Source organism: Indicator indicator, chromosome 6 (assembly GCF_027791375.1).
Source record: "Indicator indicator isolate 239-I01 chromosome 6, UM_Iind_1.1, whole genome shotgun sequence".
NCBI lineage: Eukaryota > Metazoa > Chordata > Aves > Piciformes > Indicatoridae > Indicator > Indicator indicator.
In genome coordinates, this window is record NC_072015.1 from 21,347,742 (window position 1) to 21,408,689 (window position 60,948).

The 60,948-nt window shown below is 37.6% G+C and overlaps 1 protein-coding gene across 1 annotated transcript; it reads right to left on the bottom strand.

The window, feature by feature from the left end:
- Positions 1–35,680: 35,680 nt before the first annotated feature.
- On the bottom strand, positions 35,681–60,647 carry MTRR (5-methyltetrahydrofolate-homocysteine methyltransferase reductase). Its single transcript, XM_054381753.1, has 14 exons — positions 60,504–60,647; positions 56,007–56,160; positions 54,892–55,009; positions 52,939–53,302; positions 50,194–50,316; positions 49,218–49,371; positions 45,578–45,666; positions 44,316–44,496; positions 42,516–42,558; positions 41,701–41,887; positions 38,155–38,273; positions 36,555–36,647; positions 36,288–36,467; positions 35,681–35,825 (listed from the first exon to the last, which is right to left on the bottom strand). Exons 1-14 carry the CDS (start codon positions 60,645–60,647, stop codon positions 35,681–35,683), a joined length of 2,094 nt encoding a protein of 697 aa, XP_054237728.1.
- Between the last annotated feature and the right edge of the window lie 301 nt (positions 60,648–60,948).

A 60,948-nucleotide genomic window follows, 5' to 3' on the forward strand; every position in this document is an offset into this window, starting at 1 on the left:
GCTTGAGACTGTGTCCTCTCCTTCAGTCACTGGTTGCCTTGGAGACCAACCCCCAGTTAAAAGCTTTGGCTGAGTACTCTGTCTATTGGATTGTTCCTTTTCACTCACAAGAGAAACATGCCAGGAAAGGACTCTTGTGTCTCCGATTATCTAAGCACAAAATACATATTTTGCTAACAAATGTCCAAGTTTAGGGATGAGGAACCTCTCAAAACAAGCACACTTGGATCAGAAGGGGGATCTTTTCTCTGTATAGAGTTGATAATACTGGATCATACATAACTTTCTCAATGTTGTCATCTATATAGTGTTAAAACAAGCATCCACAAGAACTAAATTAGAAATGGAGAACAGAAGTAGAAAAAGCAGAGGTTGAAGTATAAATATACATCTGATATATAGCAATATAACAGCTAGACCCATCAACACTAACTAAATGATGGGATTTGTATGCCACTGTAGTTCTGAATGTAAATACAAGCACACTAAGATTTTATTCCCATTTTCTTGTCAAACATAAACTTTTAGGCATGTCCGTCTCTAGCCTTTGAATAAAGTACCTGTAAGCTTTACGTGCTTAACTTCACATGGTGTCTTGGATTGAAAGAAGTATTATTTTATCTGCATGTAGGGAACTAGGGAACCATACTTAAAAATAGCTATTATTTTTTAAATTCTAAAATAGGTAATGTTTTGAGCAAGGTGAACACATGTCAAACCCTACCCTAATACAGTTTTACTGCTATTTTATTCCTCAGTGTACCCACTCTGAGCCCTGTCACTGAGCTTTGGTATGTCCATCCATCACCCTCAGTTCCTGGTTAGAATAAAATTTGAAACAATAAATTAAATCAAGTCAATTGTTCCCCACTCCTCCCAAAAAAGTGAACCTGAACTATGTTCATATCATTCAATTTTATTATGTTCTAGGAACACAAAGCTGGTTTTAGAGGTCTTGAGTAAGATTTAGCATATATTAAAAGATTTTCACTTTAAAAGTAGAGGTCCTTATTTCACCCTCCTCAATATTAATTTTGGCCACAGAAACCTCACAGTGGCTATTAGACCATAAATCTTTGCCAGCAGAGCTCACATTAGAAAGGTTCAAGTATGTCTGTTCACTTCTACCTATCTCAAAATTTTCTGTCAGGTTATTAATAGCCTTTGCATGAGTCTGTAAAATAGAAACATGAATTATGGTAAGGTGCATAATTCCCTATGCCTTAATAACAAGCTTAAAAGAAACATGAAAATATACTCACAATTATAACTCTCCATAAGACACTTTTTATAATTCCAACTTCTGCTTGAGATCCTCCTTACCAAAGCAGCAACTCTATCATCTTTCAGATCTCTCCGAGTAGCTGCTGACAACCAACAATTCCAAAGCTTCATCCCAGATCTACATCTAGAAATCACTAACCCAGTCAAGAGTCATTATGTCATGGAAAGTAAACTATGGAATAATAACATTACTGGAAATAACATCATGTTATAGGGCCACAAAGATGATCAGAGGGCTGGAATACAGCCCTTGTGAGACAGCAGGGGCCATTTTGCCTGGAGAAAAGGTGGCTCCAGGGAGAATATGTAGCTGCATTTCAGCATCTAAATATGACCTATGGGAAGGATGGGAAAGGACTGTTTAGAAGTGCATGCAGCAATAGGACGAGGGGGAATGGTTCTAAACTATTGAAGGGTAGATTAAGGTTAGACATAAGGAGGAAGATTTTTGCAGTGAGAGTGGTGAAATACTGGAACAGGTTGCTCAGAGATGTGATTGAGGCCCCTGAAGATATTCAAGGTCAAACTTCATGGGGCCCTGAGCAATGTGATTTAGTTGGAGATGTCCCTGCTCACTGCAGAGGGAGTTAGATAAGATGACCTTTGAGGGTCGCTTCCAATCCAATGCATTCTGTGTGACTCTGTGTGAAATATTCTTACATATCATGACACAGAAAGAATATTACTAAAGAGGTAGTTCCCTGAGAATGTCTTACATGCAATCAGTAAGTCCTCCTCTGCTTCCTTTGGTGGTTCCTGAAAGACACAGGATAATAAAGCTTTGGTTTTATACAAAATCTATCTTCTAGACCAGGCAACAGAATTTTACTGTTGCAGTTCTGTTTTGCACTTAAAGAACTACTTACCTTGTGAGACTGCTTAACACAAAATTCTATCTTTCTATAGTATATTTCACTATTCAAAACCTTCCTTGTCTTAGTGCTATTGAATGTTTATCCTGAAGACAAGTGCTAATACAGCTGACCTACAGACAATCTTTTTCTGTGATACAGTATAAAAAATTAGAAGTTTTCACTTCTGTTTTCTTTCTTATTTCTTCCAATCTTGTTAACAATGATTTCTCAGCTGACATGTCTGTAAATTCTGATATCAACTCTAATATTGATCTACAGTTTATGCTGCCCAGTCTTCAAATAAAACATTTTACTTATAACATCTGTAATGTTTTTTGTACAAGTTTATTTTTAAATAAATATTCAAATTGAAACTTCTTCAAGTAAGCCAAGTTGCTGAGCCTCATTCTATGCATATGGACCTTCAATAATGTGTTCCAGAATGACTTATGTGGAAATAATTTTGTTTTCTCTTCGTCTTTTTATATACACTTTTTAAAATTACATACTTTTCTTCTCAGTTGATAACAGATGTAATATTTAAACTAGGAATGTAATGGTTTAAGAAAGGTTTGAGAAAAATAGAGTTAAAGATTGAAATGTCAGCTCATAGATAAACTGCAGATAGCTGCCACAACATTGCATTAGAGTAATGGCAGTTACGTACTTCTGCTGAGACAGCTGCTATGCTCTCTGTCACAACTTGGTTTTACACCAATTAAGCATTGTGAAATGAAAAGTTATCATTGTTTGTAAGGCTGTGCATTATTTCTGGTTCTAAAGAAATAAGTAATACTGCAGTTAGCCTATTCATTAAGGTCTAATAGCAATAATAGAATCAATGTCAATGGAAATTATTGGCACCATTGAAGCAATTTAGGAATTTTTCTTCAAGATAGTTGAGTACTATAACAAAATATAACTCCTTAAGCAATACTACTTTGCTGATTACATTGTGATAATAAAGCCTTCTAAGGAGGTTGATTCTAAGAAGTCAGGAGCCTATCTTCATATGATGGCATAAGAACTTGGAACTCTGCACATATGAAACTTCACTGCTAGAGAAGGTAGGGTCAGACGTTTCTTACTTCACAATTAATTTAAAAATAATTTCATTCAGTAAGCCTTCATCTCAAAAGAACAGTAGAAAATTATATTACATAATAATTTAAATATAAAAATATAAAAATTCCTTCAGTTTCATCTTGACCAATAGCTAGACAGCCATCCAGCAGAAGCCATTAATGGTGAAGTGTACTTTCAATTTAAGTGATGTAAGGACTGTTAAATACAGCTTATACTCTGTGACAGATATTGCTGAGTCAAAAATAGAACCTCTGTATCAACTGCATAAAGCAAATATCTCCTTTCAGAAAGAAAGCATGTTGGTTGTGCAGCTCCACATAATGGTCATGTTAGCAATTCAATGGCTCTAACAAATGCTTGTGAGATGCTCTGAAGCAATGTCTTATACTTTTAATTCAAATCTTTCGTTGCTCCCAAACCAATTCACATAAAATATCTATAAAGCTGTCATGAGAAAGATTTAATAAAATAGTAAATAAAAACCACAAAACATGTTTCATAATTACTCAAGGCATCATAATCTATCCATGTGCATACATTTTGCAACATATTCATAAAAATGTTTACTGTTTTTTGAAAGATGCACTTGCATTTCTGTTTGTATTGTCCTGGTTTAACACAGTCTGCTCTAAACCAGACTCCCACAGCTGGGAGTGATCTCAAAAAAAAAAAAAAAAAAAAAAGAGAGAGAGATAAAAACCCAAAAGACCTGTGGATGGAGATATGGAGAGTTTAATTAAAATAATGCAATATACAATACAGATACATTTAGGAGACATTTGGAAAGCAGGGAGCACTTAAACACTTTATCCGAATCTGTGCCACTACAACTTGCAAAACGTGTAATCAAAACTGCAGTGCCATCTTCTGGAGCATAGTCCTGATTCTGACCTTTAAAGAAACATTCCACTCATAGGTGATGCCACCAAGGACTCAGATTATAGTGGGAGTGCTAAGGATGGTGGTTTCTGGAGTGTTTTTTCTAATTTGTTCCCCTAAGTATTTCATATCCTGCTACAATGTGAGCTGCTTCTGAGTTCTCCACATTCCTGCAGTTGCTTCAGAAGCACAAGCTTTCAATAATTCATTGAAAATCAGCTTCAACCTTTAAACTTTCTCCTTTACATACTAAATAAAACCCAAAACCTGGGAAATTCAGAAAAAGTATGGCTTGATACTAGATAAAAGGAACAAAAAAAAAATCACTTTAAAAGCACACATTGCAATCACAAAGCAATCACAAACTTACCTTCCAGCATGTGGAACATGATTTAATAGCTAATATTATCTTTCAGAACTCTGATTCCTTTACAGCAAAAAGTTATTGATTGAAAACACCTGTTTTAACAGAATAATAGCTCATTCCCTTATAGATCCTTGAATTCTCTTGCATATTCCAAATTTCTGGGCATGAAATCACAGCTACTTATAACTTTGAAGAGTCTGACCAGATATAGGAGAATTTCCCTCCCTTTTATTTATCATTTTTCTCTTTGGTTTCCATGTTGATTGTCTGTGTAAAAGCTGGCTTTTTAACACATTATTTAAGTAACAATAAAAAGTATAAGTTGGGTGGACTATAATAAGCTAACGGTCCAGGAGAAAGTTAATTATGGTAGAGTGACAATGATTTAACTTTTTATTCCACGGATCCAGAAACTCAACACCTAACAACAAGGTCCCCTTACGGTCAAATCTTGCAAGAAACCAGCACCTGTATCATTTCATTCACACCAAATAACTTCCAAATCAATGAAGGGAATATGGCAGTTTTCACATCCCCTTTCTAAGCAATGATTATAATAATGGGCTCTGCAACACTAAAAAAGAGAGCTACATGGGTTGAATCATGGAATCATAGATTGGTTCAGGTTGGAAGAGACCATAAAGATCATCTAGTTCCAAGCCCCCTGCCACGGGGGGACACCTTCCACTAGATAAGGCCACGTCCAAGGCTGCTACTTGAGAAGCAAAAATTCACCCATGTCCCATCACTGTGTTTCGTTCTTCTCCACTAGCTGGCTACATGTCATTATGATTATGATACTTCATTTTCCACATAGCCATTGAGAGACTTCCCAAAATCCTGTATATTATGTTGAGAAATGCCTTACTGTTAATATCAAACAAGCTGAGCCAGGGGAGATTTAGGCTGGATATTGGGAAATATTTCTTCACTGAAAGGGTTATCAAACATTAGAATAGTCTGCCCAGTGCAGTGGTAGAGTCACCATCCCTAGAGGTATTTAGACAGCATGTGGGTCTGGTGCTTAGGGACATGATTTAGTGGGGATCTTGCAGCACTGGGTCAAAGCTTGGAATAGATGATCTTGAAGGTCTGTTCCAACCAAAAATATTCTGTGACTATGTATTTCTTTTCTCCATGTATTGTGTGAATTTTAGCTTATATTTTCAATTGCTGGCAGCATGCAGAACACATATCAGAAGATTACAAGAATTAGGATGGTATAATCACAGCATCAAAGAATGTTAGGAGTTTGAAAGAAATTCTAGAGATCATTTAGTCCAACCCCAGTGCTAAAGCAGGTTCACCTAGAACAAGTTGCAAACCTCATCCAGCAGATTTTGAATATTTCCAGGGAAGGAAAATGCTTAACTTTTCTGGGCAGCCGGCTGCAGTGCTCTGTCACCCTCAAAGAAAATAAGCTTTTACTCATGTTCAGATGGAACTTCCTCTGTTCCTGTTTGTGCACCCAGCTCTTGACCTGGGCACCACTGAAATTATTCTAACCCCATTGTTGGTGCAGATTCTCTTTGCAAACTTTCCTCGTTGGTGTCTCTATGTGTAAAAGCCTCATATGGTTATGTTAGAGGCTGGAGACTGGAGGAGAGTCCTACTTTTTTTTCCTTTTTTATCCAAAATGTCTCATTCTGAGTGGTGTCTGCTACCAGAACATGCTTATGAAACCATCTATCTTTATCTCGGCTCCTCTAATATTGCATAGCCTTTTAGCTATTTCTTGTAACTCAGCCACTTGAAGTAAGAGAACCTCAAGCTGTGCACAGCTTTTGCATACCTCCTTTATCAGGAGAAGGGTCTAGGTACTAGCTGCCATGTTATTGCTTGTACCAAAGTCTCTTTCTTCAAGAGATGCATCTGGATGGATATGTCAGGCATCTCAAGGACCTTCTCCATACGAGCACTGGTTTTAGTTCCAGGTGGAGTGCCCAACTCTTTGGAAGAGAGCTAGAGCACTTCCCTTAGCTATGGACTTACAAGCAGAGTGCAGGGTTCTCCTGTGTGAACTGCCACACAAACTGCTGTGCCACAGCCAATCAAGTTGACAACAGACGGATTATCAAGAAAATACACATTTTTTAACAGGCATTACCATACTATGAGTTTGCCAATCAAATCCAAAGTCAGAGCAACACTGCCATATCATAGAGAATTACTGATGCTGAAACATCAATAAAGAAGCAGCAATGTTTTAAGAAATACTCCAGCTTATTTTTAATTACTATCTCTCTAATACACTTTCATCTGTAAAAATAAAAGCTGCATTAAGTTTGATAATTAAGGAAGAGTCTTCTGTGTTCAAACCCTACAGTTCTTTGTCCTGTAGTATAAAAATTGGCTTGTACTCTTTCACATGACAGATGTTGTGTTCACATAATGATCCCACGTGCCACATTATGCAGATGACTTTGTTACTCTTAACACACAGGCTGAACCATGCACATCTCAGAAAACCTCAGAAGAAACACATCTTTTCATCTGGAAACCTCTGGAAGTGGCACTATAATCAGTGGAGTGAAAAATATGGAGAAAGCACAGAAAATTGGAAATTTTTAAGAGGTTAATGCTTTTTTAAACAGTAGAAAACAATTCATTTCTCCTGACCTTTATCTTAAAAGTTATAAGGAGACCAGCAGTGTGGAAAAGCAGAGAGTGCAACCAGAGATGAGTTTAAGTGACAGATGAAATAAGCAATAATTGAAATAACTAATGGACCTGGAAACAGGAAAAGGATTCTACAGACTGGAACAATTATTGCTGCAAACACACACCAGCATCATGTTTGGCTTTATGATTAAGTGTCCATGTTTAGCTTTATGATTAAGTGTCCAAGATATTCCCACTTGTTTACTCAAGACTAGATCAGTTGGCTATACAATTAAGTTTTAGTTTGGATGAAGAATATGTGGTACACGGAAGGAAGGTCATGTATCTTTATTCTAGCAAATACAAAGTTTCACTTTAAAACTGAAGTTTAAAGTTGCAACTGAACCTGCATATATATCAAATATCTCACTCTTAGAAGAGTGGAATATAGTGAAGGAGTTTCCATCTCCGGAGGTGTTCACCAAAAACCAAAGCAAATTACATGTTCTGCTTCAAATAAGGAACTAAACACCATGGGCTTCTAGATTCAAGTACCTTGAAAAGGCATATAATCTCAAAAGTAGTATGCAAAATTGTTATGATTGATTCTGCTGTACTCTAGTCTAATTTTTATGCAGTCAGTTCTATTTGGGTGAAATCATGTGGGAAAGAGTTAAGAAATCATAGCAAAAAGCCAGAAGTATCAGAAAAGAGTGGTAGTGTTAGAAGATATGTCCATGACCTGGCAGCCCCTCATTTTATTTAAGCACAAAAAAGCACTTCATAGCAGTCTTATGAGGTATTAATTCTAATTATTTAACTTCCTTTATAGCTCTTTTTAAAATTATTTCCTGTTATTGGAAGTTCTTTGATCAATATGGGTGCATCTGCTTTCATAAAAGATCAGAAAGGAAGAAACCAACTTTAAAAGCACATATGCACTTCATTTAAACTTTGCATTTAACTTTGAAAGAACTATTTTAATGTGGAGAGTGCATCAGTAAAGCAGATATTTCTTTACTAAAATTAGAGCTCTTAAGTCTTGAGAAATCAGAAAAGCTAGTTTACACAGCATTTAGTCTGAAGAAACAAGTTCCCAAAATGCAAAAGAATATATGGAGCAATATGGTATTGCCTCAGTCCCGTGGTACACAATCCCTCAAATTAAGTGGGATGTGGAAAACCTTTATGGAGGTTTTCAAGATGCGTCTGGACAAAGCCACGGCTGATCTGACCTTGTGTTGGTAGTAGCCTTGCTGCAAATCAGAAATTGGATGAGCACTGCCCCTGGTCCCTTCTAGCCACAGAGTATCTGTGATTCAGTGAAATACACCTGAGCACTCTAAGCTGATGTTGACATTGGTGCTATCTGGGAAAAGAAGAAGTGCACAGCAGCAATGACTGGAAGGGGCCCAGGGGTGGGAATGGGGCATCCAAAGCTTCATCTCTCTCTCTCTGTTTTTTTAACTGTCACTATGGCTCAGACTTCCTGTCTTATTAAAGCAGAGATAAAAATGCCTTCAATTATGTAATTACCAAATCCAACAGAAACTAAATAATTTTCCCATGGAGAACAAAGCCACCTGTAGCCCATTGCCCAGTTGTTTATACTTTGGTTAAAATATGGATTCTTTTTCTTTTTTTTTTTTTTTTTTGGTGAAGAAAACTTTGAGTTTTGTAACAGCTATTAAGCAAATTCAGCCCAGCAATAACACAAATCCCTCTTGGAAGACTTAATAGCACACTACATATACACCAGGATGATTTTCACAGAAATAAAGTGATATTTAAAAATATGTTCAACTCTTCAGTTCTGATGAAGACTAGTACTTATTTACCTAAATTTACTTTAGTTGCCATTGAAAAGCAGAAACTGCAGCCATTCAGGAATTTCTTAATGCAGCCAGCAAAGCATAACTGCTGACAGTGTTGCCACTTTTAGAACAACCTTTATAAAAAGGCATGTCTGTTAGAACTTTCAGTATCTGATTTACCCAATGAAATGCAAATCCTCTGGTTTCTGGTCTCCTCTGCTGTCAGCCATGACCTTTAAAGGTGACATTTAAATCAGCAGTGTTTTCCCATAAAATTATCAATATTATCCTAAAAGATCAAAGCTGTTACTTCTAACTCATAGAAATGTACCTTGTCACACAGAATTTCAAGAGCTGATGCAGATAAGAACAAATGTTTAAAGTGAGATGCAGTCTATTGAAGTCAACAGAAGTACTGGAAATATTTTTACTTGTGTGCCTAATAAGCATAAAACTGATCTTTTACTTTCTGGGAAATTTTGTATCTATATACATAGACCACACAATTGAGCTAGTCACAGACACAGGTATATATAGCCACCAGCTACACCTGCAAATTGTTCTATAGTGACTTTTCATAAGCACCTTCAGGAAGTAATCTATATAGGGCTTCAAAAAAGACAAACAGAAAAAATTAAAGATGTGATCAGATCTGAAGATATCTCTGTCCAGTGAATTTGTCAAGGTGTGGGTACTAGAAACTCAACTGATGATCTCTGCCACTATCTTCTTTAAATAAAAGAGATTTTGCAATTATCCAAGTCCATTATGTTTTCCTGCACACCTCACCATCAAAACAGTGTCCATACTAACTCCTCACTTTGTACATAATTTTCCTATATATTAGATCTGAAATTGGTGATGTAAGAGGAAGTGTAGTTCTGTATTTTCCACAATTTGAATATTTTCTGTTTCAAAGGATCAGGTATCTCAGACATTTTCTTGGCACTACTTCTGAATTCAGTATATTCTTCTCAATAGCCTACATTCTTATTTACTGTGTTTTCCAAAATTTGAAATGTCTTTAAGAGTGGGAAGGGATACAATTATTGGTTGTTACTACATTATAAGAACCAGGAGGGAAAAAAATTCTTAAGCTAAAGGACCATTACTGGCACAGGAACAAATGGTTCTCTGTTAATGAATAAATGTATGCTTGAATCTAGAGATTTAATTCTGCTTGCAGAGTGAGCTCTGAAATAGTTTTTTTAAATGACACAAGAAATTACATTACTGCTGTTAAAATGGAGTTTCTGTCAGTGTATGAAAGACATCATGTAGTGTGGCTGACAGGAAACTGGTCTCAGTAAGCCCAGTGCCTTCTTCCTAGTGTATGCTTCTACTCATTTTGACAATAAAATCAGACAAGAAGACTTCTAGCACTGCAAAATTTGAAAAGCTCTCATAATGGGTGACATTTATATTATTTTTAATCCAGTAAAAACTGCTTTATTACATACTTCATCTCATAGTAAAAAGCTTCTCTTCTGACATTTTCCAACATAATTGTCATTAAGCAATGCCTGTAGAAATGAGACAAAAATTATTTTTCCCTAGTGTAAATCTATTTAGGGGAAATATGTTGTAAAGCCACACACACATATCACTGAGGAAAATTATTAGAGAGGAGTAAAAATTATTAATCTGATTTAACCATTTTGTGCTAAACATCTTCCCTAAATGCAAAAAAAGCATTAATGTTTTTATCAGTTACCAGCTGGGGATGGGTTATTGGGCATGCCACTGTCAACCACCTGGAGAAAAACCTGGGGTTGAAATTCGAATGACATTTTCTTCTGAGCCTTGTGTTTCAACAGCATACTGCTGTCACTTGATTGATTTGACTAATTTAATATTGGATGAGCCTTTCTCTCCAATGAGAATCTGATACCATCTTTGTCCAGGAATTTTAAGGCAAAAAACACGAAGAGTGCTTTGTGTCTTGCTCTGCCTTTCAAACTCTTTCATCTAGGTACTTCTTCTTCTTCAGGAATGCCCTGCCTGGGAATTTCCAGAACTCAGGACCTTTTCCTTTCAGTTGCATACCTCACCACTGCTTGCAATACTGTGGTTTACAGCTGCAGTTTCCACACACAGGATGTTAAAACTTGGCACTGTAACCGTGCAAGTCATTCTGTTAATTCAGTGCACCTGAGCTCCTGTTGAAACATTTCTATGTTATTATCCTTCGTACTGTCAGGTGCAATAAACAAATCAAAAAGCAGTTGTACATTTGATCTGTGATGTATTTCAAGTCAATATAAGCCTTCAAGCAGAGGCATTAACTGAACACTTGTAAATGGTCAGACAGGACTTCATTAGCAGAGGTCAGAGTAAGAACCACTGCATGATTTCTAGCACGATCTTGCTTTCAATTACTTTGCAACAAACAGAATGTCAGTGATGGGAAGAAAAAATAGGTGATTACAAAAGGAGTTAATCCAGAATGAGGAGTCTTGAGAGACCATGAAAAGCTCTTTAAAGCTAAATGGTTACTGGAAATTGTTGACTTGATTGTCCAGTATCTCCCATCTTAAAAGTAAGACTTTTTTGCTCATGGGCTTTGCAATACTAAGGTATTCTCAATAGGTTGTTTTTGTCTATTTTACTAGAGAGCACAGTGACACTGTTTAAGGCTTGGATTGTTTCCACCTATTATCTTCCACTGGTGCAATTCGTTATCTGCTTCATTTACAAATGCTTACAGTGGCTTTCAAACTACATTTGAGGAAGCAGTATTTTGTGGGCAGGAAGTTGGTGTCACTAGAGACTCTCCTTATTTAATATTTTCCTGACTTATATTTCCAACTAAATTAGCTGAAAGTTATTTTGGCATATTCACATGTAAGGATATGAGGGTGAGACAACACATTTTCCTGTGTGAATCCAAAAGCTACTAGAATCTATATCACTGGTAATTCTACAAGAGATAGAGTTTAATACCAAACACAGTATCTGCAGGTCAATTAATCTGAGGAGGAAAGCACGTATTCCTTATCTGAGAATATTGCAGAAGTAGCCTTTCATGGGTATGCAGCACTTCCGAAAGACCAAGAAGTACACAGTAGCATTAAAATGACCAGTTTGGTATCTACCTTCCTGCTACCTGAATAACTAGGTCCCAAGTTCTGAATTTCACCTCATGAGGGACCATGTCCAGTATTATTCCAGATGGACTATGAAATTAATATATGGAAATTAATATATAGAAATGAATATATGGAATATGAAATTAATTCACTAATTCACAGTTGTTCTGGGGTTTGTTTCTTCTTCAAAGACAAGTGGGCTTTTTTCTTCTTCAAAGACAAGTGGGGTTTTTTTCTTCAGGCTGCTGTGTAGAAGGCTCTGTGGTGCCCAGTGGAGCAGCAATTTCTGGGAGCAGCTGTGCTGTTTCCAGACCAGTAGAACAAAGGAGAATACATGTTAGGAGAGAGCTAGACATCTGAGAGACTTCTACAGAATGAAGGGCCTCCACACTGTGGAGGAGAGGAGAGCACATGTGTTACACCAAGGTGGCAGAAGAGAGACGGGGTGGGAATTTGCACCATCCAGTATGGTATCTGAACTGGCCTGAGAGAAAACCTGACAGAAAAAGCCATTCAAACGTAAAGGTCCTTTCAGAGTTATTCTCGTTAGGGAACAGGACAACCTGGCAACTCAGTTCAAGCATTCAACATGACCTAAGGTCCCACCACAGTGTCTATGAAGAAATATGGCTTGCACAAATGTAGCATTCTCTGCACCATGAAACAGTGTTCATCTGAGAAGCCTATGTCTGGATTATCAGGAATACAATAATATTGCTGCTTATAATTTCACCTGTCTTTCCTCATTCAAAGAATTTGAACAACCTTCCCTGATGCACCTGGGAGTTCGAGTTTGTACAGGTACGCATTATTAGCACCCATGGCTTCCCTGTTCAGTGTATCTGGCAGGTGTATTTTCAAAGTAAATAAATGCAGTTGCAAGTCAATGACCATTTCTACATCAGCACAGAGTTCATTCATCTAAAGGAGCAATGCACCACCCACACAAGGCTATGAAGCAATAGCACAGCAGGCAACTTGCATGCTTGTATAAACTGTGTCATCTAGGAGTGAGAAAAGTGTCATATTTGTCTATTGCAAATACACTGCTCAGCCATCATTTCCCTTACCATGATTAATTTACTGAGAAAAATGCATTGTTTGATGCAGCCTGTATTTTTTTTGACTGTCTAGACACCAGAACTGTTTTCCCTGATGATTATACTGTTATAGTACATCACCAAATGGAACTGGTTTTCCCCCCTTTCCCCTGCTCTGAAATTCCTGCCAATTCAGCTATTGAAAAGAATGAAAGGTCTAAGAAGAAAAGGAAAAGTCTACCCAAAATTCAATTAATGGTATTTATATTTGTCTCACACATGGCTAAGAAACAGTTGCATACAAAACACATTTAATGTCTGGCAAAGAAAAATGTTAATTTACATTTCTTCCATTCAGGTCATCCTTCATATCAGCAGAGCATCACTGCTGTGATTCAAATGTCAGGGTTTAGTATAGCAATATTAACATGCTGGGTGTAGGGAGAGAAGCATAAGGTGCTTTATCATATGGTCTTTTAAACTTTTTTTTTATTATTATTTCAATATTCATGATGGGCAGACAAGTTTATGGCTTCAGTTATGGAGATGAAAGATATGAAAAGAGTTTGTGGCAACTTAGACCCTGAAAATGTTTTACTTTCAAATTTTGCAGACATATTCATCAACACCCCCATATAAGCGATCAACCTTTAAAGCCCATGGGGATGTTTTCAAGCTTCACTCTGCTGTAACAACCTGTCAGCCAGACAGTTGTTAGTGAGCAGATAAAAGTGATGCAGATAGCTAGATGTGAAGGTCTCAGAAGTAAAAACTATGAAATAAAAATCTTAAATGCTGCAAGCTGGAGTTACTGAGACTAGAATTTGCCATCATTCAGGAGTACAAGGTGAAAATGGAGAATGTGATAACATGATAAATGTGACTGATCATATCTGTGACAGTCTTTTGATCTTCAAAACCCTAGAGGGCTTGAATTTTGCTGATAAAGCTTCCTGTAATTATTTCATGTCATTCAAGCTCTATGTGGCACAAGACCTGAGAAGGCTGCAGGAGATATTGTTATGGAAAACTGAGGCTTGAGAGCCTTCTGATCATCTTTGCATCCAAGATGACAGGAAAAAAACACAAGCTGCAACTGATAGGATTTGCACTGACAAGTAGGTTTCTACTGTTTCTCACAAACCCAGGACTTCTTGGGCTTTCAAGCAGCTTTTGGAAATATGGTTCTTGTATCTTTCAGACATACTGCCTTTCAAAGAGATTTAACTTCTCCAGTTCAGTAAGGAAATTGCTAACACGCCAGTATTAAATGAATTCTACTGCAAACTTTTGAGACCTGTGTTAATTTGCCACAGTGATTTGACCTGTAGCTTCTAATCTTCATTTGTTGAAGTATGACTTTAAACTAGTGGCTAGAGTAAGCAGGAGCACACGTAAACAGTCCCTTCTCCACAAAAAGCTAAGGCAGAGATTTCTGTATGTGACATCTGTGACCACCAGATCTGCTCAGCAGCCCTTTAAATCTGCTTTGTTTTATTGCCATATATTGTTGGGCAGTAGAAGGGAGAGAAGACAGGCTGGCCTATGAAACCTAGTAGGGGCTGCCTGTAGCATTGGGACCCCAGCTCATACAAGATCACCTGGATTGTTTGAGGACCAAGAAAGGGCTGTCTGAAATGGGATCAAACAAAGAGACCCTGGAATGGGTTGTCCAGGGAGGTGGTTGAGGCCCCATCCCTGGAGGTGTTTAAGGCCAGGCTGGATGAGGCTTTGGCCAGCCTGATCCAGTGTGAGGTGTCCCTGCCCATGGCAGGGGGGTTGGAACTAGATGATCCCTGTGGTCCCTTCCAACCCTGACTGGTTCTATGATTCTATGATTCTAAAGTGACACAGGGACTTCTCTGCTTCTTGGGCAAAATGCACTGCACTGGGAGACCGTCAGTTCCCAACTCCCCAAGAGATGCAGTCTGCCAGAAAGGAAGAAGCATCAGGCACATACAAACCTCTCACCAAAAAAGAAAGGAGTGGGATCTGAATGGGGAGGATGACCTTTAACTTCAGCCCATGGGATTAGGAGGACCTGGGGCAGCTACAAATAAATACAAAATAGCATATAATTTCAAGGGTAGATTAAACTATGTAAAGAAAATTATTTCCAATTTTTTATGGGGAATCCAAGTCAGAATGAGGGAATGTATGTGACTGCTGCATGCTGGCAGAAAAAAAAAAGTTTTAAGACACTCTGAATTCTAGCAGAAGGAAAACAGATTAAAAGGATAATGTTGTATCTAAATTGCATTTTACATATTCTCAATATTTCTAATGGGAATTTTGAGAGAGAAATGTTCAAAATGCAGAGCTTCTGTGAGATGGAAACCTACCAGAAGTATTATCTGGAGGAGTATTATTGTCACTGTAGAGCAAAGAAAATGACCTTGGGCTCTTCCAATAAATGATAACATGTTTTCTGTGACTAATAGAAAGAGGGAGGAATAAGCAACACAGCAGCTGCAGCATTGTTTATTCCCAGTAGCAGTGGTAGCAGTTCTTTAGGATGCAAACAAGAGAAGTGATCCTTAAAGAGCTAATTAAACAAACACTCACTTGGAAAATGTGGGTTCTAGAAACAGTAATTCATGTGAAAAAAAAATATTCCTGTGTTCATCTTAAGACAGACTTGAATAAGTTTTACAGACTCTGCTGCTATGGTGGTCACTTCTTTCAGTAGAGGTGTAATGGTTCTGGCAGAAAAAATTGTGTGTGTAATAATCGTTCATGCCTATTAAAGGAACATGTTCTAACTAATTAGAATTCTCTAAATTGAAAAGCAGCATGCATGCAGAAGCTATCTAAATACATTCATTAATCATAAATGAAGACAGACTTCCTTGGATAAGTCATGGAGTAGCATTAAAGGATGTGCAGAAGCTCATCATGGCCAGAGAGGTTTGTGATAACTAGAAGTCCAGTCATGGCAGTCATCATAGGACTTGGCCTACAAAGAATCTGTAAGATTATGAACATATGATTCAGCATATGTCACATGCCAAACAAGTGTAATTTCCTTCTGAAAATAACAACAGTCCTCACAAGAATAGTGGCTAGAAGAGATTTTTTTTTTCTTTAAAGAGAAAGGTAAACTTATGTTGGAAGATTATTGAAAGAGATTATGTAAGAATGGTAAGTATGAAAAATTAAACAAGGGATTTTTCTCAAAAAAAAAAAAAATCATGCTAACATAAACTGCAAACAAAATCTGGCAATGAAAAATAATTCTGTAAGAAACATTTGATATGAGGGTTTATCCCAGAACTAGAGCACCAAAAAAAAAGGGGGGGGAGGGGAGGGAAACAACTAATCAACCTAAAATAGGAAGACATAGAATACTTACTAGTCTGAATATTGTCACAGTGTTCTGCACCAGTGATCACTGGTGTAAGAAAGAGACATCATTATCGAATTTCTAAGGTGCATGCAGTGACATGAGCCACTCTAACACTGAGATTAGGACCAGAACTGGCTCTCAATTACTCCCTTGAAACTAGTTAAGGAAAAAACTACAGCAGGCATTACTCAAAATTATTTCAAAATAGTCTGGAACGAAGATAATGTTATCTCTATAAAATCTAAAATAAAATTATTAATGCCTTCTTTTCAGGTATTGCAATAACTACTGTAATGTTAACTAATACTCTCTCTCTCTCACTAGAATCACAATCACCTCTCTGCAAGCTAAAATACAGCTGCACAATACCAAACAGATCAGAGGAGCACACTGTTTACTGAGATTTGGATGGACAGCATTCTGGAAACCTTTTGTCAGAAAATGATTGTAATGGGTTAACAGTCTGCTTTCCCAAGCCCCCTCTCTCCACACAGACGAGAAGGAAAGTAATAATAAAAAAAACCACCTCAGGGTTGAGATAGAGAACTTCAAATAAAATTAGTTTTACTGAGAAAAATGAGATCATACAATGCACAATTACCTTAGCCTATTTGCAGAAAGAGTGCAGCAAAATGCAGAAGCAGAAGCTGGCAACATAACACCCTGCATCCCTCCCGTCCCACGCCAACCCAGCAGAAAAAAACCTCAACACCCCAAAACCAGAAGCTGGAAGCAGCAACTGGAACAGGAAGCCTCTCATGTTACAATCTGAACTTCAAACCTCATGATACTTTGCTCCAGCCAGTGTGTTCATTTTGAAGCTGGCATGATGGCAGCATGGTATGAATATCATCAGTAGATTCAACTCAGTCCATGACAATGTTTCCTTTAATCTGAAGGCTATGAAGTTTGTAGAAGGCCCTTGGCTTGTTTGAGCTTGTCCAGTTTCATTGGCTGAATAAAAAAAACACCTTATTTTCAGTTGCTGGGCATGTTGAATGTTTATATAAGTATGAACACCTATATTACAGAAATAATATATTGAATACATATATGTTGCAGCCACTGTTCTCAGGGCAGCTACTGGATGCATGCAGATTTTCACTTATCTTCCAGGTTAGCACAAGTACCTTCAAACATAAAAATCGAGATATAAAACTTCTCCTTTCACACAGAAAAACAAAAACAAACAACAAGTGTCTCTTGAGACAGCAATGAGAGAGAACAAGTGAAGGCAAGGCAGGAGTACACCTTAGGAAGATAGAACTGTGGGATAAAGCATAGCTGAGTGAAAGGAGTGTGCATAAGAACATAGAAAGCTGGAATAACAAACCAAATTGCTGGCAAACAGTCTCAAGCTGCTGTCTGATGTCAAATGTCTGAATCTTCTAAGAGTCCCCAGTACAGAATCCCAGCCAATACAACCATTGCTTGTTTGGACTTGACTGCAAAATCCCATTTTCTTTATTAAGCTGCTCCTATTTGATCTTTAGCCACACATGTCTCTGCAGTTTACTACAAATAGAAGACTTTCTATTTTTTTCAGTGCCAATGAACATTGCCTGCTGGGTGTGTCAACCTGGGATTATAGAGACATGAACACATTCAGAAACCCAGCACATGAGACAAAATCATTTGCAGTTTGACATTAATCCTAAAACCACTTGAGTAAGAACAATATAATGCTTAGAGTAACAGTACATTAGCATATTGGTGACTGGATAGCAGAATGAAGTGACATAAAATGCCAGAGGTCTGTAACATTTCTGAGAGACTGTAGAATTCACACCTCACAATGGATCAGGCAGCCAGAACTGAAATATCAGAATGTGCCTTGTAATAATTCAGTAGACTGAAATGAACAAAATGAGCACGACTTTTAAATTGGTTGATTTTTTTTACTGTATTTGTAACTTACTTACATTTCTTTGCTATTTATATATGTCCTGTTATAGATATGAATAGAATCTATTTATACCTGGGTTATTTGAAGAGCAGGTAAGTGAAATATTTGTAAGCTATGTAAAATCATCTATGGATTTCAGATGGTCTTAGTAGTGAGCTTATAGTGAACTTTTGTAAGAACAACATGTTTTTACGTAAGACAAGTTTAAAAAAAAAAAAGGAAGAAGGAAATGTTTATCTTGTGTCTACAAATGTAGAATACTTAACTTTCTAAACAGAGAAAGTGAAAGATTATTTTAAAAACCCAAATTATAAAAATGGGAAACCCAGACGTTATAAAAGCTCATAAACCACTTTCCTCTCTGTCTATTGTATTCTTGTTTTCAGTTTAATCAAGAACTTTCTGCACCACATGAAACTGTACTGGACTTTGGGTATTCACTGTCACCTCTCAGGTGTGGGTTTTGTCTTCCTGTTCCTCTTATTAGTCTCTACCTGTGAACTGCAGGCTCCAGTTCTTTGCCTCTGTAGACTCCAAGAACCCTCCAGGCACAGTCTCGGCTGCTCCTAAGAGAAAGGACACTCTGACCTGGAGGGTCTGATCTACTTTTCTTTTTGAAAGAACATAGCACACAAACTGAAAACAAACTAAATGAATGTATTCTCTCTACTGCACCCAACAATCCCTTTGCTACAAGTTGCATTATAGTCTGATATAAACAATCTCTGTAATTCACTATTTTTCTTGTACACAAAAAAATCCTTTAGAAAAAATAATAAAAATTGCTGTCTTCTGCCTGATAGCAAAACCATATAGGAAAAAATTGTTGGAGTTTAGAATGCAACAACTCTTTATAAAGATGGATGGTTTGTTTGAAATTAATATTTTCCCTATACTCTCTGGTGTCAATAACCTATACAATAAACTGGCTGAGTTGTAGTGCCTTATATTTATCATATGTATCTACTAATTTTTTTGTATTTCTGATTTGAAATACTATCCTTTGAAAAGACAACACATTGCTGAAAGCAAAGAAAACACATGCAGCCAAGTTTAAAGCAAAAGTTAAACATATATTGTATATCTAAGTAATCAATTTTTTCATTGAAGATGGCATAACTACAGTGCTAGTCCTTCTGGACAGTATTGCTACACATGGTCTTTGAGAGACTTGAAAGCAAGAAAATTAGTTAGGATGACTAATTAGTCATTTTGCCAGCAGCACATTACTGCCTTGAAATATGTTTTCATTAAACACTAGAACAGCTACAGAAACTTTGCACAATATTATCTTTAAGAATTTAATTTTTTGGAACTAGAGATGAAGTTGGCCAAGGAGTAGGGATGAAGAGTCCACCCACAGAGCTGTGAAACTGTCTCAGATACCGTTCCCCTCCCCATAATTTTTATTAAAGTAATTACAACTTCAAGAAAGGTTCATTTCATGAAAATTAATTTTGATGAGTTCTTAGTAATAGCTCTAAGAATTGCACTGAAATGCATTAATTCCAATGAAAGGCTTTGTGAGCGAATACTCGGTCTCATTGGCACAGCACACAGAATCTCCCAGAAGAGCCAGCACTCTTCAGCTTGGTGGCAGCCTTTCTAGGATTAGGAAAGAATCACTGGGGGCTGCACCTTGAATTGGATTTCTGCTCTCCAGACTGCCTTGGTTTTTACTGCTGCCTATATTCTCTCCCATCCCAGGCCTCAGTCAAGCATCACTTACAGGAGAACACATGAGTGATGAAAAGACATGCAAGACATGTTGAGGAGTTGTGGAAGGTACTGGAGTGGGGAGTAGTTCTGAGTACAGGATCCATTGTAGACAATAACCTGAGAGGACCAGCAGACAGGCTTGCTAGAGCTCAAGGCAAACGAGAAGGATGGATAGTAGAAGGACTCAAATGAAAGCAGCTTATCAGAGAGAAGAAGAAAGATTGTAATAACACAGGTAACAAACAAACAAACTAAGTAGGAACACAGAAATAAATACAGAATAAAGCTGGAATGAACTCTTCTGAGAGTGCAAATCCATAAATGATAGAAAAATGGACATTTCAGATAGACATAAAAAAGTTTATTTCAAAGCATAAATCCTTTTTTTTTTTTTTTTTTTTTCAACTACCTCTGCAGCTGCAAATTTATTGCTCAGTCCCAAACACCACATGGCTGGTAAAAGCAGAGACTGTGCAACGTGATTCCTCATGTTGGTTCTGTGGGTGTTCTTTTCAATGCTGAGACTTTCGGTTCCTACCAATGCAAGTATCTGCTTGCAAATTTCAGGGTGCTGTCTTAAATCCTTGTGTTTTATCACTCCTTGCTCAGTCTCCTGCCTGTCTTCTGTACAGATGCCAGAAACTCAGTCAAGACTTCTCCTCTGGAGGTCCTCAGTTACATGGGATTGGAGGAACTCCAGTGATATCCATGTGTGATTTGACAGTGGTACACACCATATGCACCAATAACTCCTTTGCTTTCCTTCTGCCATCTCCTTCAATGAAAAAAAAATCTTTCAAGAATGAAAACACTGAAAAGTAGAATCTTGTATGAGTCAGATGTGTTTTCTAGACCATGAACTCTATTGAGACAAAAGAATTTGTAACAGCTTTCCTACTGACCTTCAGCTATGACAGCTTGAAATCTTGGGTATTACACTGCTAAGAGTTGCAAGTTTTAAATCATGTATAAGTGCTTCAGTGTTTATTGTACCATGACATTGGGTTCAGAATCTCCTTCAGGAACCACAAGTCCTGTCTTGTCAATGATTGCAGTTGCACTAAGTGCTGCCAAATTTTTTAAAGTTCTTCAGTACTTTGCAAAAGTCCAAGCAGGTGTGTGGTTGTCAGCACTCCACATGGGCTGCCAGGGTGGAATATTAAACTAACCTGGCCATTTGTTTCTGGCCTACTTTTGTCAGAACTGATTTGTGATTGAAGCTTCTCAATTCTCAGCCTGTATGTTTAATAAATTTCTCCAGTGTAATGTTTCAAATGATCTGCTAAACAAACAGCTGCAAAAATTTCTTTAGGTTTAGGGAGAATACGAAATCTCACAGAGGCACTGGGCTAAGTCCCAGTGACCATTACCAATATTTGTGAATACACAAATGAACAACAGGATCTTGTTTCATGTCAAATGCTAATTGCTCATCTTCAGGGGTCAGGAAAGGATACTCTACCCAGGTGTGGGATACTATAATTGTCCAGCATATTTATTACTTTTCTGGAAGTTAGCTTTTGACAGCTGTGGAATACGGAGTATGATACCAGCCAAAATAAGTATTTTAAAGTAACTTGAGGATGAAATTATTTGTTTTCTTATTTTGTGTTTGAATTTGGAGAGCTTTTTCCAGGAAGTCAGAAATTACCTTTTGGGTGTGAAACCATGCTTTTCTAGTGACACAAATACTTCTCTGGAGAAGAAATGGCTGAGAGGTGACCTTATCAATGTCTACAAGTATCTGAAGGGTGGCCGTCAGGAGGATGGAGTCAGACCCTTTTCAGTGACACGAAGAGCAGTGGATGTAAACTCAACCACAGAAAATTCAGGCTCAACATGAGAAAAAAAAATATTGTGAGAGTGACAGAGCACTGGAGCAGGCTGCCCAAAGAGGTTGTGCATTCTCCATCTATACAGATCTGCAAAACCCGCCTGGACACATTCCTGTGTGACCTGCCCTAAGTGGTCCCACTTTGCAAGGGGGTTGGATTCAGTGATCTCTAGATGTCGCTTCCAACCACCAGCATTCTATGATTCTATCATACAACTTTATTCATGTTCACTAAGGGAAAAATATATGGAATGTGATTCAGTTTCATTCTTAAGCTTCAGATGAAATTAATATAAGTAGCTATTAGATGTCTTCCTTTCTGGAGGCATTGTATATAGTTTTTAATAAACAAGATAATTCTTGAAGTGTGGATGTGTGACATTGAACATCATTTTAATAAAATGAATGCAAATTTTGTAGGCATTCTTTCCAAATTGATGCATCAGGGACTCATTTCAGCTGTCCACTCATTCCACACACTTAACAGCACTGTCCTGGTGGTTCAGGGGGGTAGCACATCATACCTGACAAAGGGTTAAGAAAGGGTTACCAATTCAGACACAAATCTATTTCTCCAACATTGACTGAATCTGATGAAGAAATTTTTGCTTCACTTTCTCTGATTCTTAGAGCCATTCTCTAGACAAAGTATAGAAAATTAGAAGTGGTTGGTGTGTATGGCTACAGCATATTAATGCCATACCTCCAGGATAAATCACAGCAAGCCTACCTGTTATTTTCCACTGAAGATATGCTTCTAACAATGTTCTTTGTGTTACTGTGGACCCAAGGGAGCCTGCAGAGCACTGTTCTAGCCCTCGTGTAAATGCAGCAAAAGTGATAGCATTTTCTGAAAAGGTTGTAATGTAACAGCAAGGCAAATAGAAAGTGGAGGAATTATCATTTTAATGTTTACACAGCTTGTTTCTGAATCTACACAATTCTCCAGAGGCTGCATAAGAAATGAGTGGCAGAATGATAAATTAAAACAGATTTTTCTGAGTCCTATTCAAAACCTTACTCATAAGGCCATTCTTTCATGTTTTCTCTGTAATACTCAACGGTTGGTAACCTGTAAGTACTGAAGGAGCGTACAATTTGCAAGTGACAATTTTTCTGCCTGACACTTATTACTGAAAGACAATGCCTACAAAAGGTCAGCCAAAAAATAAGTAAGTAAAGCATGTGATGACAGAAATAATCACTGGAGATACAGAACTCTAGCACTGGACAGAAAATCCTACCAGTAAATCATCCCATTAATACAAATACATATGTTGTACTTTGATAAACTCCCTGTGTGCAGAGATAAGTTCATCCTAAAAAATAAATTTTTCAAACAGATTATTAATTTAGATGAAAGGAGAAAGGCAAGTGGATGTAAAATTAAATTTGAGGGATTTTGTGTTTTTAAATAATAAATTCTCAGACTGGGAAATCTTTCATGAAAATAGCAGGTAAACTAGACCGTCTCCAACAACCAATAGATCATTTTCTTTGACAGTCATGGCAATAAATAAACAATACTTCAGCTTATTCTACAACAATTTCTACCTTTATACCAAGGTATCCATCTTACTATCCTTTTGGCTTTCTTTCACTTGGTCACCTCTGGGCTAGACATGAAAAAAGTATCACAGAAGTGCTGGTGTCCATGAAGTCAAGCATAAGCAGCTTCAGTGATTTTCTGTAGGAAAATAAGGGAGTCCAGGCTCAGAGAAACTTGGAAAAGTGTGCCATAAGGGGATTAGAAAAATGTAAATCTGAGAGTAATTGAATGGAGGCACCATTATGCAGTGATTTTACCTGGCAGACTGTAACTGAGGAGTGAGGCCACCTGTGTCCAGTGCTGGTGACCCCTTTTCAGGAGCATTCTGTCAGAAGGACCTTCCCAAGTCACAGCAGCCATGTGCCCTGTGGGACCTGCCAGCATGACAAAGAGGTGAGGAACCAGCCAAGACAGATGCAAGTTGAACTTTACCTGCTTTGTCACAGGCAACAGCACACAAGCTGGTGGTTGGGAATTTGGAGCTTTCACGGATCAGGTAGTGAGAGTGGGAGCAATGGAGATTAAAAGAAAATAGTAAAATGCATTATTTCCCCCAGGTAGGTCTGACAAGATCTTTTGAGTTAATATAGAAACAATTAGTGGACACTTATTTTCAGTGATACTTGAAACCAAGAGGACATTTTAAGCTTTTCTGCTTTCACAATCTAGCTTCCTAGATTTCAGACATCATATTTCAAGTGATTCACATTTAACTTTCTCATTGTCGTGTTTCATAAAAGTGTAAGAGATGCTAAAGCAAGTACTGCACTTAATTGGCCCATAATTTTCATTTTTTTTGGCTAAATACAACTACAGAGAGGCTAAAATATGGAGGAAATATACAAGAATTTAGAGTCTTTGATGTTTTCTGCAACAGGACACCTAACCTCAAAAACAGACACAAGATAGCAAGTGAGAGAAAGGCCATTTACAGCATTGTAGAATGCTGGGTAACAAACGAGAGGTTACTTTGGGTCTCACATTGATGATGATATAATTGGCCAAGACTGACTCCTGTCCCAGAAGAACTCAGTGTAGTAGGATTTCAATGCATGGGGTCCCTCATTCTCTGAGACAGGTTCAGACAGGGAGGGAACTATGCAGGGAGAAATGAGAAGGGCCAAAGCCCAACTGGAAATTAATTTGGTTGTTAAACTGTTAAAGCTGTTAAAGAGAACAGGAAATCCTTCTATAAATACGTTAGCAACAAATGGAGGACTAAGGAAAATCTCTGTTCTTTGTGGGATTCAGGCAGGAACATAGCAGTAAAGGGTAAGGAAAAGGCTGAGGTATCCAATACCTTCTTTTCCTTGGCCTTTAGGAGTAGACCAGGTTTGCTGGATAGCCAGTCTCCTGAGCTGAAAGATGGGCAGCAGAATGAAGCACCCATAGTCCAAGAGGAGATGGTTAGTGACCTACTGCACCACTTCAACATAACTTAAGTCTATGGGGCCAGATGACACACACCCTCAAGGGTACTGAGAGAGCTGGCAGAAGTGCTCACCAAGCCACTTTCCATCATTGACCAGGATTTCTGGCTAACTGGGGAGGTCCCAGCTGAGTGGAGATTGGCAAACATGACGCCCATCTACAATTAGGACCTGGGGAACTACAGACCTGTGAGTTTGATGTCCAGTGCCAAGGAAGGTCATGGAGCAGGTCATCTTGACTGCCATTCAGCACTCAGCATATGTTGATGCATGGGGTTGTTCCTTCTGGAGTTCAGGACTGCATATTTGCTGTTGTCAAACTTCACAAGGTTATTTCTCCCACGTGCAGGACTCAGTCCCCTTTGCTAAACTTCATGAAGTTCCTGCTGGTCCATACTCCAGCCTGTCAAGATCCTTCAGAAAAGCAGCACATTCACCTTATTAATTAGCCACTAACCTCCCTGGCTGGGTTCTGCATTTTCTGCCAACTTGTTGGGAGGGCACTGCACTGCTCTCCAGGTCATTAATAATGTTAAGCAGTATTAGACCCAATATTGGCCCCTGGGACACACCACTAGTGGCTGGCCTCCACTAGTGAAGGCTGGGCTTCATGCTGCTGATGACAAGTGTCTGAGCCAGGCAGTTCAGCTACTCTCAATCACTGTCCTGCTATCCTGTACTTCATCAGTTTGTCTAAGGGAATTGTTACAGGAGGCAATGTTGAAAGCCTTTCCAGACTCAAGATAAACAACATCCTCTGCTCTTCACACATCTACAAAGGCAGTAATCTCATAATGGAAGGCTGTCAGCTTGTTCAGACATGATTTCCACTTCATAAATCTGTGCTGACTATTCCCAAACACCTTCGGAGTGCCATTACAGTCCTTTTGATGCAAGACTCCACATCTTTGCTTGTAACCGCAACCACAGAGTCTCTGCCTCTTTCTGGCCTGGTATTTCCCCATAAACTTGTTCAGATGATATGTTAGGAGAATCTGCAAAGAAATACATTGTGAAAGGGACATATGAGGAAAAACTGGAATTTTAGAAGAAAGTATCCACTATCGTGAAAGAAATTTGTTTTTAAGTCATTTGAAAATTGACTTCTACATACACTACCCAAGAAAGAGCTCAACCAAGAAAATCACATTGTTCTAATGCCAGAAACAAATTTGCAAGTGATGATGTGCTGACAGCAGTAGCAGGCTGTCATGAAAATAATGTTCATGCTCCTTTCTGGTGTTGTTACCAAAAAAGTTTCATCCCTTCCATTGCAAAAACTGCATTTGTACTGATGTAACATACCTACTATTTCCCCTTTGCAGCAGAGCGAAAAAAGGAAACTTCTGAACCATTGTCCATATTCTCTGTTAATGTTTTTCTCGCTTAGCAGGAGATGATAATGGTTGGGTTTTCCTCAAAAACTTCAATTCTTTTCAGTATAAAAAAAATTGTATTATTATGCAGTAAAAACATCAGCACATACTAAGAACAGGATACTACAGAGTGTAAAGTTTTGTAGGAAAGAGATGAAAGGGATTCGGAAGATACAATATATACAAAGAAAAGACTGTTACCTAAGTAATACTTTTAAGATCAGATCTTTACTTAAATGAAGCCACTGCTGAGATGTTCAAAACTATAGAATTTAAATCACATACAATGAGCTTTTCAGTCATGAACCTCTCTTCTGATTATTGGTAAGACAGGCAGGAAGTCATACATAACTATTAGCATAGACACATGTAAATGTTACAGACGTTTATAAATTAATTTATCTCATCATTTTTACCAATCAAATAACATACTTAAAAGCACACTTTTTATGTTCAAAAATGTCTCCTGTTTCAAAAGCTTAGAAGTAAGTTCTGCCTAATATCATACCTAGAGGGCCCAGTTTAATGTACTCAAGGTTCATTCCACATCCTATCCTGCATAATTTTTGCAGTGTTTATTCCTTGCCTGACAAGAGGCAGAACACCACAAACTACAGGAAAGTATCTCCTCTTGCCCTTTCTATTGACATTACAGATCTCATAGCATAGATCCAGCCACAAAACATCTAATCAAGGCCTGGTTTAGAAAGCAATTGCTGCTTGCCAGCAAACCTTGAGAGAAATCCATGCAGCAGAGATGACAAAAATGCCAACTGGCTCAACAAAATTGTAATAGAAGTGAGAGCCTGTTACATGTCACTTTGATTTCAAAGGGAATCTGGAAACCTTGCATTAGCATAGCCTGCGGGTGACCTGCTGAAGAGCAAAGAGGCAGGCAGCCAAACCACCCAGGAACAAAGCAGGGAGATATTTAATATTCTTGGAAAACTTCATCAGTGTTGGCACATGTCCAACAGGGTGTCTCCCCTTCAGTGCAACAGCAGTCTCTGGTAGAAACATACCTGTGTGGAAAATTTCTGCTGATCCTAATGCTGGTGGCTGTGACTTTACTCAAGTCTGCTCCTTGTCTTTGATGCTTGCTAAATTCAAAAGGGTTTAGAACAGATCCTAGACAATTTGGTAAATCACCAGCAAAAGTGAAACTTTCTAAAACTAACCCAAAATTTAATAAAATGAAACTGTCTTCCACTCTCTTCCATTAATTCTCCCTGTATAACTGTAATAGTTTTACAATTTGAAATGGATATCTTAAACACATAGCTGAACTGAGGAAGTGCTAGTAGTATGAATACTCTGAGCAGAAAGTTGGACCAGAGACTTCCAGATAAGGAGCTCTTCCAACCATGAATTCCCAATGCAAGCCTTACTTTTACTGTAGGGAAAAACAAAACAAAACAAAACAAAAACAAAACAAAACAAAAAAGGTGGAAAGGGAATTTAAACACTTTTGAGTGGTTCTAGAACACACAGTGAGAAAGTATACTCTGAATGCAAAAGCCTCACTAAAAATAATTAAATATTTTACTGAACTGTAGCTACAAATATAAAAGAATTACATGAAAATATAAAATCAAACTAAAATATATTATTGTTTATATTATTGTTTATAATATAAATTAAAACTGATTTCACTATTCAGTTTGAGTGTAATTCAAAATTACGTGCATTCCCTTTTGAAGTCAATGGGAGCTATTGTTTTCTGGTTAATGTACACTGTTAACAGAAATGTAATTAAAAATTTGCACCTACCAATTTAAATCTAAGAATATTTTTTCAAAGCTAAATTTGCCATAGGTATGAAGAAACCAGTCAGTGTTTGGATTTCATTGTTTATCTGCTTTAAAAGCTTCCATGCCATGTAACTTGGCTGAGACAAAACTTTAGCTGTACCAGGCTAGATAAGTAACATGCTACAGGATGAGAGATCGTTATCTCAACCATTTTAAATTGAGTCCTCCTTACACTTGGCATACTAGCTGAAAAAAAAAGAAGACCTGACTGCCAATATTTGTTGCTCGATTGAATTCACTAAATCCCTTGTGCACTGAGAGAAATACACGATAAAATCCAAGTGCACATTTAAATATATAATAAATTTTCAAGACCAAAGGGTGAAGTTAAAAACACATCCTAGTGTTGTGCAATACCACTCTGCAAAAAAGACTTTGAATGATGTTTCTGTATTTCCATGTTACTCATAATGTAAATGGTTTCCAAGTGTAAAATAATAAAAATGCATAAGAAAAATGGGCCCTGTCTTTGTTCAAAATAGCAGTACCATGTACAATGTACTATTTCATCACTTGGAGTCATCTTCGTCAGCCTTGACCAGTTCCTCCACAACACTGATGACAGCTGACAGGAAATCTGCTCAGTCATACATATTGACACCTACACTATCTTTTAGCCATCTTCACTGTCTTAATAATTAAGTTTTGCTGTTTGTTACTGGCTTTTTAAATTTTTTTCCTCAGCTATGGGAAGAACAGATTGCTTGTTTTCTTCCTTGTCTGGGCACATGAATGCATACAGAAAACTATGCTTTGTATTTCACCTTATGTGATTAGGCATGATCATTTCAAAGGATCATGGAAGGGTTCAGATCATCTAAGCCTTTCCTCTATGCTCTAGTATCTAGTACCCAGAGCAAGAACTTCATGGATTTCCAATGTTAACAGGCAAGTACTGATGTGAAGTAAAAACTACAGCACGCTTCAGTCCTCCAAAAATGAAAAATTCCTATCATCAGGAAACTTGTTAAGTTCTAACTTTTTCTCTCAAAAGAAGAAAATATGTTAGGTAAAAAAAAAAAAATACAGAATGTGTGGTATTTCACTGTTGGTATTTTTCTGCTTCCCTAATGAAACTGTTCAGATTTTCACCCTCAAGGGCAGCAAGAAAATCTAGAGGTTTGGGTTTTTTTGTTTGTTTGTGGGGTTTTTTTGTTGTTTGTTTTTTTTTTTAATTTTGGAGATAAAGAGAGATCTTCTCTAAGGTAGAATCCGACGACACTTCAAAACCTCTTGTCTTTGCTAGCTGTGATCTGAAGAGCTGACCCTGGGGGATGACAGGCCTTACCTCCATCACTGGCTGTCCAAGGGCAGCACCCCAGAGCTACTTGCCTTCACACAATTTTAAGTAGAAGCTCAGAAATAGAAGGTATTTTTGTGTCACCATAAAACAAAAAGATCAAAAAAACAGGTAAGTTGGCTTCCCCATTTAGCAAAAAATCCATTATACTGCCTTACCAGTTTATCAGATGGTTTTTACCTAACCTGTTCTGTATCCTTACTGACTGGATTCAAAAAACCAAAGCTACACAAATACACACATACAAAATTCTATTTATTTCTTGGAAAAAAAAAAAAAAGACAAAAATGTAGATCTATAGACTGAAGGCTGAATGTTCAATTGCTTTTGTGCAGTGAGTACACATGTTTTATTTATACTAACAACTGGTATCATAAATGGCTGTTTTGCTTCAGTGCAATCCTGCAAACATACATCAAACATGACACAGATTCTCTGCATCTATCTAATGGCACTCAGGAGGTATTCCAAAATTGTATCAACAGAACAATTGTATTGTTCTGTTTCTTCCTGGATTACCATACATAGAGAATTCTAAAATATCAGAACAATTGTTTTGCTCTGTTATTTTAGAATCCTCTATATATGGTAATCCAGGAAGAAAAAATTCTTGGTTTAGCTAGTAGTACCTTCATGCTTCAGCAGACATTGTATTTTGCCTCATTTAATTGTAGTAACAAATTCCTCTACAGCAACTAAACATTCCACTGCCCCCCAACATCCCCCAAGTAAGCATAACCCAGGCTGCCAGTTCCCAGAACATTTTGCCCTTTTCATCCTTCCCCCACCTTCAAGATGGTTGGTAATAATACCAACCATCATGATACCATACTATCAAAACGTATTCTTTGACACTGCAACCAACCAAGGCCCTGGCAACAAGCAGTTGGTGATACAGTCTGTGTGTAACAGGACAAGAACACTGGAGGAACAGAGGAGACTACTGTTGAAATACTCAGTAGCATACAAAATGGGGACCTCCTAAAGAGGTCAAATAATTCACTGAAGGCACATGTGCATGCCACTCCCCAAAATACCAAGAAGGTAAGTTGGCCAGAAAGCACTCATCTTTCAAAGCAGGTAATTGACTGTGTTAGTTCAGCACATTTCCCATATTGCTGACTTTGGTGGAATTTTTATCGAACTTCAACTGCAAATTAAAGCTGAGTGCAAGACAGCAGTCCCCAGCAGCTGCCAGCAGTGTAAGCATCCCTTGCCTCCTCAGAAAGCAATTCCACCTGTCCTAGAACTGTCTTTTTTCCTCTACTACAGTTTGCTAGCAGAGATAAACTGCTAGTCACTGTGTTTACACTGAAGGAGGCCAGCAATGAAACACAGGTGCCCTATCAAGAAATCCTTTCAACCCCAGCATGTAGCAAGGAGACAAAAATCTGAGAATGAAAACTAAGTATACTGAAAAAAAATTCTTGTGACTCTTCAGGTCATGTCACTGGTCATAAACAGAAGAATTTACAGAGTTTCTCACTGATGGGAGCACATGAACTCAAAATCTGAAAGTCCCTTATTTCAAAGCAGACTGTTCCGGGTCAGCCCCAGTAGGCTTACCTGTATATTAACATGATACTTGAAACTTCCAGTTGTCTACCATGCACATCAGCATTACAAGTCTTAATCAACTTCTTCAGATGCATTAGAAATTTAATTACAAGTGATCATCTGAAACTCACAAGTACCTGTCCAGATCAAAGCTGACTATCCTCCAGTGCGGCAGAGCCTTAATATGCAGCTTAAAAAATAGCAATTTAATCATTCTTTGCACAAGCCCAACAGTAAAAACTACAACCCAAAATCTGGTTTATTAGGCCAGCTGGCCTGTATACTTTAACTGAAGCCTGTATGCATTCTTACAGCCTCAGTTAGTCAACCAGTTTGTTTTTAATTTAGCTTTCTTGAGGATTAACTTGCCCACACCTAACAAATTACACAACTTCATATCATGCCTTTAATGTTTTCCTCCAAAAGATTATTCTGACTTTGACCCAAAACAAAGCAGGAACACCAAATAAATGTAGTCATATACTAGCACTTAAGATGCTGCTAAAGATCTTACAATGGAAAAATATTGCTGGACTTCAACATAAAGCTTTATAAGGAAACAAATACGATATTTTAATGGAAACATGAGGAGAAAGGAAATGGATAGACTGGATAGACTGCAGAAGTGGTCCTCTCACTCAGTCTGCCTCTTCCAAATATGTAATATTGAACATTTCAGAAAGCATTAGTTGTCAGGAAGACAAAATGTAGACCACAGACCATTGCATTTTGCTGTAATTATCATGAGACATCAAAGAACACCTCAAATTCCGTAATGTGCAAGTTTTCAGTAACCTCTGTAGAACACCCTCTTCATTTGCAGGTTTCCTTGGGGAATATCTTTTCACTGAAGCTGAAGTCAGAAACGTGGGGAAAACCACTCCATATAAGAGAGGTACCAGCAGTCAAGCTAAGACAAGCACTTGCAAATTATCAGTTGCAAATGAGATTATTGTCTGCTTTGCACTCCAGGTGGTCAGGATCCTTCTAAAAGGCAGCACACTCATTCTATCAACCACTAGTGCACACCCTGTTCCACATCATGTGCCAACTTGGTGAGCATGCAACCTGCCCCATTGTGCAGGTCATTAATGAAGATGTTAAACAGGGCTGGACCAGTGCTGTTCCCCAGGGCACACAATGAGTGACTGTCTGGAGTATCTGAGCTAATAACAACCACTGGATACAAACAGTTCAGGCAGTTTTCAACCAACCTCACTGTTTACTTTAGATGCATTCCACCAATAAACTAGTGTTAAAAGCAACAGAGCGACTGAGATCAAACGACATCTACTGCTCTCCTCTGACACAGCAAGACAGACTTTTTATTATAGAAGCTTACCACATTGGTCAGGTGCTATTTCCTCACATCCATCATTATTCACAATGACTAATCCAGGTCACCTTTTTGCCCTTACAAATGTTTTCCAGCCGGGTTTGGCCTATCACCTTCCCAGGGATCAAGGTGAACCTTACCAGCCTGCAGCTATTCAGATCTTCCTCATCTTCTGTCTTGAAGACAGGAGTAACATTTGCTTTTCTCCATCCCCCAGGAACCTCTCCTGATCATCATGATCTTACAAAGATAACAGAGAGAGGACTTGCAATCCATGTTGAATATGTAAATCCAAACACTGGATAATAACCTACTTACAAAATACCCAGATTCCCCTATATTTTGACTGCAATGTCAGTTCATAATGCACAACTCTACAAAAGCCTTTACAGTTAGTGAGACTTACATGAACTAAATCTGTTGTGTCTCTTCATGTGTTTGAAAGTTTGCTCGGCAATGTTCATAAATCGAGGGCAGCTGACACTGTTTTCTCATGACACCAGAGAAACAATTTAAAAATGCCATTGTCCCACCACTGAGGAGAAAGTACTGGGAACAGCCCTTCTGCCTCCTACCAAGTTACGATAAAACACGTTCATCACCTAAGCCACAGAGGTAAAAGCACATTAGAAATTAATATCCCTGACTGATGAAGCATTACAGAACTGTAGTTTTCAAACCAGCCACAGAACCTTTTATTTTTTTAATAAGCACAAGTGGCTATGAGTGCTTTGTCAGCATGACAATTTTTTCCCACCAGAAGTGGAGCATTTATTCAAATACTAATGAAAGTAAATGTAATTTGTAGCGATGCTGAATTGACTTTTCAAGACTAATTTGCATATATATAAATATAAACCATATTTGAATAGGGTTTTGAGACTAAACAAATTGACACATTGCTTTTGCCATCAATTTTAAAGTATTTTAATTTCTTTATGGTAGGCAATTCTAATAATACTGAGCAGCTTTTTATACTTGCACATTTTCTTCAATGAAGAGCAGACTCAAGACTCATTAAAATAGTTTCTATGTAGTCTTTATATTAGACCACTGTATCAATTAGCTCAATTTTCAGATCCAAAACAGTTGCTCATACTATTTTGCCAATGTAGAGTCATCTCTCAAATCATGATAACTGACCAGAACTTGTACACCATAGCTTTTATAATGCATTGTTCTTCCAGTAGGATTGTAGTGATTGTCTCATCTTCATTCCTCCACAACACACCAAAAACCAGAACAGAACAGAATACTAAAAAAATATTTTATCATTATTTATTATATAAACACTGTCATTTATTATATAAACACTGAAATTCAGGCTACCAGGCTCAGTTTTGGTCTTCCCAATTCAGGTGAAGTGTTAACTGGAGTAGAGACAGATTTTGAGGCATAAAATTCTCATTTGAAGAGGACAAAAAATTCTGAAGCTATCAGTTTGAGACACAGGATGACATAGCTGCTAAAAAAAAAAAAAAAAGTCCCTCTTATATAAGATATGGATCAATAATTGATTGCACCAGAACATAAACATGCAATGAGAGTACATACAAGCATATGATTTCATGTGAACTATTACACTCAAAGTTAAGTTTGTATTCTTCTAAAAAACAAACAAAAAAAATTTAAAAAGCCTACAGAATAATGGATTGAATATAAATGGTGTTTACATGGAATTTAGCACCACATAGAGCAGCATCTGAATTTGTCTATTCAAGCAGAGGACCTGAGAATCCAATACATTTAAAATTATCTATGGCAATGTGGTGACCAAGTTTTTTAAAAATAAGTCTTCAGGTACCTGATATCATATCTACCACAGACACTACTTTAGCCAAGCACAGAATCTGACAAAATATTTCTATTTTCAACTGCACAGAAATTCTCAGCTGGGAAGTGGTACTGGTAAGGCCACACAGTAACATTAAGATAAAACATGCAGTGTGTATTTTCTACATAGTTTCATCTCAGAAGAGTAATTGCTATAAAATATATATAGCAGAATAGAACATAGCTGCTGGAGAATTGTTTGCATAACATTCAGGGGTGGTTTAAAAAAAGTTAGCATTTTCAGAGTATTTTCAGAGCCACTGGTTAATGGAAGAATCTGCATAATCTGTGCACAGGTGTCACTAACTTTGGCATTTCATATCTCTCCTGCCCTGTGCACCAATAGGGATGACTGCAAAGAACAAGCAGGAAACTGAAGATTGCCTAAGAAGTGGAAATAGAGTGTTGTTTTTCATTTAATCTATTGGAATAGCAACACTTTCACTTTCTTGATCGTATTTAACCAGTTGAATAAAAACTGAGTAACATAACCTGCCTGGTTGTCATAGTTTTTGCCCTTGATTTAGCTACCAATTAACTAATACTCACTAGATAACCACAAGTCTTGCAATAAGTGATGTGAATCTCCCTAGGAAATAATGGCTTGTCCAAAATATTTTGTGTTTATCTTTAAATATATAAGTATGTCAAGACAACATTGATATTTAGAAGTTAGAAAAAGCAGAGAGAAGAAAGGAAGGATCTGAAGTATGAAGGACATAACACTTTTACTCTCCCACCATTTGCACTCCCTTTTTATAAAGGGCACTATGTCCCTTTTCATAAAGAAGCCCAAATACTTCAACAATTTGCTTTTCAACAATTTCAATTTTGCAGTGGACTGTCATATGTAAAGGCAACTGCTTTCAAAACACTGTATCTTACAATGTCTTCAACTGAAAAAAATTCATTTATTAATCTGAGAGAGTATTTACTAAGCACTGTTCCTCCAGCAACCAAATTCAGCCCAATTGGTGAGTTTACTCATAAATTAAACCACAAACATTCTGGAGATAGGAATGAAAATAATTTCAAAATAATTATGCAAGAAAATGTAATAAGGATTAGCATGGAGTGCAGCAAAACTTCTAGATGTGATGGAAAGAAAAAAGCTAAGTGCTTAAAACTTCAGAGTTGAAATTCTGCAGTAAGCTTTCTGTGCAACACTCTGAACATACATTCATTTTGTGAGTTACTGCCCTTGTGGAAGCTGAAAAAGATGTAAATACTCTTAGGAAGTATCTAGGAAGTGTTCAAATAAATTTTGGCATGTTAGTAATGTATTTGATGAGGCAAAGATCAGTGTGTTAACACGTTTACTCTGTAGCTTCTTTACATATGTGTTACAGAAAAAGATACAAGATGTAAGCATACAATTGTACAAGTACATATGTTTTCACTTTCTACATTTAACCAATCTTAAAATGAGAGAATCAAGGCACTGAGATAGTCCATTCTGTAACATCATTAAATTCTCATACACTTCTAAGAGCAGTCTCCTTTGTTGTTGTTTAAAAGGTTTCATATTCCTCCTTGAAATGTCAATTAAGAAAGTTAAGATTTGGGTTTTAATAATAACATTTTTAACAGTTTTAATAATAACATTTAGTTAAAAACACATGTGAAACAAAATCTTTTGTGTTACAAAAGCATAGGAAAAGTTAAATTCTTAGCTCCAAACATCCTGCAAATATCGTTTTGTTTCTCGAAGAACAGCCAGGATTTTCATTGCTTCCAGTTTGTCACCTTCTGTTTCCATGCTTAAAATGTCCGCTACAGCATCACTTACATCATCAGCCATGTGCTTCTTATCCCTAAAAAACCAACCAACCAAACAAACAAACAAAAAAAAAAGGGTAATGCCTAGTAATGTATTTTTTTCAACATCTGCAAAGGCAAGATAATATTGGAAAAGTGGCATTCAAAAACCAACCCAAACAAAAATATAGCTTGTACACTGTATGTCAAGATTCTCACTTGAGTTTTCAGATAGCTCTGCTTTGACAGTAACTAGAGCTTAACTGAATACTAAAACAGAAAAGGAAATACTAAGTGACTAAAGCAATCAGTGGAACTGAGTGATTACAACTGGTTACATGTGGTTATACTTTCAAGACATTACTAGAAAAAATGAACCTACTGATGAAACTAGCATTCCAGGCAGGTGCTATCAGCACTGTACTGGCACTTTGTTCAGACAGCTCTCAGTGTTTTCAAAGACTCAAACTTCTGGTAACTGTTCTTTCTCTGAGACAGTCCATCTCTGTTCTACTCACCCACATATATAGAAGTAACCTCTCTCTTTCAGCAGGACTCTGGCAACTTCCTTAGCATACAACCTAATGACATCTTGCACGTATTTAGGTGGGGCTACTTCTGCAGTTGAAGAGTCTCTTGAGAAACAAACCTTAAGATGAGTTAATGTGCCGTTTTCAAGAAAACATCTGAGCTCATCTCTGAAAGGTAAAAGAAACTTGTTAGCAACGGCTCAAAGACAAGCCTTGCCTCAAGAATATGAAATGAATGCTAAATAGTGAACTTGCTTGAACAAATAGTCTCGATCCTGATGCCGACAACCAAAAAACAGCCACGTCTCTCCAAACTCCCAATCAGTATGTTCTTCTCTGAGCTTTTGCCTATAGAGACAAAATAAATAAATAATAATTTAAAAAATTCCAATCCTGTTTTATCAAGTGCAGAATCTAAAATGCCTATAACCTAATTCTCATTTAAATTAATGCTTCAGTGAACCTCTGGATTGGCAGAAATGTGAAAAAACTTAAAGCAAATCACAGTCAAACCATCCTTATTTGATATTCTTGAATATTCACTTTTGGCTCAGTGCAAAATCAATCAACTTTAAATGAGGATTTTTGCCAGAGTTTCATATAGGAACAGTCAAGATTGACACTTTCGAACTGCATGAAGCAATCCTGACTGCTGAGTAAGGAGACTGCTACCCTTTATCCTTCATTGGAAGCCCTGTAAAAACACCTGGGAAAACTCAAGGCAGTCTTAGCATCCTTCCATTTAGCTGTAGAAACCGCTGGACTTTATGAATAACAATCTATTTACTATCCCATCATCAGAAGAGTTATTGTATTTTCTTGAAATAATGATGAAGGCATTACTTTAGAGGAGTTTTAGCTTCAACTTTCAAATTACATTTTCAGAGAGATTTTATCACTGATTAAATGTTTTTGAAATGTTATGAATCCTTTAAAATTAAATGCAAAATACTTCTGAGAGATAAAGCTATATTTGAGAGTTTAACTAGTCAGGATTGTATACAATGGTTTGGTTAAAACAGAAGCATAGAGCCAAAAACATCCTGTCATAATTTCACTTTTCTCTCAAATAAAATGTTTTCTGAAAAAAACGTTAAAAGATGCAGGAACTATTGAGCCACATAGGATTGATATGTGTCAGTTACCTATAAAACTTGCAACCATTCCCACCTGGAAATTCCACTATTCCCTTCTTTGATTCCTTCAAATGATTGTGTTGTTACATATTCCTGATAAGAGGGTATCTGTCACCTTCTGAATACACATCTCATTGCCTTGAAAAATTACACTGCTCGGGTTGGAGGGGAAAAAGTAGGGATCTGCCTTGCTTCAAATAAAAAAAACCCACAAAACCCAAGACTACTGCCCAGTTGAAGGGCAAGCTCCTCATCTTAAAACATCAAAACGTGAAAACACACAGAAATAAAAAAACGTGGGAGAAAACCTGGTTTCATCATGCTAAGGTTTTTAATATAGATGCCACTTATGAAGTAAACAGATTTCGAATACCAAACTTATGTTAATCAATAGTGTTTCTAAAAACTACTTACAGAACTTCAACTAGCAACAGAGGTAAAGGATTTGATTTCTTATTATTCTTTCTACAGTTCTCTCAGTTCCTCATATGTCCACTATGGAGATTAAGTACAGTCAAATGAAAGTGTAAGTTTTATTGATTTAAAAAACAAATACAAAAGCACTACTAGTTAAAAAATAGTAAGACTGTTTCAGCACATCACTGTTGGAAAAAGTGAAAAAGGGAAAAAAAAATTAAACTGCATTTGTACTCAAAACCTGAGGCTGCATTTTGTTCAACATCAAAAGGTTGCTTTCCAGGTAACAACCTAGTACATACCTATGTTGTAGGAAACCAATAAACGGTGCAATTCCTGTTCCTGGACCAACCATCACGAGTGGGACAGATGGGTCTGCAGGTAAGTGGAAAGTATTGTTTGGACGAGCAAAAATAGTTATCTAAAATACAATTAGGTAGAATACAATCAAAAAAATATTCTTAAACAATGAAAATACAATGAAACTCTTGGAATCTTCAGGATATTTACATAGAGCTTAATTTTAATGACACACAACATTAGAATAAAATTTCACACTAGATTTACAAACCTATTAATCCCTGTGAAGGAAAACTAGGGAAAACCACACAACTATCTGAATAGGAAAAATCTCAATCAAATCAAATCTGAATATGGTCTAACAGTCATGTACAGGGAAATGTTAGGTTATAGTTGGACTTGATTATTTTAATTTTTTTTAAATTTATATATTTTTTATTTATATTATTTTTATTTTACCTGGACCTGAGCAAAGCCTTCGACACTGTCCCACACCACATTCTGGTCTCCAAACTGGTGACACATGGGTTTGATGGGTGGACTGCTAGATGGATACAGAACTGGCTTGATGGCCACACCCAAAGAGTGGCTGTCAATGGGTCCAGGTCCCAGTGGAGGCCAGTGACAAGCAGAGTCCCTCAGGGATCAGTCCTGGGACCAATCTTGTTCAACATCTTTGTCAGTGACATGGACAGTGGCATTGAGTGCACCCTCTGCAAGTTTGCTGATGACACCAAGCTGTGTGGTGCAGCAGACACACTGGAGGGAAGGGATGGCATCCAGAGGGACCTTGACAGGTAGGAGAGGTGGGCACAAGCCAACCTCATGAGGTTCAACAAGACAAAGTGCAAGGTCCTGCATCTGGGTCGAGGCAATCCCAAGCACAAATACAGGCTGGGCAGTGACTGGCAGGAAAGCAGCCCTGAGGAGAGGGACTTGGGGGTGCTGGTGGATGAGAAGCTCAACATGAGCTGTCAATGTGCACTTGCAGCCCAGAAAGCCAACCAGATCCTAGGCTGCATCAGGAGAAGTGTGGCCAGCAGGCCAAGGGAGGTGATTCTCCCCCTCTACTCAGCTCTGGTGAGATCCCACCTGGAGTACTGCATCCAGTTCTGGAGCGCCGCCATGGCAGGGGGGTTGGAACTAGATGACCCTTGTGGTCCCTTCTAAACCTGACAGATTCTATGATTCTATAAATCTTTTCTAACCAGGCAATTCTATGAAAACTGACTGCACCTTAAATTTGGGGAATACTGTTACAGAATTCATAGAAAGTTTGGATTTGGTACTCAAAGGGAAGTAGAGCTACTTTATTGCTCTTATAGGCAATGTTTTTAACATTGTGGACATCCACAAATATGCCAGTGGAGGTGAGGATTTATTTATAGCCCACTGACATTGAGCTTGTTTTCTTAACTTTCATTAAAGTTTTGTTATCTCCAAAAAATGCCCATGGGTTAGCAAAGAGAGGTAACTGCTCAAACATCTTGAAAATGGTTTATATCATTCCACTGACAAACTCTAATTCTGATTTTCAGACCTCTGTTTGAATGAAGTTTAACTTTCTTTGGAGCTCTAGTATTACTCTCTGTGGTATTGCTAACACAAGGTACAGAAAATAAGATTGCTATATTTAAAAGATTATTCAGGACTCAACACGAGCCACAGCAGAGCTTCATCCATTAAAGTCATAAGTGACATCTGATTTATTTTGCATATGAATTATGAAAGTATTTGAATTTACTTAGAAATTTAAGGAAGAAGTGAAGTTAGCACTAAGTGAAGTTATTTAAACTCTGCTCTGTAAACCTGAGTGGTTCACCACTGCTCATTTCTTATAATTTACTTCACTATTGATACCACACCATTAACCAGCATTATTTTTCTGATTTCATGATGATAAAAAAAAATAGTGTCATTCTTGCTGGTGGGGGAGCAATATTTGTATTTCTGTTATACTTATTACTTCAAACTGTGCTTCAGTTAGGTGGCTATTTTCCCTATTAATGATTCCAAACTGGTCATTCCTTTAAAAATAGTGCAAATGGTGAACATTTATACTGTAAAGTGTCTTCAGTAAAGGTATTTTTGCACAAGATCACACTCATCTATTTTGAATTGGTATTGCACATATTTCTGCAATCTGTGTGTATTGCTGCATATTTATCTAGGCTGAATTCTAACTTGCCCCACAGAGACAAATAGTTGCGAATTGGATTGACTCATTTTGTAATTTTTTTTACCCCCCCTATTTTTCATGTTCACTCTTTAATATACTGCAAATTAATCACATTTTAAATAAAGATATGAATACTGGAATAAAATGTATGATGCATACATTAATTCAGTTTGACTTCCGAGTTAGTTTAAAAAAAAATGAAGATCATTCATATGGGTTTCCCTTCCATTTTGCCAGATCAACACCTCAAATTATTGGCATAGTTTTCTTGTAACCAAATTCTTGCTTCAATTTTAAAAAATCAAATATAGATTAGACTGGCAATAATTCTTTCGTCCTACTAATTACACAGTAGAATTCCAAATTTGTAATCATTATCGCTTTCCTGGGTTCAGCTAGCAGAGAATTAATTTTCTTCTTAATTTTCTTGGATGGGGCCACACCCAGCTGGACCAGCCAATGGGGTATTCCATACCATACAATGTCATGGCTGCTATCTAATGGGGTGGTGGAGGTGCTACTGATGGTTTTCTGTCTCAGGCTTTTGGTGCAAGTGTTGCATTTGATATCACTTGCTTTATGTATTACTTTCACTATTGTTGTATTCCTGTTGTTCATGAGTTCTTTGCATTGCTGTCATTGTTCTCCTTAACACAAGCCTGTGGGTTTGTATGTTTTGCTCCCAATTTCTCCTTCCAAGGGGTTAGGGAGGAGTTGTGTGAGCGGCTGTGTGGTGCCTGACTGCACCTGAGTTTAAAACTATGACAAGCCTACATCTAATAACTTTGAGAACAATTAACTACAAAGATTCTCTACCAAGTAAAGAGGGAAAATCCTAAAACACCCTCCATGCCAAACCACCTGTGATGCACATCAGAAACACCACAGACAGCTGTCCCCTTTGACATATTCAGCAACCTGGCCTTTGCTAACTCTGCAAGATCTGACAAGAAGTGAGTGTTACAATTTCTGCCCTACTATCTGCCACCCTTTCCTGGAAGTGGCCAAGTGTGTCTCTCCTACAACACTAACAGCCATAGTCATTTCATTGCACAGTAGTATTTTACTTCATGAAAACATCCTCCAAGACTCACTTAGGACTAGAATGGGGTGGGAAACAACTCTGTCAGCAATGGAATTTTCACAACTTAGGTATTCATGGATCAAGTAAAATGTAATTTTAGTGACTTAGCAATGGAGTTCTGGACACGTTATAGAAGGAAATGTGATCTTACAAATAGGGTAATACTAGAAAATGAATTAGTATATTGCCAAAATATCTGCATCAGAGCACAGAAAAAAGAAATCTGCAGTTGTTTCAAATGCACATACATTTAACAGTTGAAGAGTTTTGAGCTAATAGCCATACCTTTTCAGTTGAAAAGCTTCCTCCTTTTGTATCCACAGCGTTTTCATTGGGGTGTAGTAGAGGTGCCACTAACTCAGCAAGCCACCCTGTACATACTCCCTTCCGTGAGACTCGTCTAGTGGGACAGACAGGGAACTCCACAATGTTAAATACAAAACACAGTTTTCCTGGTCGATACAAGTTTGAACTGCAAAGACAAGAGCATAAAAAAATGTACAAGACATGAGAAATATCTGTAGAATCCTACAGCAGCTCCATTTGCAGCCAAAACCAACTCACTTGAATCAAGATTCACAGAATTCGTTTGACTGTGTGATAATAATAATCTGGAGAAGAGAAGGCTCCGAGGTGACCTTATTGTGGCTTTCCAGGTTGGATGGGGCTCTGGCCAGCCTGATCTAGTGTGAGGTGTCCCTGTCCATGGCAGGGGGGTTGGAACTAGATGATCCTTGTGGTCCCTTCCAACCCTGACTGATTCTATGATTCTATAATGATAGATAATTAGGAAACATCTTAAGGTTGGACTCAGCGGCCATTGCTCACAGAAGAGAATCCAAATTCTGACCAGATTCACAAATGTGTGAGCTTGTTCTACAAATGTGTGAGCTTGTTCTACTCTACTAGGCTTGCCACTCAAAAAAACGTGTTTTTTGAAATAGTCAAACTCTGTGGGTTTTTTTGCAAAAGGGACAAAATAATTTTTTCCTCAGGTTTTATCATTCGTCTCTCCACTTTAGATTGCAACATATACACACACATTTGAGGACAAATCATACCTAAACTACCAAGGAGATATAATTTGAATATTTCATTACCTTGACACTGAATAGGATCTGGCTTGTAATTTAGGAAGATGTTCTGAAAAAGAAAAAAAAACTATTTAAAAAACCCAAATCCTTACTTATTTGATTCACCCCAAAGAAAATGAAAATACCATGAGTGTTTATGTTATAAATAGATTACTACTAATATTACTCTATTAACATTCAGTGTTTATGGTTTAGAAATAAGCTAATAAGACTTTAAAAAATATACAAAATAGAGTTCATGACTTTGTGTAACATTGTTATAGAGCCTATAAAGTGAGGTCAGAACAGTTAACTTATGGGGTTGTTGGTCAACTAAAAACAATTGTAAGGCATACAGAAGAGATGCCAGCAGCTAGTAGACAAGGTGAAGCCTGAAATTTGATTTTCCCCACAGTTCATCTATGAGCTCAAAAGTTCTCAGAGTATTTGTTTGTCTGAAAATTTCTTATACATAAAGTCCTAGAGGCAGATGTGCCAGTTCAATTTCAACCCACTGAGTACCTATGCAAATATTTGAAATCACAGCTAAAAAACAACAGAGACAGGAGTTTACTGGCATTTTTTCAACACCAAACCTGCTGTATGTATCACACACATTTATATGTATGTATACATGTATCTTCACAGAAAAGATCAAACGCACTGGTGCCTTCAAAGGAATGACTTGCATGCAGACTGCCCACTTTGGCTCAGGTAAAGGGCATATTAAAACGAGACAGACATATTGCTAAGTGAGCAGTGTGGTGGAAAATGGTGACAGTAAGTGAGCAATATGAAAAGAACTGGGCAGGTATACCAAATGCTAGAAAGCATACAGTGGTGTTAACAGGGTATCATGTAGTTTAACTGCATTTGAGTTGTTTACCCACATGTACCACCTTTTTGCAGATAATCCAACCAGTACATGGACATATTTTAAAGATGCTCTGCTGCAGAAGATAGTTGCAAGCCAGAGTTAATAAAAGCTAGTTCAGTGAAATCACTTGAAGACAACGCTAAGTCCACTCACCACATTACTTCCTTGAGATACACATTTCCAAACTTCCCTTTTATTCAGTTCAGTTGCTGTGGTGTGAACCATACAACCTTTGAAAAGCTAAGCATTTTTGCTTTCATTGTGAAAATTCTTGTATTAGTATAAAGTGGAGAAGAGCTTGCATTTATTTTTTTACATCCCCACAGAAGAGATTTGGGGTAGAGAAACTGAAAGAACATAAAAATGTGGTTTTTTTTTTTCTGTTTCACATTAAGAAATACATTAAGAAATTCTGTTTTTTAATCTGGAAAATAACTGCCAGTATTTCCAGATGTATTTGAGATGGTCACAGTTAAGTCTAACTCCTTCACTGTTTTACGTAAGAAACCCAGTGAGCATATTGGACATTCTGTAGCTACAAATACACTGGGAAAAGCTTCTTGTTTCAACAGGTAGAGGTGGAAGAAAAGAACATGCAGGCAGGGAAATCAGGAGTTGCAAAAACGTGGGGTTTTTAACTGTAAGCAGTTGATGAACTGTTTCTGAAATGCCTGCAAACACCTTGTGCCTACTTTTTATGCGCAGGAGCAGTCCACAGTCAATTGAAGCATAGGTACATACCTAAGTGTTTACCAAATGAAGGCCAAAGACATCAAACTGGAGAACAGAGCTTTGTTCCCCGACAACAGCTTTAGTTTGATCATTATTGATACTGTAAAATTTCTAAAGCAGTTAATTGAACAGTTGTTCCTTTTTCTTGAGAAACTGAACATCTAGTCTTAATGCATTTTCAGAAACCAAACCAAATTAAACCTAAATCAATCACTCACCAATTAACAGGTTAAGTGAAGGTTTACAGCTTGGAAAAGCATGCAGTAAATCCAGCAAGCAAACATTAGAATCTCTAATAAAGCGTGTGTAATCAGAGGCTCCTTGTCTGCTGCAAAGCTCTTGAAGCCTCCGCTTTTCTCCTGCATCCCTGGTACACTCGACAAGAGCTCGTAAAAATGCCTACAGGGAAGAAAAGAAGAGTGAAGGGTAAAAAAACGTGTCCATTTGGGAAAATGGTCACAAAGCTGGAGAAAAAAATTGATTTGCCTGGGGACAGGAAGCAGTCACCTGACAGGTTAATTAATAATACAATTTATTTCCTAACGCCCACTTTTACATACTGTCAAAAATTGGCATTTTACTTTTCTTTTTTTTGGCCACTGTTTTAATGTCTGAGACCAGCTAGCAGATAAAAAAATCCTACTTTGCTAGAGTGAGGGGACCAATAAACATGCACAACTCAATTCTTAAAAAATTCCAAATTTATGAAAGGCTTTCTAATTGATGTATTTGCACTAAGTTAAGTAAACAGCTCCATAAGGTAAATTAATCCAAGACAGAAAAGCATTTGCTAAGTACCAGAAGCCAGGAAAGGAATCATAAATGGCTTTTATGGTATTTACTGTAAATAAAGTATGGTATTTAATGATTCGTGTAAATGTTGTCATGGTGTTTTATTCTACAGTTTATGCCTACATAATGGTATTGCAAGCTTTCTTAAGGGACAATTAAATTGAACATGATAAGACGTAAAAAGTAGATGTAAACAGTTACCAAGTTTTGTTCCAAAAGAAAGGTGGAAGTAGACACAATGCATAAAAGAAAAGTCATCCAAATCAGATGTGCAATCTGATGATATATTCCTTCAAAAGAATACTTGGAAAGTAATTTGAGTGTGCTCAAATACTGAGCTTTCAGACAATAGTTTTGAACATGGAGTTACGTAAAGCACATTCTACACTGAACAGGCAATAAAGCAGATATGTTCTAAAACCAGGATTGGGCAATACTCCACAGCTAGCGCTCTTTGCCTACTCTTATTGTTGAGAAAATAAAAATTGCAGTATTTCATAGTTCACCAGAGAAAGCACCCAAAGTGAAAAGTATCAGAATAAAGAACAAACAGCAGCATATAAACTGCCAATCCTCATTCACAAAGAAACATGCTAACTACACACACAAAGCAAGAACAGATCTGTAAGCGGCCATACAGCACAGAATTACTAAGGATTTATCTTTAAAAGAAGAAACACATAAACACCTTTTTGGGAACGGCTCTTATTTCCAGACACCAGGTGAGAATGAATTTCAGAGTGCTTCTTTCAGGAATGTGTTGTGGATGAGTTGCTCCTAATTCAGTGAGAGAAAAAAAAAAAAACAAAAAAAAACCCACAAAACCACAACAAAACACATGCATCTATTAACTTCCAAAACCAGCATCACAGAGTGCTTGTTCCTTCAAGAAATACAAGAAAACTAAACTGCATTCAATTCTTTATGTTTGAGACCCAGCTGGCTTGTGGTAACTATAAACATCAAGAAAGTTTTCCAAACAAGTATCAATGACAATTTTCAAATGAAAACTCAAAACTTAGCAGGAAAGTAGGATGCAAAAAGATAAAAACCATGAGTGTTCGAAGAAATTTCATTGCTAAACTACACAAGGCTTTGTTGAAACTTTCCACCTTGAAGAAACTCAGAGGAATGCTTACCAGGAAAAAGGAACATCTTTTTTTCCCCCCTCTATCAACAAGCACTCCTAAAAATTGGAACAAGCTAAAGTTTTCTCATGATCTAGCCAAAAAGATGCATGTAGCCAGGTACAATGACATCCCATCTTTCCCTTCATGGAATCAGCTAGGATGCAGCTAGGCTTATTAGCCTCATGCCACGTCCTGCTAAATTCGCTATTCTAAATTAACCTCACAAGCAATGTAGGAGTGTTTATGCAACAAATCATGTTTAATTAGCAAGTTCTGCAGGTCCCAGATTGTTTCCTTACAGATCCTACTTGCATGTGGGGATTTCTCTTGGCAATGTTTCTTGGGTTTGACATCCAGCTACTGATTCTTACTATGCTTTTTGTCATGTTCACGAGCCCTTTAATACCACCAAATTTTTGCTCCAAAAGCATACCTACGTAACTGGCTAAAGTACCTCTTGATGCAAGAATTACTTGCATGAACTCTTGCCACAAAGAACAAAATTTACTTTTAGGAAAGGATTGTCATAAATATAATGCAGGAAAGAAGCATCCATGTTCACATTTACATAAACTTCCTTTCCTTGAACGTGCTGACACAATATATATACAACAAGTACTTAATTCTCCTCGTAGGATGCTCATGCACACAACAAAAAAAACTAACTAACGAAATCCACTATTTGAAGAACAGAATTTACAAATGGCTACAAATAATTTCTCTTTTGTTCTCCCAATTGATGTAATCTACTTCAAAGAATTCACAGACCAAAGAAAGATGGTGAACAAAATTCAGTGGAATTCCTGGTACATCTTGAGGATGCCGCAGAGGCACAGCCTGCTGTTCATGCTCTTCCAGGTTTTTCATCTTTCATTCTGCAAACCCACAATATAGTGGTTTGTAGTAACTATTACAAGTTCCTCAGAAATGTGAATGCAATTGAGACAACCATCTAAAAATGAAAGCAACTCTGGAACACTGCTACAAATTGCAAAGCTGAATTGTAGAGCTAAATACTTTGGTACACATTGGCCACAAGAAGTAATTAAGTTATAGTAACTTAATGAGTCTCTGCTCACCAGCACAGCCCCAAGTAAGTGAATATAGGTTTGAATTTAAACCAGTTATCTTCATAACTACAGTGGATGGAAGTCAGGGTTCAAACCATGACTGGAGATCAGTAGACCAGCAGCAACTTCCTAGGTCCTGGCCAAGTATTCAAGACAAGTGTAAAAAGCCAGCATGATATCCTTTGGGTCACCCAGAAAACTCCAGAGCAGAACCAAGAAGTTTGATTCTCTGTACTGTAATCCACAGCTATGATCTTCCTTTTCATTTATTAAGATTCAGAAACAGGCATGCCATTTTACATACAAGTTATAGCAAAATGTTGCCTAGATACATAATTTCACATTTTTTCCCTGATTTGTGCTACATTAGGCAGTCTGAGATTCAATAACCTGGACTGTTCACACACAGTATGAGAGCACTGATATTCCAACGTTCACTCAATTATTTTGCCAACTTTGCCTTGGAAGGACAATGTTTTTGGTATATAAGAACAATCAATGGGCTAAGCTATGCTTACTTAGCTATACAGTCTTATTCCACATGGAAAGTGCTTTGACACTGATGATCAAAAAGTGGCCTCTTAGGGCAGCTTTACATCCATCCTGCAAAATCAGTATAGCAGAAGAAAGGGAACTACTGAATGTTGGAAGGAGAGACAATCTGTGTCTATTCAAGGAGACTTTGGACATGCTGTTGACACTGTCTTTAACTCAAGAGGTACAAATTTTATGCACTCAAGTAGCAGGGCTCTGGTTTGCACAGAAAAATCTACTAGCCTTCAGGAACAACAAAATTCCAACCCAACTTTCCTATTGAGATCTGATGCTTTTGGCCCTTCATTATCTCCTATTTCACTATACCCTCGCCTTTAACTTCCTTTGTAAATGTGCTTGATTCTGCAAAATGTTTTAAACATTGTAAACAGCAGAAGCATACCTGTGAAATTCTTCCACACCATCCAATCTCCTGATGCCTGCCTGTGCATGCTCAGAACCAATCCTGATTCCAGGGGAGATTATTACAAGGCTAGACCTCTGCTGGGACTTCTTTTTTTCTGCGGGAGGGAGGAAGGGGGTGGGGAGTGGGGAGTAGGTGCGTTCGAAGGAGGTCTGTTCCAGAGGACCAAGAACAATAGGGTCTCCCCACAAGAGGGGACAGAGAGGGGGTAGGTTCAGCACAGTGAGACTGGACAACAGCCAGGCCAGCCATGAGATGCAGGGTTCATTCCCAGTGCAGCCCAGCCTGGATCAGGCTGCAACTGATACTGGCTTGCTATCAAATCTAACTAACTAGTGACCCCTCCCAGCAGAGGTTAGTTACTGGAGTAGGTGTCAAGGATGAAGATCCACTGAACCTGGACATCCCACATATGTTATGGCATGGCATGTCATGTAAACTCACTTCAGGTGCTTGCCAAGTCCAAGAATAGGAGTGCATTTATATCTCATACTTCAGGCACAACTTGTGTTGTCCTCAAAGATGCAGGGAATCTTTCCATGTTCCATTTGTTCCAGGGAACAAATTTACATACAGACTGGAACAACAAAGTGCCCTACCCCATCCACAGAACTAAAGGCACAACTCAGCAGCACCATTAAGGCACCAACTGCAAGGCAAAAGAGTAATCTCAAAGGTGCAGTTGGCAGTATGTCGGTATACCCTGCAGCATGCACCCTTTGTGAAGCATGGGATTGTAAGACTCAGCAGAACAGATCCACAGAGATGTGCAAGCCTCTTAAAAGGCACCTTGAACCTGCAGTAAGTCTTCTCCTTCAGAAGGATAGTTCTCTTAGTATGTGAAACAGATTGATGTGAAGTGCTGTACAAAGACAGATTTTAATTTCAAGTGAGGAATTGTCGGGATATGTATTTAAAGACTTACCTAATATAAACATAAAAGAGCACAGAGGAATGAGATGGATCAACACCAATGCCAGGCTCAAGTTCCTAGTTAGAAACTAACTCATCTATGGCAAAACCAGCAGCATTCAGTGTCCTCTCTTTGTTAATGTATTTCTGTAACTTCTGACATGACTCCATGAAATCACAGCTGTGTCCCAGTAATAAAAATGTTCAAAACAATGTGTACCAACTACTACAGAAAGAAGTATTCATTCATGACCATACCTTTCTTTTTAGTGCCCTGCTTAACCTTTACAGAAACAAAGTACTCTCCTTTTTCAGAAAGTCCCAAGATATGAAGAAGTTCTTCCACCTCACTGGCACTGTTGGGACACATTACACAGAAAGCATCTCCAGGTTGGTAGTCAAAGATTGTATCCTGTTTTAAAATATGAGATGGTTTCTATTAAGTTGTATCACAAACCAAGGCCAACAGCATCCCCACTCCTCACAGCAATCTTCCCACTGTAACAGTCACATGAAGTCACAATTTTTTTACTGTATACTAGCCCTCCACTCTTGCTTTTCAGGTTTCACCTTACTAATTAGAAAAATCTTTCTTTATCTGGTTTAAATATTTAGTCACTCTTTAGTAAGAACTGCTGAGCAGTCTACACAGGAGGAAAACAAATACATATTAAGAGGATCTTCCCTGAATAAACTAAACCAGTTTTTACACTTAGGATTACAGGGCTGACAGTTTGAGTAATATATTAGCAACTCAGAGCAAATGAATGCCAGAGGCAGAAACAGTGCTCAAGAGCTAATTATTCTTAACATTTCATTATACTAGTTAAAGTATTACTTGTGCGGATTACCTACTGCATGAAATAGTCATAATTTACAGTTTCTGGATATTCCCCAAATTGTATACTCAAAAACAGAACGATTGTTAGTTTTCAGTATTCCCTGTCTGCCTTGTTCCCCTACAAATTATCTTCAATACAATATCCATGAAGTGATAAATAAATTAATTTGACACTTCATTTCTGTTTTGACTTCCATGGAGTCATATCTTTCCGTGAGCAAATCCAGCTTTGCATTTAGAAAACAGATGAGGCTAAGCTGACATGCTACTGTCTAGGGAATTATTTTTTCTTTTTTTGAACAGTCAAATAATTTTCCCCAAGTTATTATACATAACACACATGATTTCACTCTTTATTTTAACCTAGTAAAGAAAAGGCCATCACTAACTTACTGCAATATCAAGCTCTAAGAGCAATGCAGTTTTTATTGCATCTTCTCTAGTGAGCTGAACTGCTTTTGTAACTGGCACTTCAAAGGTTGATCCCTCTGAAATCAGTGAGGATGGATGTGGATTCTGAAAAAGAGGACACAAAAACTTTCAGCAAAAATGCAAATCAGCTGTGTGACAGCTTACTATGACACACAGGAATTAGCATTGGCACTTTTTTTTTTTAAACAATCTTAGAAATTAATTCAAAACAATAAGGAAGAACATGAATCTTCCATATACAAAGGTTTTTTTTTCTCTATATTTTAAAGTCATATGCAAGAGATAACAAGCATATATTCAACTATAAAAGATCAGTAGGCTTGAACCCTCTCCTCTAGTAAGCCTAAACTACTACCAAATGCAGCTAGCCATTTCCTTTTTCAAGAGCTACCCTGAAAATAGCCAGTTAGAGAATTGTACTTATGTTAAAACCCAGAAAACCCTTGCCTAATTACAAAATTAGTAGGTATACAGAATAGACACAAGAGGAAAGAACTGAAGCTTTTTAAAAACATCATTGCAGATTTAGACTTTGGAGCGCAGATGAGGCTGTTACTACAGGCAATTTGTAAGAGGAACCTTAAAAACTACAGTGAAATTTGCAGCTAATCAGCAAAGTTCACACTAAAAATATCATGTTATGCTACAACAGTTCTATACAAGCAAAAATGTGCGCCAAGAATCGTAAATGGGCACCAAGAATAATTCCAGATAACCTCTGCAAAGCCTGTTACTTGAAGATCAAAATACAGCCCTCATTTCTCCATTGCTATTGTCACCAAGCTTCATCTGAGATCAATACAGCCAAAAAAATAGGTGGGAAGGATACCAAATGTCTGTAACAATACTCTGTCAAATGGAAGTAAGTTATTCTACCAGTAAGAGAAGTTTGGTTATTCTGAAGATTTCCTATTTTCAAAAAAGGAGACAGGAGAATCACTTGAGACCAACAGCTGAAAGTTAAAATTTTGACATGGTGATTAACAGCTTGGGCCATATCAAGTTATTCTGCATCAGATGATAATAATACCAGGTTGATAATTCATATTCCCCTCCAAGTCAAGTTCAAGGCATAATAAGATCAAGATTTAAGCCAAACTGTATTATCTTACACTTGCCACAAAGGCTTAAAATGAAGACTATTCCTGCTTTGCTACCAATACGCAGCAGCTTGTGAATTCAGCACTGAGCATCAACAGCCCAGTGCATAGAACATATAAGTAACTAGAGAGACCATGTACCCAGCCTTCTTTAAATGGCAGGGATTCTCTTGTTGGAGATACCCAAACCTCAAGCAGATGCATTTCAAAATAAGCCAATTTCAGCTGTGCTTGGAAAAAATATCCACGGTTGTTGCAATGTTAGATACTGGAAAAGGATATGAATTGTGTCTTACTTGTAACAGCAAACATGGGACTCACTTGTTAGCTAGGTCTAGTCGACTACGTAAAAAATAGTGCCAAAGGGAAAAAACAAAACAACTAACTAACTAATCAAACCTGCATTTGATTCTTTCCAAGGCCCAAGACAACCATGCATCTTTATACCTGAAATCTGGATTATAATCTTGAATCTGTCACTGAAATTCAGATTAGGAAATTCAGATTTTCAGTCTTCTGTTGAGAAGAAAAATTTACTTTTCCTCTGTTTACAGAAGAATCAAGACAACAATATTAGAACCTGATCCAATTATTTCAGAGATCAGTCTGAACATATGCTATGACTTTAAAATAAGAAAACAGGCTCTTTTAATCGCTGTAGCACCACTTTCAACCCAAGTATTAGTCTTTAATCAAAGAGTACCTGTAAATCACATCTTTGTTTCAGTAATTTGGAATTTTTAATTCAACAACCTGCTCAAAACCAACCAATCTTGAAAATAAAAGCAGTTATTCAGGGTTTAAATTCATACACTCTTACATAACTAAAGTGATTCTCTCAGCATTACCATTAGCACCATCAACAGAAAGAGTGTCAAAGCCTTGAGGTTACTAATCGGCTTTCATTTAACCTCACCAGATGACTCCCACAAGACCTCACTGCTCCCCTGAACAGCTAACCAAAAAGTCTGCCCTTTGGCAGGCAATCAGAAATGTTTTGATCCAGGCTTTCAAGCTCATTTTCAATGCTAAATATGCCAACTGGAGACAATTCCCAGCTCAGGCTGATTCTTCTCTTTGTATATAGCAGGTCTTCATTCAACACAGCTTCATAGGAAAAGTACACCAGCTTTTGATTTACAGTTCTTCTTCCATTTCCAACAGTAAAATTATGGTCACATTTTCACAATAAAAATTTTCTGTTATTAAATATGCAGTAGGATTTTGAGCAGTTTTATACTCTTTAAAGACTTTTTGAAAATACTAAAAATTTAAACAGAAATTGTACTATAGTCCTTCCCACAGGAAGCTGTTTTCACTGACCTAGCAAAAGCCACTGAGAGTTTAATTCTTCAGTTCCTGGCATTGCAATGACAAATTATTCAGATAAATTATACCTTGACATAAGTGCCAATAACTCTCATGATGGTAACTACATTTTCACAATATAAATGGACCTTTCACTTAAAATTCAAACACCTCCTCTGCTGAGGGATGTATCTCCTTTATACAAGTATCCACGTGCCCTCTGGAGCCATATGTATGAGTATGTGCACATGCTACTACTAGAGCTGGAGGCTTTCATCCTTCAAAGTGAAGTTCTTACCTCACCATGGGTGTCTTGAAACTGCACCTCTATATATTCTGGTGGCAAGGCAGGAACATTAAGAGCAGACTGTGAAACAGGAGGGACAGAATGAACAAGTGAAGGTTCAGTATCTATAGTTGAAGCCGCAAGACCGATGTCATCCAGTTTCTGTGACAGGACATCTGAACTCCTCACATCCTCATCTTCTATCTTCAAGTTCTCTACTTGTGAGCTTAAGCTCGGTTCATGCGGAGCTACAGAGTGAGAGCTAGAGACAGCATTGACAACACTGCTCATGCCTTCTTTTTCTTTCTGCAATAGAAATGCTTCCTTGAGGGCAAGCCAAAGTCCATCAATCCAAGGATCAACCACTAGTTCCAAACTGGCAAGGGAGGACAAAAAACAAGGAGAAAGGAATGGATGAATTATTGTGAGTTACTGGGCTATTAATTTACAAATCATGAAAAGACCACATAAGTTAAAAACACTAAAAACTTTCCTTTTTTTAACATATATCTTCAGCTGTTATCAAGATGACATTTTAGTTAAAACTGTATTTTCATTTAGTATTACTATAATGTAAATTTATGGAGTCTGAAGGATATAATACCCTTGCTCTTCCTCCAGTTCCTCATTTTTATTTTCTTACGCTGAAATTTATTTTATGAAGTTGAAGGGATGGTAGTAAAATATGCAACTTTTCATTGGGAAAGAGCAACATAAGTAGCTTACTCTAATGGTCCATTTTTATTATTTTAGAACATAAGATATATGTTTTATGGATATGGCAATGTTTGTGTTCAACTGCATCATCACCATCATGCACAGAACCAATATAACCTGCAATTCAAAATAAATAAACCAACACTGCAGCCTACTGGCCAGAAAGAACACCAGAACAGGAAGGGAGCTGCTTTTTTTACATAATTCCTCTATAGCAGTTAAAACTTCTTACATACTTCTTCTGTCATTATTATTGATTTTTTTTTTCTGAAAGAAATACACTTTATGGAAGTGAGAAGAAAATTAAAAAGCATTCTAGGGTTTGCTCAACTGCAAGATGGAACCTTGTATAGAAGTCTCATGTGTATGTAGGAAGGGACCCTGTTAGCCAGTAACACACACACTGGGAACTGGACTTATTTTTATTTGGTAAACGAACCACATTTTGAAACCTCTCCACTTATTCTCACTTAATATGTAAAACAGTGTAACAGATTAAGGCACTGTAACCTGCCTGTTTCCCCCCAACACAGAAGTGAGAGAAAAGTAAACACAAAAACTCCATGTTGAGATAGAGTTGAGATAAAATAAGAGTTTAATATAAAATGAAATAACATAATGGACAATTACCTTAGTTTAGCCTACTTGCAGAAAAACTGCAGCAAAATGCAGGAAAGGAAAAAAAGCATGAAAAGAGAAATCCAGCATGCTACCCACCTCCAACCTGCCTCACCACCATTCCTGCAGAAAAGAGACAACACCCAAAACATGGAACCCAAAAGCAGCAAGCAGAACAGGAATCTTCTTATGTCACAATCTGAACTTCAAGCCCCATAATGCTTTGTTCCAGTCAGCACTTTTATTTTGAAGCTGGTATGACAGCAGCATAGTTTTGAATAACAGCAACAAATATTCAATACAACCCACGACTAACAGCTAAAACCTCTCCATCTTCCCAGTCACTACAAGTGTTTGCTCACACTTCAAAAACGGAGTTTTATTTAAAGGCAACTGGGATTGAAAAGGCAGACTGTGCTAGGGCAGGACTCATTCCTATGAGGTGCTGACTATTCAGGTTCCACTGATTTCAAAGAGTAAAAAAAATGTAGACAAATTCAGATGTAATTACTGGATCTTGAATAAATAAAATCCAATCTCATTTAACTCTTACCCTACACAATCATAGCCAAATTCAGATGTAATTACTGGATCTTGAAGAAATAAAATCCAATCTCATTTAACTCTTACCCTACACAATCATCTGCTAATCCTGTGTTATAGAAGTGCTGCGCACCAAGCTCTTGAAGTCGTCGATCTACTGTCTTTCCACCGTTACAAAAGAACGTGTACTCTGAATCTCCTAGACCTAGCAAGTTCAAGGAGAGAGGAATCATGTCAGACACCCTCCCAGGCTACACAAAGATCTGCAAAGACAACACGGGATTTTCTTGCAGGCAAACAGAAGTACCTGATAAATTAAAGTGGGTATTACCAGGACACTTTTATGACCTTCAAAAAAAAAATTATGTTTGTCCCAACATAGAGCTGAAAAGGCAGTTCCTCCTTTACAAATGTAAGAATTACTCTGAAAACACTTTGTTTTCCATATTTCACATTCCAGAAGAATGTTTGAGGCTTTTAACAAAACACAAAACCACTTTTACAGGAAAAATGTAAGGAAGTGAAATAATTTAGAAGAGTGAAACTGATAAACTATATGTGAATTACCAAAAGGAATTATCTCACCTTCAGGTTAAAATTGTTAATATATGTTAAAAACATAAGGGAGAGAGTATTAAAAGTAAATTAAATATATTTGAACTCTGAAAAAAATTAATCAAACATAGGAATGATTTTAAACAACATTAAGTAAGAAATGTAGGAAATTATACATAAGGAAGTCTGTATTTTGCATATAATCCTTTAACCTGAAGTTACATTGTTTCCACTGATGAGTACGACATTCAAAATTAAAAAAAAAATCCTAATTGTGAATGCAAAGGGATAGGATGATCTTAAAACCTTTCTTTTAACATTTCATGCTCCCTTTCACTCTGTATAGAAAAAATGCTCAATTACTTGTAAAGTCAAGTGAAGTCATCTAGTCCATAAAGACTTGACACTTCAAAAATGTCAATAATTATAGAGATCTGATGTGGTTTTCATGTAAAGAAAATTAAACTATAAAAAGAAATTAAAAAGAGAGCTTATATCCAGATGATTTCTGTGACATAACATAAAAAAAATGTGGTTTATGTTTTATAAGCACTTAAAAATAGTAATCAACCTCTTCACAAGTAAAAAAGACATAAATTATTTACTTCCAGACAGTTGCTACAATAATATAGAAAATCCTAAATCACCTAGCAATCCATATTGGAGATGTGCAAAATGATCAGGTGGCAAGGTCCTGTCTTGAATTTTCTTTACAAACTTGCGGGCAGTGTCTGGCGGGTCTCCGGTACCAGTAGTGGAAATAACAATGACTACAGGAGCCTTTTCTGTTTCCAGCTCGTACTATAAGTAAAAGAACAAGTCAGTTACAAGGTGCAATTTGACACCCACCCATGGCATTACATATTATCTTCCATCCTTCCTTGTCCCAAAGGTACACAGAAAAATGTTTAATCTCATTTTAGCTATAATAAACTACAGAAAATTTTTCAAGTAATGACAAGTCATTTTGGGGATGCAACTTACGATCTTTCACGACCAGATTTGGTAAAGCGCTAAGGAACCTGCTCTGACCTCAGGTGACCCAGCTGCAAGATGAGCTCCTGGAAGTCCCTTCTAACCTGCACTACTCTACAATCCCATACCACAATGCCGAAGGCAAGCATCTTGAGCAAGAAGCTAGTACACATGAAAACAACACTTCACAACTGCATTCCACTTAAATACACAATTCCTACAGTATTTTCTTTGTCAAGCAGAAATGGTATCTCTGTAGATGTGATCACAATCACACAGCCATGATCCCCAAAATCCCACATAGAAAACTAGGGTGTGGACATATAAATTAGGGGTATCATTTCTGAATTCCATTAGGGAGTATTTGGGTCTGTCTGGTAACATCCATGTTACATCTGCCTTTGCCACTAAAAAACCCTTGTGTTTTGGACAACTTAAGGTAGCTCTGAACAAAGATAACCAGTTACCATGCTCTATACTGATTCATTTTGGCCTCTTCACCCTGCCCTGAATTAATTTTTCTTCTCTTTGCTAATGCTGATCTTCCACATTTCCTATGGTTTTACAGGGGCTACTTCCATCATACCAGGCTGACAAGAACTGCCTATACTTGGGATTATGTATCAGTTCAATAAATTCAGGTATCATGCAACCATTAACTATTTCTTAAGTAGGAACCATTGTGTTTGATTACTCCAGCTTTTCACTGACAGCAGGCTGCAGCACTGTGCTAGTGTGCTGTCTATCAGGTCACCCACACAACATGCTATTTCACAGCATCCCGGCAGGCCATGGGTTTTAAATTACACAGCCAGCCAGCTACTTGTGTGAAACACAGCTCCACAGGATTATAGACACCTTGTTTCAGAGTGACCTCTGGAGGCCACCTAGTTCTACCCTATGCTCCAAATGCAACTAATTGCCAACACTGTATTAGGTCAGCTATAACCCTAGCTGAATTTTGATAACTTCCAAGTATAGAGATTCCATTCTTCTGGACAGCTTCTTCCCTCCAGAAGAATTTCTTCACTGCTGTCAAATCTGAATTCATCAGGCTGTGCTTGGTGGATTTTTGCCTCCTGTTGCACAGTCTTCCACCAAGAGATTTTTGGCTCAAGTAGGTTGCTATTAAGTCACTCCTTAGCCTCCTTTCTGCCATAATAAGCAACCTAAGCTCCTTTGAGCGCTCCCCATAGAATCCAAAATCCCCTAGAATCCAAAAGAAGTTAGGAATACAAAAAATCAGAATATCAAGGGGGGTTGCTGTTGCCATTTTTTCCAAACTTTCCTGAAGAACCTAAAAGCAGTTGCATAGATGAACTTAAAATTACCATCTGGAACTCTGGCTCTGACAGTGGTCAAGAGCAGCTGTCTAGATAAGTATAAAAGAGCAAAGATGCAAGGATATTTCTCAAGTACTTTGCCAGACTTCAGTGAGTTGTGGTCCAGGGACATTCCAAATAGAGGTTTTGTCTTTTAAAAGTTCAGGTGAAGTCCAAATATCCACAAATTCCCAAGTCTTCCAAAAGTAAACTAAACAGTGTAAAAAAAAAAAAAAAACAACCAACCAACCAACCAAACAAACAAAAAAAAACCAAAACCAAAAAACCACAAAACCTTAAAAGGTCCTGTTGGAGTAATTCAGTATTTTCAAAACTTCCACAGCTGATTTGCTAAGTACAAATACAAGAGCTTCTGCAGTGTATTGTCACAGGTGACTACTGCATTTAAAAACACAAGCAAATTCTTCAATTAAAAAGAGCAAAGGTTTACAGGCATCCCATAAAAATTTCAACTGTGTTCCATTTAGATTAAAAAAAAAGAGGAAGAAAAATACAAGCTGAGAAAGTAAAAAGCGGTGTATTAGAACAGAAGTATGATTAGTTCATTATATTTCACTTGTTCCACTGCATGTTCTCCTGTCTAAACTTAAAGATCTTTTGGAAGCCAAAAGGTCCTCTACCTTTTTTTGTCACTTACTGGGAGACCTGACATATCACTAGGCCAACAAGAACCTTACACAGTTGCATAGTTTTTCACTCTACATTCCACTTCTTTCTAGATCTTTAGTATTACATCTTTGCCCCATTCTTTCTCTTTCCTTCAAAAGTACTCTTCAGCTGAGGACAGCAGTGCCACACAACAGTAGTGAGCAGCCTGCTTAAGCTCTGAATGACTGCTGAAGGAAGAGGATGGGATCAGATACCCAGATACGGCATATAAAGAACAATACATACCATGGCAAACACGCTTATTCAGATAACTCATCCAAGGCTAACTATGTGCACTGTGACCCATGATGATATCCATTTAGCCTATTTTACTGCTCCTACCTCATTTCCACTTTCGTCTTTCATCCAAAAAAAATAGCAGCCAGTAACCAACCAATGATTTATGACCCTTTCTCAACAACAGGGTAGGTGAGAGAATCATAAAATCATAGAATCATAGAATCAGTCAGGGTTGGAAGGGACCACAAGGATCATCTAGTTCCAACCCCCCTGCCATGGGCAGGGACACCCCACACTAGAAGCTAGGGAACAGCCAGTGCTTCTGAGACTTCAGCAGTATCCGATGATCCATTTTTGTATGGCTGCAAGATCACTGTCAGGATCACTGTTGGAGCCACAATTTTAAAGGTACAGCCTAAAACTACCACAATCACATTACGGTTATCGATGCTGTAGCCATCTATTCCATGCACAGACCTTCACAACAATCCCTTTAAGTGATAATGAGGTCTGAAAAATACCCAACAGCTGCATAAAGACAGGCCTCCTACCTGGAAAATATGGACAAAATGGAAACCTCCTACTTCCTCACCTAAAGCATACATACACACACCCCTCTGAACTCTGTATGTTGTGGAACAGACCCTCAGATCTAACACAGCCAGAGAACTTCACCAGAAGCCCCACCAAATACAAGCAAGCACTTGCTCCCACTCATCATGCTACTCTGTCTCCTCCTCCCCAATGACAGAGTTGAGGAGCTTCTAGAAGTTCCACAATTACAGTAAGGGGTAAGAAAAGCTTAAGTGATGAAGTCTACAAAACTGCAGAAATTATTTTTTTTCTTAATGCTCACTTCTCACATTCTCAATTCAGCACATCTTTCTACCTCATCAATAACTTGTAGCTCTTAGTCGTCTGGCCAAATTTCACAAAACAGATTTATTCAATTGGCAGGCCAATAACAAGGATAGAAGTATTAGGGATTGTATCCTGATCACTGCCTTCCTGAAACCAATGTCCCAACCTGTGAAATGCAGTAAGAATGAAAGAATATAATGAGAATCTTCTTATTCCCTGCTCTCTGCATAGAAGTATTTGTAACACTTTGCTACATAGTGAACATTCATTGTATAGCAGAAGTCCAGCTACCCAACATACAGTGTATCTTCAACAAAGCAACTTGTTAAAAGGGAGTTTGTAAACTTCTCAAATTTTCAATGCATAAACCTCTCTCTTTTAGGTGTTATTTTCTGCTCATCTTACATGAAATACCAGGTTAGCAAATTTTGTTTGGTTGTTTTTTTAAAATATTTTTGTTTGAGGACATAGAGTTTAAAGTGCTTTGTGAAGGAAATTACCCTCTGTGCTGCTTTTAGTTACAAACACTAACAGCTTTCAGATCCTTACCCTTCGATAACAGCAAAACATAAAAAGCCACTTCCTCGCTCCAGGAAAGCTTTTTATTTCTTTCTAGAACGTGACTTGAGTGTATCTGGTGTGAATTGAAGTGAGGGTATATGCTAAGTAACTCAAGAAAACTCCACAAAAGCTCAGGGTCATGCTGAAGTTAACAGGATACAGGACCTCAATACAACACAAAAACAACAGAAAAAACAGCATGCATCATTTCTAATAACAAGAGATATGATCAGCAAACACTGAATTCATTTCCCATTGCATACATAAATAGTTTTCAAGAAGTCACTGCATTGTCATTAGAAGAGAAATCAAAGGAATATTGTTCTGCCTTTGACAGAAGGTTATTAAGTGTGTGTGAGTATTGGTCCAAATTACTGATTCATAAGAAGCAAAAATTTAAAACTAGGTGGGTACATGTGCTCAGCCTTCACAGTTATTAACAGCTACCACTTGAGCACACGAAGAAAAATGCATCTTTTGAAAATACTTTTCTCAAAACAGCAAGGAGTATCTCACCTTGTCCATTTCACTCATACAGTGCATATCAGCTTCAAGTCCATGGGCCCCTGCTTGCTGCCATATTTCCTCGGCTATGGCTTTTGCCTGCCCTTTTTGTGTTGCATAGAGGAGCAAAAATCTCCTTTTTAAATCACAGCACATTTCCTAAAACAGAGCCCTTTTTAAAGACACTGCAGGGAAAAAAAGAGTAAAGTTATTGGATACAGAAAAGTAAAATTTTGTTTTGCTTACTAGATTAAAAGATACTTTAAAGGATAGCAGTATTGGTGTTTAATTTGGAAATCATACATCTGCTCTGAATGGTAGCCATTTCTTACAACCAGGCTTTGTAGGCCAGGTTGCAAAGGACTCATCATATTGGTCACCTGTGCTATACTGCACAGTTGCAGTAATGTTGCCATACCCCTAGTATCAAGAATGTAGTTTATAACAATACAATAGA

Bases quoted from the DNA above. Each gene is read 5' to 3' on its own strand.
- MTRR (XM_054381753.1), bottom strand. From the start codon at position 60,647: ATGTGCTGTGATTTAAAAAGGAGATTTTTGCTCCTCTATGCAACACAA. The intron at 55,010-56,006 runs GTGATTTAGGAT...TGAACTTGCTAG, and splicing joins TCTCCAATATGGATTGCTAG to GTCTAGGAGATTCAGAGTAC. The intron at 50,317-52,938 runs GTAAGAACTTCA...CCTCTTTTTCAG, and splicing joins TTCAAGACACCCATGGTGAG to AATCCACATCCATCCTCACT.